This window comes from Telmatherina bonti (assembly GCF_933228915.1).
Source record: "Telmatherina bonti genome assembly, chromosome: 12".
Lineage (NCBI taxonomy): Eukaryota > Metazoa > Chordata > Actinopteri > Atheriniformes > Telmatherinidae > Telmatherina > Telmatherina bonti.
The window spans coordinates 28,985,283-29,042,480 of record NC_136610.1 but is presented as its reverse complement, the minus strand read 5'-3'; the positions used below and the strand labels follow the sequence as shown (position 1 = coordinate 29,042,480).

Genomic DNA, 57,198 nt, shown 5'->3' with positions numbered 1-57,198 from the left:
TGAAGGTCCATTCACCCTGTGATGATAAACATTTTATTTCTTTATTTCTCTGAGTTTAGATGCAGATTTGGTTAAAGAATATCAACAGAATGATAAACAATAATTTCATACAAGCAGTTTGAAAAGTGTTGCAAAGATTGTTTATTATTCACCAGATTTACAGATCAAGTGTTAATAAATGCCTTGTTGAGCTTCAGGTTTTCTTACTTTTAAGGAGAAGCAGCAGTGATTTCCATCTTGATAAGACAACACTTTAGGAGGGATTGACAAAAATGTCTTTTTTGTTTTCTTCATGTCTTACATTTTTGCCTTTTTCCCTCCTTGTTTTGCAACTTTCCATTGTCAATTATTTTTTTGTTTTGTTTTGTTTTAACCAGTCAGACTGGGAAGAAATGAAAAGCATTAACTAAAACCATTTGTTACTTCACGTGTGGATAAACAGATGAAACACAACGACTGCTCAGTTGAGGTGATATATGGACACGTAGTTGCTGTATGAGAAACAGAGACTGATATTCTTTATGTTAAACCTGCTTTTCCATATAAAATATGAAAAATATTGGTTTATAAACTTCTGTAATTTTTCAGCTCATTGTTTGTCTTGACGTTTGTCTCCTTTGTTATTATTAACACCATTCCAAGACTACAAAAATAACATACAAGCAGTTCACAGTTTTTCATTGGTTTCATTTTTATATTCATGATACATATTATTAACTGAATTATTAACGAATGTAAGTTACAGAGTTTCCAGACAGATGAAGAGTTTAAATTCCAGTAGTGTCCACATTTAGTTTTGATATAAATATCAATCACATAAGACATTCACATAGACTCAGGAGGAGCTTCTTCCCCCAGGCTGTCAGAACTGTTAAATCTGCCCTGTTTTGACACTGTGTCCGACCTTCTGTCGAAAAAACATTGTCATTTAATCATCTCACTTTAAATAAAAAAAAGCTTATTCATACAAGCTGCTATTACAGAGATAACACTGCAAAGTTAAAGACAAGGTACATGGAGAAAATATTTACAATGTCACCGATCAGGAGAGCATGTTTTTATGGATCACGGTTGTTTCGATGGTTATAAACTTCCAAAAAATGACTTGATAATTTTCTTTAAAGTTTTTTCTTTCTTTCTTTCTTTCTTTCTTTCTTTCTTTCTTTCTTTCTTTCTTTCTTTCTTTCTTTCTTTATGTGCCTCTCTGTGAAGGGCTGCAAGGCGTTGTGCTGGTTATAGCATCACTTCTTTCTGGGGCCTTTCTGTGTGGAGTCTGCACGTTGTCTTTATGCATGTGCGAGTTCTTCCAGTCCAGTCCTCAAAAACATGCATGTTTGCTTCAGGAAGAAACAAAAGACGAGGAAGAGTATATTTAAATCACAATGACTTAGCGAAAAGGAGATCTACACACATGCTACACTGGGTCTGAACCGGTTCACATGAAAACTATACAAACAGATTACATTTTTCATGTGGCCATTTCTCCATGCAAGATCTTCACGTACGCAGAAACTGAGGCAAACATTCATCATGTGTCATCTTGTCAAAGCTCTGTTTCCCCGAAACATTCAGAACAATGGTGATTATCAGAGAGTGCATCTTCCCTGGTGATTAACCTTTGCCTGTCCTTCTTTTCCGAGACGCTGAGATGCTTTTGTTTCCAGAAATTCCTTCAACATGAAATGTTTTCTCTTTTTTTTCATAAAATTTAAACAAGACTTATTTATTTGATTATTTTTCATGAACTCTGTTTCTGTTTTAACATGGCTTTTATTTTTCTTTTATCTGCACATTAATAGTTTATATAAATAGTTATATATTAGTCCCAAAATGTTTTCAGTCGAGAAAGTTTTTTTTTTTTTTTCTTTAGTAAAGTTCAGTTTCATTCAGTTCAGCTCAATTTGGAGCATCACTTTCAACAAGGTCATCTCAAGGCGCCTTTACAAATATAATCCAATTCAGTCCAGTAGAAACATCCATTACATCAAAAATGACTCTGTTCATATCAGATTAAACTTTTCCTCTGCAAAATAAAGTGAGACAGGAAATGGAAAAAACACATACATACTATTGGAAAAAAATCTTAAAGGGAAGATTTCCTGCTCATCATCAATGGAGAAATGGAGACAAACATACAAGAAGTGCGCATGTTACACAGGCGTCATGTTACACCTGTTAATACACCAGTCCATTGTTACAGCCTGGCTCATCATCAAATGTCATAATCAGAAACGTATGCTGTGAGGAGATGAATGAGAGTGCATGTAGTGCACAAGACATTCTGAGCCTGCCAATACAGCGGTGATGTCCCAGCGCAGCACAGGAGACACAATGAAGACCGGTGGAGGTCTTAAGTAGGAGCACACTGGACCCAGGTTTAGCTCGTGCCCCCGATTAGCTCTTAGCACCAGCAGAACTGTCACATCATCATCAATGATACGTCATTATAGAGCAGGAATCCTCAGTCCTGGTCCTCAAGAGCCGGTGTCCTGCAGGTTTTCCTAGTGGCCTAACTGGAACACAGGTGTCTCAGACTCAGACAAGCTTTGCACTTGTCTGTTAAATAAACATTGATTTGAATCAGGTGTGTTGCAGCGGGGACACATGGAAAGCCTGAAGGACCAGGACCAGGATTGGTGCAGATTATTCTTCCTGCTCATGTTCTGAAGTACAGCAACTCACACATGACCACTGTGTTTGGTTTCTTTGTTGTTTTTGTTGTTGTTGTTTTGAATTAAGTATGTAAACATAAAAGTAAGTAACATCAGGATGAATGATTTGATGACTAAAGATTAAAACCCCCATCATGCTTAAAAGAGTGCAGGTAAATGTTCATGGGAGACTCGTATGTTGACTAAAGCTCTTCCCTTATTATTGTATTACTGACAACTGTGGGGTAAAGTTTATATTCAATCATCCATTTTCTATACACATTAATCCAGTTCAGAGTGGAGGGGCTGTAGCTTATCCCAGGAATTAGCAGGCGAGGGGCAGGGTATCCCCTGGACAGGTTGCCAGTTCATTGCAGCTTTGCAGATTACTGAATCATTCTGCAATCACAAGGTAACATTTTCTTTTTGTTTTTACAGAATATATTTTTATTATAAGTTACTACAGTGTACTCCTTCTACCTTATTAGTCATGCAAATGTGAAATCTGTAAAACTTGCATGTATGTACAGTATTAATAACAATGCTCAGTTCAAGGCCAATAAGATTAGTTTTTCTTTCATTTTACAATATTGGACTTTTTCTCTTCCAACATTTTCTGCATTTTATTGCTGACATTTGTCTCCTATTAAATAAAAACACAGATTATAGCGTGGGCAATGTATAGCTTGTTTGTTTTACTATTTTTCTATACTGTTATTACTTATTATTTCACATATATGATGAGTTTCTCAAATAATCCATTCTTCTAGGAAGCCCAGTTCTGCAGAGTTTACAGCTTTGAATCTTCCTTTTGGCAGTGATTGCAATCTAATGTGGAGCTCTGCAGCTTCTCACATTTATCCTCAATGCGGTCACTCTCATCATTATCATCATCTGACCAGGCATTTTGGGGTGTCATATCCATTCTATTTTGAATAAATATAGTGAATTCATAATGTAACTAAGATTTATGTATTTATTTCAATTCAACCGTAACTGTTTTTTCATTAGAATAACATTTCTGCAGCTTGAAAGTTTCTTGCTTTTCATATAATTGCTTTCTTTCTTCAGTGGGCCCTCAAAAACGTTTTCACTAAACTGTCAAGTATCTTTTAACATTATGCTAAAGCATTTAAAAAATCATCAGTGACATGAATAATCCATTATTATGTAAAAAGCCGTTGTTGAAAAGCTTATCTGAAACTTTACAGCAGTATTTTGTGAATATATTACATATGTATTATGTGATTTACATGAGGCCATATCAATGCTTCATGTACTTAAATTAAAAACTTGAATGTAGATTTTTCTTTAAGAGAAACTGTAGCAGGAAAAAACTGTCTGTACTGTCATGTTGATTGATTTTTTTATTTAATATTTTTATAAGCATCTCGTGATATATTGAATTATCAGTAAAATGAATTGAAAATAAAACGAGTTTATGTTGCATTTCATTTCAGTTTTATTTTTATTTATGTAGCTAGTAACAGTGGAAGATTAGATTTTACAACAATACATTTCAGTACATGAAAAGAAACCCAGGAAGTGACTAAATATAGTCAAAAGAGTTGATGAGGAGGCTTGGAGAAAAATCATCACAGCATGTTGCTTTTCACTCTGTCAAAGATCTGTTGAACCTTTACTGCCGGAACACAGCCTTCCCTTACAATGGTGATGGTTCCTGAGAAAAGAAAAAAAAAAAGGAATAAGTGACTGTTTTCCTTTGAAAAGACAGATTGAATAAAGAAACATGAAGAAATATGGTTTATTTTATTTTGAACCAGACCTTCATCAATCCTCAGGCAGTTGACAACAGTTGAAGCAACAGATTCATTTGAATCCCCATCACAGAGAACTCCTTGGATCTTGTGTCCCAATCGACTGTGGCAAAGCAAATGGTTATGAGTAACATTTAAACCACACTGCAGTTACATATTTGATGCAAAATAGTGATGTTTTCACTGGTGTAAAGCAAAAAGGAAGAACAAATGAGAAACAATAGTTAAGCCAAAGACTAAAGAGAAAACAAGTTCATCTGACTGCAGAAACAGCAGAGTCTTACTTGATGACCATGCTGTGGTGGGTGCTGTCTGGCTCTCCACTGGGATTGGCTGATGTAATGGCAAGAGGTCCAGTCATGTCACAAAGATGACAGGTCACTGTGTGGTCAGGAACACGGATCATGATGCTGTCTCTGGTGCCAACACGGTCATAAGCTGGTCCCACTCCTGTTCAAAACAAATTAAATGTTAAAAAAAAAAAACTAAAAAAAAAAACCAGATGTTCACAATTGCTGAATAAATAATAAGAAAGCTTTTCAGAAGTTGATTTCATTTACTTTTTTTCCACTTTTCTTTTTTCATTATAAAAGAAAAGTTTATAACAAGTGTCCATCATCTCTCATTTCTTCATCTGTACATAGCAATAAGCTCATAATGATGCCATATGTATGCGGGTCTTGTCCTTTTATGGTTCATTATGAAAAATCTTCTTTTAGATGTTTAAATGTAGCCTCCATTTACAACTTACCGAGTCTTAACAGCCAGTCTCCTTTGCTGACGATGCAGCTGATGCCTCCAGGATACACATTGCTCATGAACTCCCACAGCAGAGGACTAAAAGGAGGCTTGGCTGCCACCAGCTGCTTGACACTGGAAATACAAATGCATATAGGCTTCTCTGCAGGTCTGTCCTGAAGTAGTAGAAACAATGAAGAAATAAGATTACATGATGTGTATCAGGCTTTGCATAACAGACACCCAATATTCCTTTCTTACTTTAATGTTGTAGATTTTCTCGATTGCTTCAGGATTTTTGCAGGATGCAGCCAAAGCATACACAGTGTCTGTGGGAATACCACATACTCCTCCCTCCTCCAGGAGGCCAGCTATCTTCAAGAGACCACTGGTGAGACGAGAGTTAGGTACTGGACAGGGCGGCTCTGAAGACGTTTCTTGCTTCACTTTTGCCTATAAACAGAACAAAGAAAAAGAAATATGTTTGTTAAAACTGTGGGATATACTGCAGAAGATTTCACAATAAAGAAAATAGGATTTTTATGGATGTCTACCTTGATGAGAAAAGGACCCATCGGTACAATTTTCTGTGAGAAGATGCCGTTTACTAGTGAAGCAAAGACTCCGTATACACAAATGATGGAAACCAGTGCAAGCATTGCAACTGTGAAAGAAAAAAAAGTTGTTTTTCCTAAATGTAATCAATTCTATTAACATGTTGTTAACATGTATTAACATGTACAATATTATATCAACTCTATAGATTTTTTTTTTATTAAAAGCTTGTTATAGATTTAAGAATGAAGATATTCTTTTCTTACTTTCAAGTTCGTATGGCAGCCGCTGAAGGGTGGAGAGCAGCAAGCAGACCAGAACAACCTCCATGACTGTTGTTAGAAACAGCAGAACCAGGTTCCTGTAGGCAGCTGATATGAGTAACAAGAGAAAACATTCAAAATCAAGCTGAAATGTTTTTTTCTTTTGTTTTTTATTTATTTTTATTTTTTTTTGTTGTTGTTAAATACTGAATTTACTCTACCCATCAGCATAATGAAGGCATTAATGACCAGGAAGGCAATGCTTCCTGCTGTGAAACCATAAGCTGCCTCTGTAGAGAGCTCCAGCAGGTGACCTAGAAAACAATAACCAAGATTGAGAATCTTGTGTAAATCTGAGATGCAAATGTCCGACTGTCATCACACACTGACATACCTGCAAATCTAAACCAGGTCCAAGTTGCCCATACAACCACATAGATGGATGAGATGACGGATCCAAAGCGGCCACCTCCTGTGACTTGCAGCCTACTGACATAAGCCTGGATGATTGCTCCAGAGATGAGGACCCAGGGGACAGTCATGTGAAGGAGGGTTGAATTCATACTGGAGACACGTGAATGAAGAGCTGAAAGAGATGCAACCCCGTTTGAAAGGTAGAACAGAGCGTCTGTGGTCTGGTCAGTTTGGGGCAGCATCTGTTGGTCTTCCTGTCCAGACTTTCTGCATTTCAGAGCACTCTTGAGCTGTTCAGTGCTGATAGGCTGGGGTCCGACAGGGATCAGAGACTTTTCTGCAATGGTGTTAATAAGGCGCGAGAAGGTGCCATAGATGGAGGCAGCAGTGAACAGGGAGCAGGCTACACCAAAGAAGATGTAGTAACCCTCCAGGGGGATCTGGGGGATTGTTGCAACTGTCAGCAGGACGAAGAGCAAGTTGTGGATCAGCTCTAAGACGTCCATGTTCAGACTTCCCACACAGAGCACCAAGCCTGCCACCACAAAGAACCAGTTTCCCACCATTGCTTCCCTTCCGGAGGTAAGTTGACTGTCCTTCACTATCAGAGCAGATATCACAAACTCATCCCATGCCTTGATCAGCCAGTATGTGGCATGAAATCCAAACTTGGTTGTGTGGTAGCAATCTTGACGCAGATGAGCATAGTAGCTGGAGAACAGCTGGGCAACTGCAACAATGGAAACCCAAGCAACTCCTAAACCAAATGATTTCATGTACCCAAAACTGTAGAAAGCAAATATAAAAGGAGCAACAGAGTCACAGAAGAAGCCCAAGGCCATAGGCTCTGCATATTTTGTGTTCTTCTTCTTTTCTTGGCCAATACTCTGAGCACTTGCTGAGTTGGCGGTTCCCAGCAGCAGAACATTAAAGAGGGGGGTCCCGAAGCCTTTAAGGACTAGACGCTGAGTTAGACCTTTGATTAGCAGAGCAGCTGAACCGTAGATGGCAAAGATCAGGATAAGTAACTCCAGAACTCCAGAGACAATGAGAGCCCAGGAACCTGCCACTAAGACGACTGCTTCAAAGATTAAAGTGGCTGTGATGGCCCCGAACACAAAAGGCATGATGTAGTTGACTGTGGCGGAGCAAAATGCCAAGAGGAAGGACAGGAGGATGTAAGGGACAAGACCGGCAATTGCAGACTCTTCTATGGTCAGGCATAAACGGCACTCCGTGGAGTTGTTCAGAAACTTGTTGCTTATTGTGTTGTTGGAGGAAATGTTCATCAGCATTGATGTTTGATTCTGAAATAAGGCACCGTAGTAGATTCGAGTCGCTCCATAACTACCCCAAAGAGCAGCATAGCCAATGAATGCAGTACCGCTCAGGTGATCATACTTTCGAAAGGAAAGCAGTCCAGCCACCAGCTGGCAGATACCACCAATCAGGATGAGATGAACACCTGTAAAAAGTGTTGCAGATTGGTGTAAACCATCTAGATGTAACTCTTACATATAACATTTTGCTTTTATTTAGAGTTTTACTACAGGTTTTACCTGCAAGTATGTTCTCCACTCCAGCTGGTGAATTGCCAGAGTGAGCTGTATTGAAGTTCTGGAGAAGTACAAGGAACGCACTGATCCCATTTGACAACATGCCCAACACTCCTGGTTCCCCATAGAAACTAGCAGGAAACCCGTCTGACGATGCCATGATGTGTTGTCAAACTATATTTGAGATGAAACACCTCACAGAGAAAGTACAAACAGCATCTATCTATTAGACGGGGTGATATGATGCAGTTTCGGTAACATTTTACATGATGCATCCCTGCAAATTGCTTTTTAAGCAAGATTTTTATAACCTGACTCCCAGACTATTTATTCAGCTTATTTTTGAGAATACCCCAGCCTTGTCCTCTAAAGACATTTCCAAAAAAAATACTGTAAACTGTAAAAACGAAAACACTAACTCACAAAGGAAACTTTATCTGTCAACTTTACAGAGCAATGAGATCGATCACGGTTCAGGTTTCAGGTTTCATACTTAAACCATGCTCGAGGTGAATACAAAGACTTAGGTATAAATCTCACCTATTTATACATATCTACATATGTATGTATGTATTTATCACTCTTTTCAGTTTTTTTTAGTGAGTTAAAATGTGAAAATATTGCCTGTATTGGATGTGATTTTTTAAAAGCCTTTGTCCAAAGTTCAAAATTTACTTAAACTTATTTTTCTCATCATCAGTATCTTTAGACATCTCATTTATACAAGATGTTACACAGATGTGATCGCACAATCATGAAAGACTAATTTATTTAGGTTATTTTATAATGACTTTGAACCAGTCCGCAGATAGTTAATGTAGGTTTAAAGTATTTTCTTTATAGAAAACTAAAATACTTCAGATTATGAGAGCCAGTATCTACCCCAGATAATCTTTTTAAGAACGATTGCTTTACAGAACCTTTAACACTATTTATGAGAATAATTCCTCAATCGTTAGTACATATAAAACAATAAACCTGTTAATAAATAATGTTACATATTTTGCAAATTTCAAAAATGAACATTCAATTGTGCTGGAGTTATGTAAGAAGCAACAAGTGGAGCCTTACTTGATAAAGATGCTTAGAAGACGAAGCCCGGTGAGATTCTGAGGTAGGGATGCAGGTGTGTCATGAATAAAACTCAGGTGTTTGTAGGAGGAGTCTGGAAGAAATTCTTTGACTTACATCACGAAGTAAAGTTACCTGAAGATGGAAATTCCTGCCTTGATTTACACAACTCTCCTTCCTCCTTTTGTTTGTAGCAGGCTCTTACGGAGGTTACCAGGGGTATATAAGGTAGGCACCCTCCCAGTCTCAGAACAGCATCTTCCAGACGTCTTGACTGCTCAGCCAAAAGCAAAACGCCGAAGAGAAAATCCATTTTCAGACAGAAGCAAAGAGGCAACAAGAACATACAGTGAAGCCAAGATGCTGAAGCTACAGGTAAAGATTTATTATGCTTTTTCAGAGTACTTTAATTAGACAAAGAGAAGTTGACGTGCTGTTTTTTTGTTTGTTTTTTTTTAAATTTAGTTTTCAATTTTAGTCAGATAAATGGTAACTTTATATAACTTTTATATAACTTTTCATTTTATTTAAATAATTTTTATTATACTATTTCTCATCAGTAAATATATTTAAAATATTTTAAGTAGCTTCTTGTGAGAACTGGATGTGTCCAGCAAAGGACACCGTATTAACACAAAACTTTACCTGCAAGCAGCCTCGTAAAGGCGTCTTTTTACAGAGATGCTATCGTGCTCCAAGACAATGGTTTAACTTTTTCTTGCTCTTACAAAGTGAAACATAAATTCTCTGCATGTCTCATTCAGCTGCTCACCAGAAAACATTGTGTTGATGTTTTTCTTTTTCATCCTCCCTGCTTGCTCTCCACAGAAAACACTAAAAGCTGTCCGTGCAGTCAGGACAATGCATAATTCTGCAGCAGAAGGTAGGTTTTTCTACAACTAGAGGTTAGCACCACATATTGATGGTAAAATAAAGATTAAAAGTAGATATTTAGCTATTTGTTTGCATTCTTGGATTAACTTCAGTGGCTTAGTTAATTCAGTTTACTGAAGAATTATAAGTACTTCTAAAGGTTCTCTGAAAATTTTGTTTTTTTTGTATAAATTAAAGTGTTTCAGCTCCTGATCAAATCAAGACAAGCATCAAGTTAATATGATGGAGATTCACTTTTTTTTAATTCAGTATCAAAGTTTTTTGTTTTTTTAAAAAATTTATATTAACTTCATAAACTTTGCTACAAAGAATGTAATGGTTATATATAAGAACACTAGTCTTTTTGCGCCTACATTATAACAAATATCTGGTTCTATTACATATTCTCTTCTACTTTCATTTAGCAGTTCAAAGGTTCACGGCCCCAGAGGACACAGTCACCGCAAGTTTTGGGAAGTTCATCAGTGAAATAAAGCCACAGCATTTGTCCTCTGTGGTTCTCAACCGCAGCAAAAGAATGGTGCTGGACAGCATTGGAGTGGGTCTGATTGGCAGCACGACTGAAGTGTTTGAACTGGCCCTGAAGCACTGCCAGGTGAGGTTTCAGGCATACTTAAGTTTACACAGTCATATTGTAGATTTCTCTTTTTGGGAAAAGCTAAAATTCACATTTCTTTTCTTGTTTGTGACATGCATGTATTAAAAAAAAAACTATTAACAGATTAAAACAGAATTGTAGATAAGAAAGCAAAGCTTTTTTTTTTCTTACTTTTGACCACAACCACAAATGCATGTGTCTGTCTTTTTAGTACATGTATGGCCCTGATTTCATCAGCTCTGTGTATGGACGCAGGGGCATCAAACTCTCCCCAACACTTGCTGCTTTTGTCAATGGAGTAGCGGTAAGCAAGAAAATATTAACCCACTGCCACAACCACACTACAGATATATAATATGCAATAATAGTAAAAGCCCAACAAGAGAACTGAATTGTCAAATAAATGAAAAAAAAAGTCATCATAGTTTCTTTTCACGCCAGACTCATTCCATGGACTTTGATGACACATGGCACCCTGCCACACATCCCTCAGGAGCCGTCCTTCCTGCTGTGTTGGCTCTCAGTGACATGCTGCCAGCAAACAGCAAGCCTGGTGGTCTGGACTTCTTGCTGGCCTTCAATGTTGGCATTGAAATCCAAGGCAGACTAATGAGGTTCTCTAATGAGGCTCAGAATATCCCCAAGAGGTGAGCGCATTAGTCACTTTACTTGGTTTAAGCATTTTCAGCTGTGGCTCATGTTTTGTTTTCCACCGGGCAGTCTCAGAGTTTTCTAACTGACCCTACAGAGATCAACACTGTGGTTGATAAAGAGAGAAATTCAGTATAACGTGAGGTGTTTTCACCAGTTTTTCATGAGTGGGCAAAGACGTTTTGTGGTCCTGGTATTAAAAGTCCACAACTAAAGAACATCATTTGAGCTGGTTTTATATAAACAAATATTTCCAAAGCTGCTTCCCCTCAGTGATGTTTTGGAGGTGTCCTTGCTCCTGTAGTGTGCTGCATGCAGCCTTCTCCATCTTACTGTGGTCATTTCCTTATTGCACTATTCATTCCAGTATATGAAGGATGATGTCCAGCATTAATAACATGTAACAGCTTTGGCATTTATCAGCCATGTCTCCTGCACTCTATGGAAGACATTTACATACTCATAATGCTGTTAATGTAATGTGCACTTATGATACACATTAAGGGAAAAGTAACATTCCAGAAACAAGTAACTAGTGTGTTTGTCTGTCTCAACAGGTTTCACCCTCCCAGTGTTGTAGGTACGATGGGGAGTGCAGCAGCCTGTGCTCGTCTCTTGTCTCTGCATCCCTCCCAGTGCAGTCATGCCTTGGCTATAGCTGCTTCTCTAGCTGGAGCCCCAATGGCTAATGCTGCCACCCAGTCTAAACCCCTTCATATTGGTAATGCCTCTCGTTTGGGGCTTGAAGCTGCCCTGCTGGCTTCCAGAGGTCTGGAGGCCAGTCCTCTGATCCTGGATGCTGTTGCAGGGGTGGCAGGGTTTAATGCTTTTTATGAAGATTACTTGCCACAGCCTTTAGGATCACCTAGTGAAGACGGCCATGTGTTCCTACTTGAGGAGCAGGACATGGGCTTCAAGCGCTTCCCTGCACATCTGGGGATGCACTGGGTGGCGGACGCTGCAACCTCAGTCCATGAGCTTCTTGTGGGAGACGGTCCTGGTAAAGTCTCTTCTGCTCAAGTCCAGGACATCCTGCTCAGAGTCCCCCAGTCTAAATACATCAACAGACCCTTCCCTGAGTCTGAGCATGAGGCACGCCACTCCTTCCAATTCAATGCCTGCAGCGCTCTCCTGGACGGTGAGGTGACCGTGCAGTCCTTCACCCCAGCTGCCATCAGCCGCCCTGAGCTGCTCGCCCTGCTGAGTCGTGTCCGTGTGGAGCACCCACACGACAATCCTGCTAATTTCAACCGCATGTATGGCGAAGTCCAGGTGACACTTGTTGGTGGAGACATCCTAAAGGGGCGCTGTGACACGTTCTACGGGCACTGGCGCAACCCGCTGACCAATGAGAGCCTGAGGAAGAAGTTCAGAAGTAATGCAGAGGTGGTGCTTCCTTCAGAGAGGGTCGAGCAGCTGATTGAGGTGGTGGAGGAGCTGGACCAGCTTGGAGACTGCAGGTCTCTGCTCTCACACCTGCAGTGATGGTTTAAACAGACACAGACACACCATTAGACAGAAAATATTTTACAACATATGCCACTTCCAAAGATGCATTTTCTATGTTCAAAGCCTTCCTTTTGTAGGGATTTATTTATGTTGAGGGTTATTTATTTCAGTATTTGGGTGATGAAGCAGGACTGTGTTTTTACTGCATCGCTGCATTAAAGATTAAAAGAAGATGACATGATAGATTTAGAGATGGGAAACATCTATCTGCAAGTTTGCTACAGAAAAACTGGTCTTCTGTTGTATTTAGCTGAGAATTACTTGTAAAACTGAAAATTTTGAATGTGTGAAAAAGCAACTTGTCTTAATGTTCTTGTTTTGCATCCACTTTGTTCAAACTAGCAGTAAATGTGATTGTAAAGAAACCGGATCTAATATGTTCTCAAAACAGTCAATAAACGTCTGACTTGTACACTTTACATTGTTTTTGTGTGTCATTAGGGTTCTGTTATCTTTCAAACTTATAAAATGGGGGCCTTAAAAAATGGTACCATCTTCTGAAAATACTTTCACCCTCTAAAAGCATAAAACTTAATTTGTCTGGAGAATTATTTTATACAAGCACTTGTATTGCACCGAGCTTCAAAGAGGAACAATGATCACCTCTGAAAGGGTCAAATGTTGCATGCGTGCTCTTAAAGGGAGGATGTAAAATTGGCACAAAGTTGACTATGCAATTCCACTGACCAGCTTATCCAGAGAAGCACTGGAGCCACTTTGGGCTTTCTTAAGGAACTCCACTTGGATATCATTATGTATTCACTGGATTTTCTACGAAATACTTCATCAGGCAAAAACAGCAACCAATTACAAAACATTTTTCCTGTTTTTTTTTTCTTTCTGTTTTCTTTGTGCCTTCACATCATACAACACAACACAAATCATACTATATTATTTATTCATTCATTTTCTGAACCGCTTCGTCTGATAAAAGGTTAGGGAGCTGGGAGCCTATCAGCAGTCTTCGGGTGAGAGGCAGGGTACACCCTGGACAGGTCATACTATACTATATTAGGTATTAATATTATCATCATCTTTCACATTTTCATTGTATTTGTTGTATTATTGTTTTATTATTGTATTATTTTATTTTATTTTATTTCTTAGTTCATGTAATTTGATGCTTTTAAACCATATCTCCAGTGTTTCCTCAGTGGGGGCCGCCTGCACTGGGGGTTTAATGGGCGGTGGTTGGGGCAGTGCTTCGCTTCTTGCTGACTTGTAGCAAGCTGGCAACCCTAATGGAGGCGTTCTGGCCTTGGATTGTGGGCACCACCCAGTGGGACGGTGTTTTGCAAGGTGGGGATGTAGTAGAAGTTGGGTTGGGTTGTTTCTAACTGTGTAGAGCATTATGTGCTTTGTTTTTAATATATGGAAAGTGCTTTATTAATACAGTTTGCATTTGAATTAATTTTTCTTTTAAACAGAATTTTTTATTTTTTCTCTTTCGTTTCTCTGTCATGAATCATTCCACAAACTGACACCCGAAAGAGACTTTTAAAAGCAGCAAACTGCACCACCAAAAGGCCCGTCTGTGCTCTTTAAAAAGCCACAATGAGAAAAAGACAAAACCATTGCTGAAGGTTGCTGCTGCGTTGACCTCTTGGGTCAGCAAAGTGAAGTAAGTAAGTAAGTAAGTAAATTTTATTTATATAGCACCTTTCACAGACAGAAGTCACAAAGTGCTTCACAAAAAAGCAAAATACAAAAATAAAATACATATAAAAAGATAGACCAAAACACTGTATATAAAAATAGACACAGAAACTGCTGGTCATAACACCCCTAATCTACACAGCTGGGTATGCCTGCCGAAACAAAAAGGTTTTAAGATTGCACTTAAACACATCAACAGACTCAAGCGAACGTAGGGAGGGTGGAAGATCATTCCAGAGCCTCGGCACAACAACCTGAAAAGATCGGTCTCCTCGGGTCCTAAAACGAGAACGAGGGACCATGAGTAAGTTTTGATCCAACGATCTCAACCTCCGCATGGGGGTATATGGACACAACAAGTCTCTTAAGTAGGAAGGGGCCTGGCCATGCAAGGCTCTAAAAGTGAGAGTCATGACGCAGGATATCAACCAGAGCACACGCAGAAGGACAAGGAAGGAGATTCAGCAAACAAGTCACAGTCACACCCATGCGAGAACAGAGCTTTACATGTTTCGACTCATGTGCCCTCATGTAGGAAGGACGTGCGCTTGCTTTCATGACTAAAACAATAAAAGGAAAGAAGTGCACATAAAATCTTTCAGAATTTCTTCTATTGTCTAATGTTTAAGCAGATATTAGAAGAAATTTGTGCAGCTCAAGTGATGTTTTTCTGAAATTGTAGATGTGATCTCATCCACGCACATAACCATTTGATAATAAACTGTGCTTGCGATGAAATACAGCCAGATAAGGAAGTAAGATTAGCTGTTTCACAGGAAACATGTTAATGTTTTGCTCTGTATCTGAAAGTATTTCTGGTCACTATAGTTTCCTGGTCAGCTGTCTTCCTCTGAACCTGACCCACTGGCACGTATTCACAACAATCTGACCCCTTGGTGGTCAGGGATCTTCCTCTGTCAATTATTTACATTCTTGCTTTGTTAGCTGATGATGACAGTCATATCTAAGTTATATCTAAGTTATATCTAATCATATCTAAGTTGCACACACACATATGAATGAGTGAGTATGCACTGTACAGGTTATAAATGGCTTTTCTAAAGACTCCAGCTGATCAGTTTGAGGAACCATCTTCTAAAAACAAGTTCTGTTTCGACTCACAAATACTTCAAGGAAGAACATTTTGCTAAAGTCAATAGTGAAGAAGTATGAAATGTTATAACGGCCAGCAGCTACTGGACTTGGTCCACCATCTTGCATGTAATACTTTCAAAGATAGACTGATTTTCCGAAAAGCTGGGACCCTTACTGTATCTGAGAGGATTGCTACAACACACTTGGCCCGCAAAGCTCTGCATTGCAGGCAACTTCACACGCAGCTTGCATGGCTTCTTCAGACTCCCACCATCCAGAATGAGGAGCCTTCAGGGGAGGACTGGACCCCCCAAACCCCCCTCAACTTCCATTGTTTTTACCCTTGCCACTTTCTGCTCCTATTTAAACAATTATTGTTGCCATAAGCATTTTGTAATGTATTTATAAGACGCATACTTTAAATACTGTATATTATGTGTTGTTCTTTGTATATTATTGCACATCATTGTAAAAATTTTGTATGTTGTGTTTTACAATTTTATATTTTTATATACATTTTTTATTTTTTCATTGTTCCAATTCAGACTGTGGATAAGAGGGAATGTATACCCCGAACCGATAGTGGATTGACAATATGGCTGATTTTTTTTCCTTCTTTCACTACAGGTAGAAAAGAAAAATATCTTGCTATCTGTTAAACTGGGTACACAAATTTGACAATAGTGGTTCTGTATCCATCTATCTTCTCTTATCCTGGGCATTAAGAAACATGTCTTTCTGATCAGTCAGTCATCATTAATTTATATGTATATCCTGATAACATTTAATATAAAATTGTGATGACCGGGTAGCAGGTGCGTCACTGCAATCCGTTTATGAGAAACGTTTGGCTCCATCAACACCAATTTCAACAGAATTGCATTGCTTTAATCTTCTCTGGGGGGGGGGTTTAGCAAACTGAAGACCAAACCAACCACATAGTTCACACGAATGAGATAACTAATAATTACTAATTAGTAATATATACATAATTATTTTTCTATTTATAGTGTTGCAACTGGAAAGGTGTTTACCTCTCAGTCAGAGAACTTTTAAACTTATTGCAGCCTTGAACTACTGTTAGTTGTAAAGCAAATTTAGAACAGCAGAGAAAAGGAAAACTGTCTTTTTTCCTACAAACACTGCAGTGATACTTAACATTCATTGGCTCCATACAGAACTCACTGACAAATTCAAAACAAAATCAATGAAACTTCTCATGCTGAACAAACAGCACACCATTGCTGCGGGCTAATTTAGGTTAATGCAGTAAAATGCCATGTTTTTTTTAAACCAATGCCTTCACCCAGTCAGTGTTTGGCCCAAAGCTTGTAGGGGAAAGTGAACCTGTATTTATAATACAAAACCTCTTTTTATCTGAGTTTAGTTTTTTTCTGTGGAAGAAAAACAACATTTCCAGAGAAAATTTTATTGCAAATCTTAAAACTTTGACAGTATAGTTAAAGCACTTTCTATTTTACAATCACACAAAAACTATACTAAATATTTATGGGGGGAAAAACTTTTTTTAAAATAGAAACTACTGCAACACTCTTGTTAAGCCAGTTTCAGTGTCTCTTTCACCATGACACCAATTCCATCAAAAACTTGGTGAATGGGAGCGTTGCACATGAAGGCAGAGGTGGTGACCAGCTTATTCTTAACATCAACATGAGCTTCCTCCACGTTTTTGTTCACATGTTTGCAGCCCATCGCCTTCACAGCACCTGCTGTTTGAGCATACGGCCACCTGAGGATGAAGAGAAAGGAAACACTGACTGGAACAGTTTCATATCTTTAAAAAAAAAGAAGATAAACTTGTTATATATTAACGCACTTTTCACACTCTTTGTCTTGCCCCACGGTGACCTCACAGCCAGGCAGGATCTTAGCAGCCAGGATGGGAGAGATGCAGCACATGCCCAGAGGCTTCCCAGCTTTGTGAAAAGCCTTGATGAGCTTCTCCAGATGTGGCTGGATGGTGCAGTCCTTATTCTTCACAGCCCAGTCACTCAGGTTCTTCGCCACACCAAATCCACCTGAGTGAACACAACATGATTTGTTTAGAAAACCAAAGAAAAGGTGGAGATGGATTAAACAGATGCATCACCATGACTCAGAGAGTCTCACCTGGAATGATGGCCGCATCAAACTCTGAGACGTCTAATTTGGCCAGATCAGTGACGTCACCCCTGGCGATGCGGGCGCTTTCCTGCAGGATGTTTCTCTTCTCCTCAGTCGGTTTCCCCTCACAGTGATTTACAACATGCATCTGATCTGCATTTGGAGCAAACATCTGCACCTAAAAGCAAACATCAGCATGTTAAACGTGTCATACCACATTAAACTGTATAAAAGTACTGTGGGTTTCCATTAAATGTGTAGCAACATGTATTCAGAAATGACACTGTATCTGGAGGCTTGACACTGAGATTCTAAATATTTTTATTTATTTATTACATGTTTTATGTATGAATAATGTTGTAGGTGAGGAATTGGCTTTATCCCTATTTTTGTTCTTACTTTTGCTCCAGCACGACTCAAATGGACAAGGACAGCCGAGGCCTCGTGGACCTCAGTGCCATCATAGACTCCACATCCTGAAAGAATAACTGCAACACGCTTTGCCATGATTCCTGTAAAACACACATAAAAGCACATAAATCTAAGCTGCTATGTTTCTTTTTAACTGCTTTAATTCACATCATCTTAGAGCAAAAGGTTTAGCTTTCTGTCTGCCTGTAATGATGAAGCCAACGCAAGTTGCCAAGAAGTGCTCCTCATGCAGTCGCCTCCTGCCTGTTCCCATTAAAAATGCATGTATCCAGGTGACAAATGGACACCAGGTGACAAGCAGTCTGTGCAAGAGCTTAGTAATGAATAAGCACTTGTGTCACATATTAAAGTAAGCAGTCGCCAATTTCCTAAAACATACTATAGTTTTTGACTTCTGTTGTAAAAAAAGAAAAAAAAATAGAAAGGAAAAATTATAAACGTCAAAATTAAACGCCTCAACTATAGGCTACGTAGAAATGCATATTTAGCTGTGGATTAATACGTTAAGCAATGAACGTATTAAATATGTGTTTCAAACACAAACAACGATAAAGTGGAGAGATACTCACCTTGAACAAGTCCCGATGTAAAAAGCTTCAAAGATTACGCGCGAGCTCCGGAAGTGCGGTGGCCGCGCGCTGAAGCTGATTTTATAGCCCTCCAGTCGGCTGTCTCCTCCCCGCTCACGTCATTGCTCCAGGTATGTTTCAGTAAATATGGCCACAAAATGCTGAGTCATGCTAATCATCAACCGTTCAAGTGTCACTAATATAGTTACGGTTAGATGCTTAAACCTAAGTTCATCCTTTCTGGGTCGTTTTTTATATTTCTTATGTAAAATAGCCAATTTTGTTCCATAAAGGATTGATACATAATAATATATAATAATATATTATATAAAGTACAACTTTTGTTTCTGTGTCATGACAAGAATTATTATTATTATTATTATTATTATTATTATTATTATTATTATTATTATTATTATTATAAGGGTCCGCGAAGGCTCATAATTAAAAAGAAGGTCAGATAAATAAGAAGGCCCAAGACCATTAAGACATTTATAAACGAGTAAAAAAATCTTAAAATCAATCCTGAAGCGCACAGGAAGCCAATGCAGCGATTTTAAAACTGGCGTAAAGTGTTCCTGCCCTCTGGTCCTCGTCAGAAAATTATTATTATTATTATTATTATTATTATTATTATTATTATTATTATTATTATTAATAATAATAATAATAATAATAATAATAATAATAATAATAATAATAATAATATCTCAGTGGTGCGGGCAGACTTCCACTAAAGCATGACGTTTCCACTGTAGTTTTTCTAAAAATGACCTGTTTTTATTATCCTTGGGGAGGAAACAGCACCTCCTACACGGCTGCTATTACAGCAGGCGGAGTCAACTTGTATCACTTACAACGGAGTCTTTTCTTCTGCTGTGCCTTTTCCCGGACTGGGTTGTTTCCCTGTATCAACTTTTGTTTATCCTGCGTGATGAGATCACACACACAGCGATATAAATCCCATCTGCAACGTTAGGTAGAGGAAAGAGCGCTGCCATGGCTCAGTCACACTCATTCCACACGTCTGTCGGCATCCTGGGCATCTTTAGTGGTAAGCTGCTGTTTTTACAAAACAACATTCATATGTCAACTGAGAGCGAGCGTTTGGCTCGTGCTTACCTATTTATTACATAATTATTACTAAAGAAATATTCATTTCTGTTTGTGATTATCAACAGTTTTCGACTATGAATGTTCAATATCTATGTACGCTATTGACAACCAATTGTTAGAGTTCTGTTTTCAAAGAGGCTAAGTAAGTTCCCGAGAAAGTTTTATTGAACTAAAATCGGTTAAGACAAAGTGAAAGTTATGTACCATTCCTCAGCTAGTGGCCCGTTTACTAATTTGATTATTTCATCTGGGTAACAAGAATTCATTATACATCTATCTTATATATATACAATCATCATATATGTATATATATATATATATATATATATATATATATATATATATATATATATATATATATATACATATATATATATATATATATATACATATATATATATATATAAATAATAGGCAATATTATAATCTATATTTTAGCCTAACGATGAATATGGAGTTGATAACGTGTTGACTTTTAGGTTCGCTGCTGCTTTTGGTGAACAAATATGGCAGTGAAAAAAAGTTGGAAAAAAAAGTAAACTAAAACTTTAACATGATGTTTTTTTTAAGCATCTCGGGATAATTTCCACATGTTTGATCATCAGGTTCGCTGCTGCTTTTGGTGAACAGCTATGGCAGCTCTCCTGGGAAAGACTTCATCCCCTACACTGTTCTGGGGATTCTGCTCCTCATCATTGCTGCTATTGTTGCTTATGCAGGTTTGATTTTTTTTTTTCCCACATATGCTCACAAAGCATATATGTAATATATATGTATTGATCTACCTGTTTCCCCTGACTCTGCCTCTTTGCTCTCCCAGGTGTCCGTCACAGTCTGTCCCACGCCCAGCTGTTTTCTGCTCTGTGTCTGATCGTCTCTGCTCTGTGGTGTGGTTCAGGTCTGGTGTACATTCTGGTAGGACAGAAGGTGCTGCTGCCCACAGAGCTGAGATCCTCTCTAGTCCCTGGTCTGGCAGCATTTGCCTTGGCCTTGTTCATCATAGGAACTGTTGCTGTCTTTGTGAAGAGAGTCGTTCTCTTTCTTATAGCTGTGGGCATTTCTTTAGCCTGTGCACATCAGATCGCGGGCCTCTCAGCTGCAGGGTTTGGCCAGTCTGCCACTGCTGCTAATTACTTCCTCGTCTGTCTAGTATGTGTGTATTTTGGTTTAGGTCATCTGCTGTCCTTGGTCACTCAAGGCCAGGTGGGACTTCAAAAATCCGGACTGAAGGAAAAATCTGAGCAGAACCAGCGCTGCGGTGATGCAGTAACTGCAGGTTTGGTGATGAACTTGTTGTCAGCTTCTGTATTAGCGTGTCCCCTGTTAGGTGTAGTCCCCCAGCTTTATGTTGGTCATGTCCCTTGGCTGTGGACAGCTGGAGTCTTCCAGCTTGGCTTGTGTGTCCTCTTTTACCGAGCTATGGACACTCTAGCTGCTACTTTCTTTGGTTTCACTGCCCTGCTGAAATTTGCAGAGGGTTACAGCGCTCTGTTATCTTTTTATTCCATTCAGCCTTTCTCTCCCGTCCCTTTCCCTGTTGTCTTTTCCGTTCTTTTCTCCGTCCTGGCTGTGTTCAGCTGTCAGAAGAGCTTGTTGGAGGGACTCTACCAGTTATTCTTCGTAGCCTACTGTATTTCCATAGCAGCCCAGCCTCAAGGCTTCTTCCAAGGAGGCACTCAGGGTGTACAGGCAGCTATATTTGTAGCATCTGCTGTCATGCTTTTAGTGACTACATTCAACATGGTCTCCAGTACTACGATTCCTACGGGACAGGGACTTTTCAAAACCTTAGTATCCAAGATGCAGAGTGTTACTCTCAGAGTACATGATAAGGAGATGCATACACCTCACCTGGGCTACTCTAAGTATGCCAATGCAGAGGTGTTGGGCCATGCCTGCAGTGTGTTGGCTACGTTCGCCATCACAGCCACAGTTGATGACAGAGATCCTCTGTCTGTGCTGGTTCTGCCCTGGGTGGTAGTGGCTGGTGGGGTGCTCCTGCTGCTGTGTGGCTCCGTAGCATTTGCTCGAGGTAAAACCTTTGAGAGCACAGCCTTTATCCTCTATGGGGTGATGTGGACAGTGTGGGGGCTGACGAGATACGGTGGTCTCTACGGTGAGACCAGAGGCTTCAATGTGGCTGTTGGGATCATTAGTTTCATGCTCTTTAACTTTCTAGTGACAGTTGCAGCATTGTTTGTAAATGTGACCTGGTTTGTCTATGCCTTCCTCTTCCAGCTCATACTCATCAGCTTTCTGCTGGATGCAGTGGGGGCACTGCCGTACGGTTATGACATAGGGGTCACCATCATCTTTGGTCTAGTTAGTTTTTACTGTTTCTTTGCACACATTTTTAATAGCACCTTCAAGTCTCCCCAGATACCCTTAGGAAGACCTCTTGTCAGGCTGGGTGGGGTGGGGGGAGGTTCCAATCTTTGTCCACATGTACCAGCCCGCAAGGCCACATCAGTCCAGCAGATTGCAGGTGAGAAATAAAAGACAATGCTGCTGATTTCTGGGGGAAAAAAAATTATTTGCTGGGTTTGAGTTTATTTTTCTTTATTTTTCATGCAGAAATCATGAAAAATGGAGGCATATGTGGAATGCCAACAGACACTGTCTATGTGCTGGTAGCAGCCTGCAACAGACCAGATGCTGTTGTCAAAGCGTACAAGTAGGTTTCTGTTGTCATTAGAACCACCTGAGTTAGACTCATTTTCTGAATCTATCTCTTTGCTCTTTGCTTTTTGACCGCAGGGTGAAAAAACAAGCTCAGGACCGGCCCATGTCCATGTGGATCTCCTCCATCAAACAGCTGGAGCCTGTAAGACACCTGCTGAGCCCCCTGCTTCTGGACTTCATGGAGGCTGCGTGGCCGTCCTCCATTAGTATGGTCATACCTAGAGGTGAGCGTCCATATTTATATTGGTTGCACTATATTTGGTTGGTCTGGATTTGTGAGCATTGTATTGGTTTCTTGTCTCGTACAGGTCCCTGGATGGACACATTTGGTTTGGGAGATGCAGCCAAACACATCGGGACTCCACAAAGCATTGCAATTAGAAGTCCAGACTGTGCAGTAGCAACACACCTCATTAATCTGGTAAAGCTCATGAATATTAACACTTGCACATCTTTTTATTTGTGTTCCAATGGAAGAGTGATAAATCATGTGAAATATAACAAAAATCAGCCAGTGAAGCATTTATTAAACATCCAATATATTTTTTGTAGGTGGGGCCCATTGCTGTAACCTCAGCCAACCCCACAGGGGAGGCAGACACAACTCACCATAACCAAGTTTACGCCAAACTCGGAGACAAGGTAATAACAGAAATATCCTCCTATCAGAATAACTTTGCTCATTCCTCAAATATGTCTTTTAATAATGTTCAGTAAAATATTGGTCCAAAAACAGAAAAATGCCACTCTCTGGAGCATTTCCACATTGGAACAGACATGACTCTTAAATTGTTGTTCTAGGTGGATGGAGTGTTGTGTGATGGACCCTCCCCAGAAAACATTGCATCCACTGTGGTTGACTGCACCAAGATTGAAACTGGACACATTGGTTTCTTTAGAGTGGGTCTCATTCCTAAATCCAAGGTGATAAAAACACTTGTTTACTTCATTTTTTTGGTCTTTTTCTGTGTGCTGACTTTCATACTTCCCACTTTTTATCACTCCCCTTTCAAGGTTCTGGAGATTTTTGAGATGGTTCGACATCGACACACACAAGGTCATATCAATGCTGGTTTTGAATATGATGTCTCTCTACATGATGCACAAAGTGAGACAAGTTCAGGAAGATACGAGACAGTAGATTCAGGAAGAGAATCTGGAGACTCAACACCACTTTATGCTTCAGTTAACGAAGTCCAGTCCTCAGAAACGGGTGACGGGTCATAATGTTTCTGATGGTTCAACATATTCTGATGTGAACAAACAGCTGCTGAATCACATGGATTGTTCCACAACTATGCACATGTTCTAAAAAACTTTTATTTGTATTTTGTGATGAATGTACATTTTTAATTGTATATTTTGCTTTTTATTTGTCTGTAAAATTAAATGTATCTTAAATTATTACTAAATGCAGTCCTTTTTGGTTGCACAATGTTGTTTTGACATGTGACGGTAATTATGTGTTTTTAATGTAATTTATTATTTAATGCATTCACAAAGACAATCAAGTAACATCAAGTCTTTTATGTTACTTGATTGCATTGTACCATTGCAATATAAATAATGTTTTATAAAACCTTGACAAAACTCGAAGAAGATATATGTAATAAAATTGGTATTTAGCAATAATTCAAGTGAATATTTACCAGTTTTATAATGACTGCACATTTTGAAATTGTCAACATGTATCTTATATTTATTCTATTTGTCAGCATAGTAAAGCACAGTCATATCTCTGTGTTTATTTTTTTACATTAATGTTCATGTTATGTACAATCCTCCCAAGTAGCATGGTGAAAAGACACACAACCATACCCACATGCACCTCCACCCAACTCAGAGTGACTCTGGACCTTTTTTGCCAAAGTCAATTGAGATACCTGCATAGATGTGCAGACCAACAGCTGTGGAAATAATATTAGACCACCCTTGTCATGTTTATTTTAAATGCTTTGGACAACTGAAGGTACATCTGTTTGGGAAAAAAAAGTGGTTTAATAATTTTTTTCCACAACTGCATGTTTCGTTAAATAAAATTCTTAAATGACCTCCAATAAATGATTTATTACAGCAATTTTTATGCCATTTTTATATCCTATGTAAGAATTAATATACTTGTTGTGGCAAGGCTGGCACTTGGTTTTCACCTTACAATTGACAATATTAAGAGTACCAAATGAAACAACAACATTTATCAGTTTAGTACTTGGTGGTTTTGAGATATTATTAAGTAAACAAAGAATTATGAAGTATGTCATGATATTTTGCACATAAACCTTAAAGTAAAGGGCAGTCAAGTCATTCAGCCTTCATCATATCAATGCAGTTATATTTTAGATGGTGACAGTATGAAGATGTTTATTTGATATTCAGTAGATTATTTTACAACAAACTGGCCTGCTGTCATTGACTTCCTTTCCATGTATGAAATCTTTAGAAAAAGGGCATTTTTTTATTTTTTTACATACAAATACTTCTACATACATATACAGTGATGCCTTTTTATTTGTTAAACAGGTTTTACTTTTTGGGTTTTGTTTGTTTTTATATATTCTTTAAAAAAAAAAATCAAAGATATTATGTTGTCATATTTCTACAATATGAGTATTCTGTGAAAGTATTGCTTGAAAGGGTACTTATACTGTATGTACCTTATGTAGATATGTTTCTTTATTCTACAGTGAGGGGCATTGTGCTGGGTGACTCACAGATGTCCACTGAAGTGGCAAATCTACAAATATGTCATCCCCAACCATGGATATGCTGGGAAACTGTTTTAAATAGGTGTCCATGGCAATGGGCACCACGCATGAAAGGGGTTAAACGTGTGTTAGCAGACAAACAAGTACCAGCTCTATGGGACATTTTTGTGAGGCACAATAGGCATACAATCCCACAGCTTTTATAATCTTTAATAAACTCATAATAATAAAATATATGGAACCCACTTACAATACAATACAATACAACAGTATTTATAACGCACTTTAAAAACAACAATGTTGACAAAAGTGCCAACATTTGGTTGGTACATTGGACAGAAAAAATAAAGAAAAACTGGGAGAGCAGATATGAAACGATTCAAATGTAATAAAGATGTAGAGACGCATAGTAACAAAAGCAAAACTGTCAAGAATAAATAAAGTACATTTCAGGGTAAATAAACTGTCTTTATGCCAGAATAATCAGGAGAAGCCACTAAGACCACATAGATCACTTAATACATGTTTATGTTGTTATAGAGTTTATAATTTCTTATTCAGACTTCTATTAATGCAAAAATACATTAAGAATTGCTTTGATTTGTCATTTTCAGCCCGACTGAAAATGAAAGGTTTCAGCCTGGAAACCATGACAGCAGAGTTCGTGGAAAGTTTTAATGTATGAAGAAAAAATGTAATTGTGTTTAGTTTAGTTTAGTTTAGTTTAGTTTAGTTTAGTTTAGTTTAGTTTAGTTTAGTCATTATGGATATAATCCTAAAGAAAGAAACAAATAAAAGATCATCCAAATCTTAGCCTCTTTTTCATCTCTGCTACGTTAATTCTACCGACATTTTACAGAGATATAATACGTTGTTCGATCAACTGTGATCTTCATGTGGGCGTTAAGACCTCTTTTTCTTATAAATTACATATTAGTTACAGTAAAAAAATTGTTCATAATATTAATGATGATCAGTTATGTTGTGAGGATACAAAGTAAGTTTATTTGTATCACAGATTTAAAGTACCTAACAAAGTGCCTTAGATAAAACATTTAAAGCAAGATGCTTTTAAAAGTATATTAAAAACAAATTTTTAAAATAAATTAAATAAACTGTATAAAAACAGAAAAAGCTCAAAAATAAAGTACAGTAAATGGAATGCAGGAAATAAAAAATTTACAGTCTGAAGAATAATGGGATGTTTATACTAGAGCCCTCATTCAGGAAGTGCCTGAGAAAAATTCCCTTCAGCTCGGAAAGGTTCTGCTCTTTCATGGTCAATAAATTGTTTGCAGCATAAGTAAACTTAAAGTGCAGCTATGTCATGACTTAAACTCTTTTCTGGTAATTATTTACTCAGGTAGAAAAGCTGTTTTTTCCCTGTGACCATAAATTTATTACTCAAACAAGGAAACTGCCAAAACACGTTATAAAGTGCCATTTTAAATGTGATGTATGAGGAAATTTAAGAGTTTGTTGTAACAAGGAGAAGAAAACTGGGACATTTCCTTGTTGCTGATGTTCGCTCCACTCTTATATTGACATTCTTTCAAAGCAGAACGATAAAGCTGCTGTTTAAATGAAAGAAAGTCTTCCCTTTAAGAGCCAGCTTAGTTTTAGCCCCGTTTGTCAGTCAGTCCACTTCTGCTAAAATGTAAAAGCTCTGTTGTATCTTCAGACTTCCTGGTGTCATCCCAGCAGAGTCCTCAGAGAGTATTGTTTCTCACATGGAGGTTCATGTACCCCTCAAGGTATTGGGAAACACTCCAGGGGGGTATTTGAGGACATAAAGACAGATAACTTGTTCTGTTTTTTCTATCTTTCTGAATTAATAGTTCTGACTTTAATGTGTATTATGAGGTGTCTGATCTTAATGTGAAATACTTGATTTTTCACTTCCAGCCACCTGGGATTAAATGTTTGGTAAATTTAGATCCATTTTGATCTGGAGGTGACTTTTTCAATTTGGTTCAGATTATGCTGCTATAGGCTCAAGCTACTGAGGAACCTTATTAAAGGCTAAGTCCTTTGTTAGGAACCTTGGCATAACCTTTGGTTCTGGTTTTACTTTGGATGCACGTGTCAAGTCTCCAGTTCCATCTTGTTTTTATTATCCATCTTGCCCGGCTAAGTTCCATTACATCTCATCCTGAATTAGAAATCATTATTCCTGCTTTCATTTCTTCACGATTGGATTACTGCAGTGGACTATACATTACTGCAATGGACTGTGTTCGCGAAACCTCTTTAGAATGGTTCAAAGTTGTTCAAAATGCTGCTGCCAGGTTTCTGACAAAGTCATCAAAGTTGTCTCATGTGATCCCAGTCTTGATGCAACTGCACCGGCTTTAGATCTGATTTCGAGTGCAGTACAAGGTTCTGTCTCTGACCTGGATCTCTCCACAGATGCCCATCACACCAAAACGTGTTGTGAAAGTCTACTGGGAACGTCTGTCAGAGTCCCCCGTCAAAGCGAGCTTCAACTCCCACCTTCAGAAGAGCTTCAACCATGTCCCAAGTGAGGCGGGGGACATTGAGTCTGAGTGGGCTGTGTTCCATGCCTCTGTTGTTGAGGCAGCCAGCCAGAGCTGTGGCCATGAGGGTGTGTTCCAATTACAGGGAAATCACACTCCTCAGCCTCCCTGGTAAGGTCTATTTGGGGGTCGGGGGTCCTGGAGAGGAGGGTTCGTCAGATTTTCGAATTTCAGATTGAGGAAGAGCAGTGTGGCCAAAGAGGACCAGGACCCCAAAGAGGACCAGCTCTATACCCTCTTTGGGGTCCTGGAGGGGACATGGGAGTTTGCCCAACCAGTCTACATGTGCTTTGTGGACCTGGAGAAGGCATTCGACCATGTCCCCTGGGGTCTCCTGTGGGGGGTACTCCGGGAGTATGGGCTACCAGACCACCTTGTACAAGCTGTCCAGTCCCTGTACAACAGGTGTCAGAGCTTGGTTCGCATTGCTGGTAGTGAGTCGGATTCGTTTCCAGTGAGGGTTTGACTCCGCCAAGGCTCCCCTTTATCACCAATTCTGTTCATAACGTATATGGACAGAATTTCTAGGCTTGGTGGCCTCAGGATTGGGTCTCTGCTTTTTGCAGATGACGTGGTCCTGTTGGCTTCAGCTGTGATCTCCAGCTCTCGCTTGAGTGATTCGCCACCGAGTGTGAAGCAGCTGGGATAAGAATCAGCACCTCCAAATCTGAGACCATGGTCCAGCCAGAATAGGGTGGTTTGCCCTCTCCGGGTCGGGAGTCAGGTCCTGCGTCAAGTGGAGGAGTTTAAATATTTCGGGGTCTTGTTCACGAGTGAGGGAAGAATGGAGCGTGAGATCGACAGACGGATTGGTGTGGCGTCTGCAGTAATGCGGACTCTGCGTCGGACTCTGCGTCGGACTCTGCGTCGGTGTGTCATAATGAAGAAGGAGCTGAGCCAGAAGACAAAGCTCTTGATTTACCAGTCGATCTATGTTCCTACTCTCACCTATGGTCATGAGCTGTGGGTCATGACCGATAGAACGAGATCTTGTATACAGAAAGATTAAATGAGTTTCCTCCGCAGGGTGGCCAGGTTCTCTCTTAGAGATAGAGTGAGAAGCTTGGTCATCCAGGAGGAGCTCAGAGTAGAGCCGCTGCTCCTCCGCATCTAGAAGAGCCAGTTGAGGTGGCTCAGACATCTGGTCCGGATGTCTCCTGGACGCCTCCCTGGTGAGGTGTTCCAGGCATGTCCCTCTGGGAGGAGACCCCTGGGAACACCCAGGACACACTGGAGGGATTATATCTCTTGGCTGGCCTGGGAACGCCTTGAGAAAGTTTGGCTTTCCTTGGCCGAGATGTCTTTGGTTATGAATTGCCATTGTTTTAAATTGACAGTATATCAACTAAATGTATTGTATTAAATGCAATTCAGCTCAAAGTACAGACCCACAGAATTGCAGGCCTGACTGTCAATTAAAACAATTCATTATATTTATTATTAAATCATCATTTTAACCTCTGATGCATCAGTTAAAACATTTCCAAACAGTTGCATTTACTTCTTGTTTCTAGCACAGTCCATTGTCAAATACTGAATTGTAGTTAAAAAGTCTGAAAATATCCTCTTGACACATCTATTATATTCTTCTCAAGGTCTTTTTTGTTTTCAAAAATTAGTTTTACACAACATACTTTGGAAAAACTGGCTTTATTTTCATTGAATTCTTTAATACAAAGAATGTACATGTATCATAAAGTAACATTACTGTCTGAAACTAAATACTAAATCTGTAATGTGTGAACTTCAATACAACATAAAACATAATTTAAATGCATAAATACATATTTACAGACTCATAAACCAAACCAGAGCATTTTATAAACATGTTATGCAGGTTTTGAATGACATCAGTGATAAACATTATCTACATTATATACTTTGGAAACTCAGCCAAAATTATTCATGTGGAAAAACAATTCCCAGCTTCACATCCCAATTGGTATTACCAATATTCATGCTTTTGATGTAAAACATCCAGAATTATAAAAATAAAAAAAAAACAAAACTGAAAAGAAAAGAAGAGCTTGACTTGAAGGTATCCTGCCAGAAAGCTCTCTGAAAACAGCCTCTCACACCATGGTACTTTTAACTCTGTCAAAGATCTTTTGGACTTTAATGGCCGGGACGCAGCCTTCTCTCACAATGGTGATGGTACCTGATAAAAGAGATTAGCTTCAATTAAAAGGTACTCAATGAAACACAACGATGTAAAGGCTGAGATGTCAGCAGCACTTGCCTTCATCAATCTTCAGGCAGTTGACAACAGTGGATGCAACAACTTCATTTGAGTTGCCATCACAGAGAACTCCTTGGATCTTGTGGCCCAGTCGACTGTAGTAAAACAAATGGTAGAAAAGGAAGAGTCATTGTGCACCATATTTCCTTTATGATGCAATTTTCTGTGCAAACACTTAAAAATTTGTAACATTGCTAAGGAGAATCTTACTTGATGACCATGCTGTGGTGGGTGCTGTCTGGCTCTGCACTGGGATTGGCTGATGTAATGGCAAGCGGTCCAGTCATGTCACATAGGTGGCCGGTCACTGTGTGGTCAGGAACACGGATCATGATGCTGTCTCTGGTACCAACACGGTCATAAGCTGGTCCCACTCCTGCAAAAAGTTAAGATTGAGATTAATGCTGATTGTTTATTCAGATTTTTTTTTATTATTATTTATTGATTCAAAAGAGAAACTGTGATTGTTTTGTTAAATGCTTTACAGGATTTACCCAGTCTTAACAGCCAGTCTCCTTTGCTGACGATGCAGCTGATGCCTCCAGGATAAACGTTCCTCATGAATTCCCACAGTAGAGGACTAAAAGGAGGCTTAGCTGCGACCAGTTGCTCTACACTGGAAATGCAAATGCATATAGGCTTCTCTGCTGGTCTGTCCTGGAATAGAAAACACAGTAGAGGAAACAGAATTACACAACTGATCTGGTGTTGCACGTTAAAAAACATCTTGTCTTTCTTACTTTAATGTTGTAGATTTTCTCGATCGCTTGGGGATTTTTGCAGGATGCAGCCAAAGCATACACAGTGTCTGTGGGAATACCACATACTCCTCCCTCCTCCAGAAGTCCAGCTATCTTCAAGAGACCACTGGTGAGACTAGAGTTTGCTACAGGACAGGGCGGCTCTGCGGATGTTTCTTCCTTCGCTTTTTCCTATAAAAAGATCCCATGGAGACAGAGTAGTATGAAAAAAATTCAAGCTATATTACACAAGATTTCAGATGCAATATTAATCTTGTCAGTATTTACCTTGATGAGGGGAGGGCCCATCGGCAGCATTTTCTGTGAGAAGATGCCGTTTACTAGTGAAGCAGGGACTCCGTATACACAAATGATGGAAACCAGTGCAAGCATTGCAACTGTGAAAGAAAAAAAAGTTGTTTTTCCTAAATGTAATCAATTCTATTAACATGTTGTTAACATGTATTAACATGTACAATATTATATCAACTCTATAGATTTTTTTTTTTAATTAAAAGCTTGTTATAGATTTAAGAATGAAGATATTCTTTTCTTACTTTCAAGTTCGTATGGCAGCCGCTGAAGGGTGGAGAGCAGCAAGCAGACCAGAACAACCTCCATGACTGTTGTTAGAAACAGCAGAACCAGGTTCCTGTAGGCAGCTGATATGAGTAACAAGAGAAAACATTCAAAATCAAGCTGAAATGTTTTTTTCTTTTGTTTTTTATTTTATTTTTTTTTTTTTTGTTGTTGTTAAATACTGAATTTACTCTACCCATCAGCATAATGAAGGCATTAATGACCAGGAAGGCAATGCTTCCTGCTGTGAAACCATAAGCTGCCTCTGTAGAGAGCTCCAGCAGGTGACCTAGAAAACAATAACCAAGATTGAGAATCTTGTGTAAATCTGAGATGCAAATGTCCGACTGTCATCACACACTGACATACCTGCAAATCTAAACCAGGTCCAAGTTGCCCATACAACCACATAGATGGATGAGATGACGGATCCAAAGCGGCCACCTCCTGTGACTTGCAGCCTACTGACATAAGCCTGGATGATTGCTCCAGAGATGAGGACCCAGGGGACAGTCATGTGAAGGAGGGTTGAATTCATACTGGAGACACGTGAATGAAGAGCTGAAAGAGATGCAACCCCGTTTGAAAGGTAGAACAGAGCGTCTGTGGTCTGGTCAGTTTGGGGCAGCATCTGTTGGTCTTCCTGTCCAGACTTTCTGCATTTCAGAGCACTCTTGAGCTGTTCAGTGCTGATAGGCTGGGGTCCGACAGGGATCAGAGACTTTTCTGCAATGGTGTTAATAAGGCGCGAGAAGGTGCCATAGATGGAGGCAGCAGTGAACAGGGAGCAGGCTACACCAAAGAAGATGTAGTAACCCTCCAGGGGGATCTGGGGGATTGTTGCAACTGTCAGCAGGACGAAGAGCAAGTTGTGGATCAGCTCTAAGACGTCCATGTTCAGACTTCCCACACAGAGCACCAAGCCTGCCACCACAAAGAACCAGTTTCCCACCATTGCTTCCCTTCCGGAGGTAAGTTGACTGTCCTTCACTATCAGAGCAGATATCACAAACTCATCCCATGCCTTGATCAGCCAGTATGTGGCATGAAATCCAAACTTGGTTGTGTGGTAGCAATCTTGACGCAGATGAGCATAGTAGCTGGAGAACAGCTGGGCAACTGCAACAATGGAAACCCAAGCAACTCCTAAACCAAATGATTTCATGTACCCAAAACTGTAGAAAGCAAATATAAAAGGAGCAACAGAGTCACAGAAGAAGCCCAAGGCCATAGGCTCTGCATATTTTGTGTTCTTCTTCTTTTCTTGGCCAATACTCTGAGCACTTGCTGAGTTGGCGGTTCCCAGCAGCAGAACATTAAAGAGGGGGGTCCCGAAGCCTTTAAGGACTAGACGCTGAGTTAGACCTTTGATTAGCAGAGCAGCTGAACCGTAGATGGCAAAGATCAGGATAAGTAACTCCAGAACTCCAGAGACAATGAGAGCCCAGGAACCTGCCACTAAGACGACTGCTTCAAAGATTAAAGTGGCTGTGATGGCCCCGAACACAAAAGGCATGATGTAGTTGACTGTGGCGGAGCAAAATGCCAAGAGGAAGGACAGGAGGATGTAAGGGACAAGACCGGCAATTGCAGACTCTTCTATGGTCAGGCATAAACGGCACTCCGTGGAGTTGTTCAGAAACTTGTTGCTCATCAACGTGTTATTGGAATAAATGTACATCAGCTCATTTGATGTCTCACTCTGACATAAGGCACCGTAGTAGATTCGAGTCGCTCCATAACTACCCCAAAGAGCAGCATAGCCAATGAATGCAGTACCGCTCAGGTGATCATACTTTCGAAAGGAAAGCAGTCCAGCCACCAGCTGGCAGATACCACCAATCAGGATGAGATGAACACCTGTAAAAAAAAAAAATTAAAAAAAAAGAAACATTATTTTAAATTTTACATTACTTATTCTATATTACCATTTGTTTTACGTCTCAGTATATTTCCTAAAAGTTTTACCTGCAAGTATGTTCTCCACTCCAGCTGGTGACTTGCCAGAGTGAGCTGTATTGAAGTTCTGGAGAAGTACAAGGAACGCACTGATTCCATTTGACAACATGCCCAACACTCCTGGTTCCCCATAGAAACTAGCAGGAAACCCGTCTGACGATGCCATGATAGTTTAGTAGCTCCTCTGTAGTTACACAAAAAGACAAGAAACAAACATTTGTCACAGACAACACAACATTTACATCAGAATAAATTCAGACTATTTTATAATGTAGATATTTTGTAAGTGGTCTTATTCTTAGATCAAGATCAAGAAAGTCAAATCTTTTAATGCCTTAATTGCGAACATTTACACAAAGATAAAATAAATATACTAGAAAGGTAACAAATAATACAAAAACAACTGGAATATAATGCAGTACATTCAACATTAAGTACATTAATGACAGTAAAAGAATAAACATCATCAATACAGTCCTTGCAACCGTCACTGTAATTGTGGTATAGAACATAAATTAATGAAAGAACTACAAATATCTAAATGCTACTACATTAGATTAAAAAAAATTACATCCAAAGTAATAAAAAAATGAAAATGCAGTGATTTATTTATAACACAGATGTACTAAACTGAATGGATGAAAGGTTTTCTGGTCCTATGCATTCAGTGATGTGTTTTTAGACACATATGCATCATAAGAGGCTAAAACAAAAAGGTCTTTCGGCGTCTTTGCAGTCTTATCTGTATAAAAAGTGATACCTGAGCCTTTCTGGCCCTGCCCCTCTGTGAGTGGGCTGGGCTATTGTTGTTGAAAGCTGTTTCAGCTTTTCTACTCTCATCAAAATGCCACCAGCCTCCCAGAGGAAAGCATTTTTTGCTTTAATCCTAAAAGCACAGACACTGCTACTGTTTAACTCAGTTATATACTATCAGGGTTTGTAACTTACATAGTTTTTTTTACTGTAATATCTTTGCATTTCCATGCAGAATCTCTCAATAAAGAAAAGAAATGTATTCCCAAAACACAGTATGCCATCTGTTATCATTAAGTGTGGTGAGTTTCAGGATGAGTCTATGTTACAAATGGTGCCAGAGTTCTTGTAAAAGAAAAGAGACAAAGGTCTTACCTGGTGAAGTTGCTCAAACAACTGAGTTATGCTTAAGCAGGAATGAAAGTTTATTATAAGGCTTCCCTCTATGTAGGAGGAGTTGATGAAAATCCCTTACCTCTCCCACATAATCAGCAAGGTGCAGTGACATCACTGCACTTTGAGAAAACCTTAAACTCCTTCCTTGTCTTCCTCCTGGATGGTGATGAATGATAGTTTGTCACAAAGGTGGTGATGACTCTTGTGGAAATTCCTGTTACGATAGGAGATTGTCATGGATATGCTTGCCCTTCCCTTTTCCTCAAAGCCGAGTATGGGTTATCATTGTGTGTTGTGGACTATAAAAGGCAGGTGGCTTCTCAACCTGAAAAGCATCAGCATCCTTCACAGCACGGCTGCTGCATCGAAGAGAAACGAGAAAGTCAAAGTGACAGAAAAACAAGACTGAAGCTATGTTTTCCATGCTACAGGTAAATATCTTATTATGATTTTTCTATTTATTCACTTATAAATATATACAAATATATATATACAAATATATATATATATATATATATATATATATATATATATATATATATATATATATATATATATATATATATATATACATATATATATATATATATATATATATATATATATATATACATATATATATATATATATATATATATATATATATATATATATATATATATATATACATATATATATACATACATATATCTTGATTATAGTGGTTGCAGTCCACTCTGGTGCCAAAACAGAAAAGTAATTGTCATGTTTTATAAAAGCCTGTCACGTTTGTGTTTTGTTCTATTTGATCCATTAGAAACAAATTAGACCAGTGCAAGCTGTCAGAGGATTGCACAAGTCTGCAGTCAAAGGTAAGTCTAAATATTCACTCTGGCATGTTGTCAAACACCAGGAAACCTTTTTCCCCTCTACAATTCATTTCTCTGCTTTTAGAATGGATTTTATGGATGATAAACATTAACATATTTTACCTGTTTGAATATCTCTTCTTCATTTCATTCCTACAGTCTGGAAGAGGCCAGCTCCAGAGGACACAGTAACAGCCAGTTTTGGGAAGTTCATCAGTGAAATGAAGCCCCAGCATTTATCTCCTGTTGTGCTGCACCGCAGTAAGAGGATGGTGCTGGACAGCATTGGAGTGGGCCTCATTGGAAGCACAACAGAGGTGTTTGAACTGGCCCTGCAGCACTGCCAGGTGAGAATAAAAAAAAGGAAAAGTAATAAGATCATCTTTCTTTATTAACATCTTGTCTCACATAGCGCTGTGAAACAGATGAAAGCAAATGCCTGACCTTATATGCAGAGAGGGCTGAGTCACACAGTGTGTGGACAGATGAAAGGGCAAAACCTCTGGTTATTTTAATACATTTTCTCTGGAACATTTTTTTTATTATTTCTGTCTCTGATGACCTTTAAATGTGGCTGCTTGTTTCAGGACTTACAAAGAAACTTATTCAGTCCCCATAATCTGTGGAGTACTGTAGTGTGTCAGACCTAAAATTCACTTTAATGTGTGTGTGCTTGTCTGGGTAACCATACACACTGGGAGCGTAAGTGTTGATTACATGTCTGTGCCTTTCTCTTTCGCAGCACATGTATGCCCCTGATAACATTAGCAGTGTGTATGGACGCTGGGACACCAGGCTCTCTCCAACACTGGCAGCTTTTGTCAATGGCGTTGCAGTAAGTATAAAGGAGTGGGAAAATATTTGCCTAATTTTTCTGCAGTAGAGGAACTGCTTCTAATCTGCTGTACTGACAAGTTTCTGTGTGTAAACATTACTTTACACATTTCCAAAGAAGCCAAACCAATTATAAGCTAGTCACAGTCTCATTAGGGTGTACCAGTATTTGATTACTAAAATCTGTTTGCCTCTAGACTCATTCCATGGACTTTGATGACACATGGCACCCAGCTACTCATCCCTCAGGAGCCGTCCTTCCCGCTGTGCTCGCTCTCAGTGACATGATGCCAGCTAACAGTAAACCTAGTGGCCTGGACTTCTTGCTCGCATTTAACATCGGCATCGAGATCCAGGGCCGTCTAATGAGATTCTCTAATGAGGCCCACAACATCCCCAAAAGGTTAGCACTTCAGGGTTAAACAGGACAGAAATTTATAACCTGAGAACAATATTACACTTTGTTTTTTTTTTTATGCACTACGTTTGGTTAAGTTATATGAATGTCTTTATTTAGGCATAATCTGCATGCACCCTCTCTGGTTTGTAGACATCAACTTTTCCCTCTGCTGATCTCTGCACTGTGCTTCACAAGGAGGCTGCTGAGGTGCAATGAGCAGGGACAGCGAATGCTGTGTTGGCAGCACAAATATAAATGTTTGGGTGTGTTTTGACAACTCAGCAGCAGCGACGATGAGGCATTTTACCGGCTTGTTTGTCTTCTCCTGAAATTAGTAAAAATATCGTTCCTTAAAATTTGACAAACAAAGTTGTCACCGCTTGTAGAGTCACGTAACAGGAAGTTTTTGACAAAAGTCTTTTCACTCAGAAGTTCTGCTTTGACCGCAGTGACGTTCAGGACCAATTTGAACAGCTTCATTAGTCACAGAAAATGGTTCCAGGAAACCTGAGTAAAATTCCTCTCTCTTTTTTTTTTAACAGGTTTCACCCTCCCAGTGTTGTAGGTACGATGGGGAGTGCAGCAGCCTGTGCTCGTCTCTTGTCTCTGCATCCCTCCCAGTGCAGTCATGCCTTGGCTATAGCTGCTTCTCTAGCTGGAGCCCCAATGGCTAATGCTGCCACCCAGTCTAAACCCCTTCATATTGGTAATGCCTCTCGTTTGGGGCTTGAAGCTGCCCTGCTGGCTTCCAGAGGTCTGGAGGCCAGTCCTCTGGTCCTGGATGCTGTTGCAGGGGTGGCAGGGTTTAATGCTTTTTATGAAGATTACTTGCCACAGCCTTTAGGATCACCCAGTGAAGACGGCCATGTGTTCCTACTTGAGGAGCAGGACATGGGCTTCAAGCGCTTCCCTGCACATCTGGGGATGCACTGGGTGGCGGACGCTGCAGCCTCAGTCCATGAGCTTCTTGTGGGAGACGGTCCTGGTAAAGTCTCTTCTGCTCAAGTCCAGGACATCCTGCTCAGAGTCCCCCAGTCTAAATACATCAACAGACCCTTCCCTGAGTCTGAGCATGAGGCACGCCACTCCTTCCAATTCAATGCCTGCAGCGCTCTCCTGGACGGTGAGGTGACCGTGCAGTCCTTCACCCCAGCTGCCATCAGCCGCCCTGAGCTGCTCGCCCTGCTGAGTCGTGTCCGTGTGGAGCACCCACACGACAATCCTGCTAATTTCAACCGCATGTATGGCGAAGTCCAGGTGACACTTGTTGGTGGAGACATCCTAAAGGGGCGCTGTGACACGTTCTACGGGCACTGGCGCAACCCGCTGACCAATGAGAGCCTGAGGAAGAAGTTCAGAAGCAATGCAGAGGTGGTGCTTCCTTCAGAGAGGGTCGAGCAGCTGATTGAGGTGGTGGAGGAGCTGGACCAGCTTGGAGACTGCAGGTCTCTGCTCTCACACCTGCAGTGATGGTTATTTGTGCATAATTGCAATTTCAGTTAAACAAATATTATTGTGTATAAGCCTAAAAGAAGTTGCTTTATGCAAATCTTTCTAGAAATATGTTTAAATATGTGTTTGTACAGCTACAAATTAAATCCCAATTAAATACCAGACTTACAGGTTAGAGGGAAAGCATTTTGAACTTTTTACGTATATTTTAAAAATATTTTTATGAAAATCTTTTTTTTACCAGAACAAAGACTGACATGATGGGCCATGTTAGGATATGTTTGACTAATGTACACTGAGGGGAAAAGAGACATTTTACTGTTTTGCTGTAGATATTTTGAAATGTATATTGTGACTAAGAAAGTAGGACTGAACATTTTAAAGTTGGGAAAAGAAAGGTTTATATAGTCACTGCTTTCATGTATAAACATTGTATAGTTACTGTTGCTAGATGTTTGAATTTCCTTTTACTAAAACTTTTGTTCTTTACTACAATGTTTTAAAACGATACATTGTCCAAATGCAGCATTCTTGTTTGTAGGTGTTCATTTTAATAAAATTATTTTAATACATAAATTCTGAGATCCTTTTGTTCTTTGTTCAGATTATATACATATTCCCAGTTTTTTATCTCAGTACAGCTTGATTAGTATTTTTTTTTAAATTTATATATATGTGTATATATATATATATATGTGTGTGTGTGTGTGTGTGTGTGTGTGTGTGTGTGTGTACATATGTATGTATTATATAAACTTCTTGATCTAAGTCAAAACCAGTGACTTCCAAAATGGTACAAACTTTATTTGGATTCTAGATCCAATGTTTTTTCTGCCACGACTGCTGAACAGTGGCTACATTTTTACTTTAGCTATTCAATTGTTGTGAAGTAATGCATTATTACGGGCAGGAAAGTCTGAGTCTGGATGTGTACAGTGTCCAGGGGTTTCTCTGTTACCTCTGGCTGAAAAAATCAGCCAAATGCTAAACTAAGGGCTTCAAAACAAACAATCAAAAAGGTACTGCAGCAGCCACGATTTCCAACCATTTCATGCAACCTAGGAAAGAAAATGTGATAAAGGCAATGCACAAATGAACATAAAGTGTCCCTGGACAGCCACATCCAGTCAAAACCACTATGATGATGATGATGGTGAAAGCTGTCTTCGAGCTGGGTAAAAATTCTCCAGTAAGTATGAAGTCAGGTTAATACTTGATGATAATAAAGACCTTGGCATTTGTCTTTTTTAGAAAAAATTATTCAGTGAACCTTCTGGGGGACTTGTCATCCTTGCAAGAACGACTCATTAGGAAGGAGGTCTTTCATCAGATGATAAAGACCATCATGTGTCTGAATAGCCGTGCGTTGATTTACAGGGAGCCGTCAAACAGGGATAAGTGGGCTCAAACAAAACCTGGTAAATGTTCACCAACAGCCATACTGACCTATCAGTTCCTTGTTCCTGTGTGGACAAAAAATTCAGGCATTTCCTATAATTCGCGCATCTGCAGTCTTTCAAAGACTATTATATTCACATTTTTTCTCAAAACTTTATGGGTAATAAGATCATAAAGTACATCTTGTTTATTGTCAGAGCCAATAAATCAATTACAACCAGTTTCAGGAAACTCCTGGTTTCATGCCAAAAAGACAAAATAGACTTAATTGCCTTGTAAATGTTTGAAATGCATCTGTTTAACTGTAGTGCTGGGAAATACAGCACCTTCCTCATACCAAGTCTGCTGGGTCTAGGAGAAACACAGGAACTGTTTGATACACATGACCCCCTGCACGAACACGAAGGCACCTGTAGGCAAAGATTAATGAAAAACTAAGCAGAGAAGCACAATTTGGTTTGCTATGAAAGAGTAACATACTGCCTAAAAACAATGCTTGTAAGTTTGGGTAACATAATAGCAACAGGTGAAGCAACCAACCTAGTGGACTGTATCAGTTGTGTATCTGTAATTCATTACACTTATAAATAATCAAACAGTCATGACTCATTTCAGTTCAGTATAATCTTATTTTAAATCTCTTTTTGGCCATTCTTATCACAGTTACCGAAGCTGTGCTCACAAAGCAAATTCAACAGCTTAAAAGTGGTAGAGAATTCAGAAAGTTTTGTTGCCGAGGCAGGAGACGTTACACCAGTAAACATCTGGTGACAGCTGGGGAAAGACCTCCATTTAAAAACAAAAGAAACTCCCATCCGAGCAAAACTCAGGGAAAGCCTCGGTCAAATGCTGCATCAGAGGAAATGGCTTCAACCGAAAGTAGGGCAACACCTTTACATTATCCTTCTCAAATGGATAACAACTGCAAGATAAAGCTGTAGATAAAGGAAAAAGATGCAAGGCAAGGAAGCTGAGTCATCCAAACATTACAGGAAAAAGCCTGCTTATTTAGGGATGAGTTTATGGACCGTTATCATGAGTTGTGTACATTCCATTTCAGGGGACAATACTCAGATGATACTTTGTCTATCTTGAGTTTCATAGCAAACAAATATGATCTCTTCAGATGAAATGATGTGAGGCAGGTAGAAATTTCTTCATGGGTTGTAAATGGTTGTAAATGTAACTGGAGCTGGAGCTGGGAAGTTAGTGCAACATCGAAGACACCCAAAACACAAAAGGGAGGGATTGCACGTGCACAGTTTTCGTTTTCTCTCTCAACCCACACCAAATGAGACAATATGATAGCACTGCACTGGTATCTTAAGATCAGCGCTCCCTTACACCTACAGTGTAGGTGTAAGAGGGATGGAGTTTCCAGACAGCAGTGGCTGATCAGGTTGCTTTTGTTGGGTGCCGGTAAGCTCCACTCTTAACATTTCCACTCAGAAAACTGAGAAATCATAGTCTGTCGACCCCCTGAAAGATAAGACACCTTGTGGATGAATCATTAGAAATTATTCACGTGTTGTATTAAATCACATTTCAAATCAATTCTCAAACTGTTCTCTTCATGATTGTGACAAATCACACTGGAAATAAAGATGCTCTGAAATATCAAATATGACTTGGTGTAAAGCAAATATATTGTTTAATGAGACCAGAATAGTTTGAAACACGTGAGCGGAAACCAGCGGAGGGGATGGCGAGCAGATCCAGGAAAAGCCATGAAAGTTATGTCTGTTGTGCATCTTATCGCAGCATTTTTACAATAAAGCCTGGTATTTTTAGCACTGGGGGAAACCCAGTTCAGATTTTAGCTGTGTCGCACAAGAAAACGCGTAATAGACATTTGAATATGGTAATAAGTCATTTTGGACTTGTAGATAAATTATACACAAAATCACAACATATCACATAAAGTTATATTATTTTCATTCATTCATTATCCTAATCGCTTAGTCCGATTAAGGGTCGCGGGGAAGCTGGAGCCTATCCCAGCAGTCTTTGGGCGAAAGGCAGGGTACACACTGGACAGCTTGCCAGTCCATCGCAGGGCCACACAGAGACAAACAACACACGGTCACACTCACTCCTATGGGCAATTTAGAGTACCCAATCAACCTAACATGCATGTCTTTGGACGGTGGGAGGAAGCTGGAGTACCCGGAGAGAACCGACACATACACAGAAAGAACATGCAAACTCCTCACAAAAAGGCCACTGTCCAAGCCTATATTATATTATATTATATTATATTATATTATATTATATTATATTTATACTTTAAGTTATATGTTTTCGGGCTGCACGGTGGCGCAGTGGTTAGCACTGTGGCCTCACAGCAAGAAGGTCGCTGGTTTGGTCAGTGGCCTTTCTGTGTGGAGTTTGCATGTTCTCCCCATGTATGCGTGGGTTCTCTCCGGGTACTCCGGCTTCCTCCCACCATCCAAAGACATGCATGTTAGGTTGATTGGTCACTCTAAATTGCCCCTAGGAGTGAGTGTGAGCCTGAGTGTGGTTGTTCGTCTCTCTGTGTGTGGCCCTGCAATGGACTGGCAAGCTGTCCAGGGTGTACCCTGCCTGTTGCCCAAAGCCAGCTGGGATAGGCTCCAGCTTCCCCGCGACCCTGAATTGGAATAAGCGGTTCGGAAAATGAATGAGTTATATGTTTTCTTGTGAGAGGCAGCAGATATCTAAACATTGACAACAGTGTCAAAGAAAAAAAAAAAAGTTCTCCAACAATTTTTTGGGGAAGCAACTAAGGCAAAGTTGACACATTCAAAGGAAAAAACATATGTCACTGGGTAAATTACTCATAAGGAAAAAGATGGGGATATTATTGAGTTCTGATATTCAGTCACCTACATGAGACACCAATAAGGAAATGCTGGGATGGTGAAACACTGTATGAACAAAACACACCCTTTTAGAAACCAGGATGGATGGATGGATGGATTGTAAACAGCAAGTATACAAGACAGTCATATGCTATGGCCTTAACAGTCGGCTCACTCTCAATAACCACCATTATGACAAACGAGTAAAATCCTTTGGAAGAACGGTGCTTTCCTCTTGTAGGGTTTCAGAAACTTCAAAATCAATGAATATAGAAGTTCTTGGTGGATGTGAAGGTCCAGTATCTTGTATAGACTTTTTATACTGGATTTTCCTCTCATTTGTCTTCAACTGGTTATTTAAAGAAAAGGAAAATAAAATCAAACAACTTTGCAATAATTCCTACGAAAGCAAATAACTCTTGAGCCACATTTAGCCATGAAAACATGAACAAATACAAACGCACCAATTCAGAGGGTTAAAACATCAACAGGTGACAAAGAGCTTGAGGTGTAGCTTTAACCCAGACGCACTGGCACGGAAGCAGTGAACAGGTCGGAGCATTCACGCACAACGGAAATTAAATACACGTTTAAAGTTTCTATATTTAACGCTGCATCACCACCTTTCCCCATCCACCCACAGCAAGAGGGACAAACAATGCAGAGATGTCGCAACATCATACTTTTAAAGACTTGAGCCTCTACATATCTATATCTATATATATCTATATATAGATATATATATACTGTGTTGTAGTTGGAGTTTCCATGTGATAATACCAGGGCAAGGTTCTTTTGTTACTTTGCAGTAAGTACCAGTGTTACCAGTGGAATAATGGACTCATTCTCCTGAGTGGAAACAATACCTTTGTCTCTGTATGGTTGTCATTTCATATCATTGATGGGAAAGGAAAACAAAAACAAGGGTATACGCTCTATATGGGAGAAAAGTCCTGGACCATACATGATCTTTTTCACATGAAACTGTGGAATGTATATCTTGTTTCAACCTTCATGAACAAAGAAATTAAACACAATTAATAATGGTTAAATAGTTAAAGGTATAATTTGAAAATAAGCGTATTAAATAAACAGAAATAAGTCATTTTATGCACATTTATTCTTTGAGCCTTTAAGATAAATAAACATTTTAGATTGGGGACCAGAATTTTCCAGCTCATCACATTTCTGGAAACAATTTTGATTTCTATTCTGTGATAATCCAAGTGTTTACTGAAGATCTAAAATTGAAGCTTTAAAACATGTTTCACAAAGACTGAACCCACAGTTTTCCCAATTAAAATGTCTTTTTTCCTAAAAGATATCAGCTCAGTGGAAATCAGACTTTACATATCTCACTGTCAACAGTAAAAACTCCATGTTGCTTTTCCACCCGCAGCAAATTTAAAGAAACGGTTGATAACGTTTATATGAAACACAAGGGTGAGATCATGAGTCTGAAAGGGATTGCTTACCTTTTAACCTTATAAGTTCTAGAAAGTGTTTTGTATATTTTTTCATTTGTCCATTTAAACAAACATGTGATATAAATACACTCAGTATAGTTTACATGGCATGATGCTGAGACAATCTGGAGCCAAAAGATTTGACCTTTCCAACAAGACATTCATTTTCTGCAAAATGCATTTAGGATGAGACCAATGCCTCCTTAAAGTTACAGATATTAATATATAAAAATCTATATTGTGTAAAATATAAACACAGCAAAGTGATTTAGATATGTGAATATCTAATTGCTTGCAAATATCTTGTAGGATACTTTTGATCTCTGCAGTGCAAACAAGCACAGCCCAGCAAGTGTGTTGATACCACCATTACAGGTTTCCATTTTTCACAGTTCACCTAAAGGCACAAAAACAGGGTGAATAAAACTCCAGAGTCACTGTTATGTATTAAAACATTTTATTTTACCCCAGCCAGCTGATGTTATCCACTCTGCCTTCCTCAGAAAGAAGGGATGTTTTAATTAAAGTCATTTTGGGGCATTTTTTTTTTCCTAAAAGCACTTGTTGTGCAGTGAGAAGCAGACAGACTGCTTATTTTCACAAACACAAAAACAAGTTTCAAGAAGAACTTTCAGCTTTTGAATGATTGTAGTTTGATACTTCAATGAGATTGTGGTCAGGATCTCTGAAGTAAAGGGAAGTAATCAGCCCCACAGCCCCTGTCCTCTCCACTGGACCCTCTTCAATCTCAACCCCACAAACCTGCAGAGAGGAAGACATGACATGAAGTCACGCTGAGTATTTCATTGACATATGGTGATTCATTGGACACACAAGATGCAATATTACTTATTCAATTTGGTCTGTAGCTGTGTGAGAAGTACCTTCAGATGCTTGGCTACAGCAGCCAGAGGGGTTTTGGTTATAAGGCAGAGGTCGGCTGAGCCTGCTGTTGGATGCTTGGCTTTTGGTTCAAACTCCTGACCCAGCTGGTGAAGATTAATTTTCTGCTCCCCAAACCCGAGCGCCTGACGATTTCCCTGGAAAAGGAAGGAAGGTATGTGTGCATGGTCAAGCATCTCATAAAAAAAAAAAAAAACACAAAGAAAGACATCAGCTGACTTCCAATGAAAGCCTGCCATCTAGTGGATGTTTTTCTCAAACCAGAAGCACAAGAATAATTCTGTTTTTCTCTTTCACAAGTCTATAATCCACCTAAATTACTACCAATTTTAGAAGCAAGTAATTTATAATCGCCATATTTATTTATATTAAATATACAAAATTTTAATTAATTTTGAATAACATATACCTTGAAAGTGATCACCTCCATTCCTAGAACTGATGTGTAAAAGTTGACTGTGTTTGGCACACTTTTCACCGTCAACACCAAATGATCGAGATGGCTCACTTCAACAGGACAGGTGCTTTTACACCGGACAAGTCCCAGTGCTTGAAGTGAAACAGTCTACAAGAAACAAGATTAGTTATTTCTTTTAAAGGACTGACTAAATGACAAGATAAATAGGACATTAAATGTACTGGTGGATTTTAGAGCAAATAGCGCCACACAGAATGTGAATGTGTGCTGCACGAGAGCACCATGGCTGTCTATTAATTAGCAAATGTGTTGATAAAGGTTGTATATAGTAACATACTACAACATTTCCACAGTAATAATAAATTATTCATTTTTAATAATCAAACTGTCACTTCTTTGCGGTATATGTGTCAGTTTTATAAACCCGAGTAGCAGCGAAGTCTACACGGAAGTCCACACACAAATGTTGCTTTCAGGCCATTACGGACTTTAGAAACTCGGCTGGCAAAACAGTCATGAGGCCTTAATTAAAGTTAACGATACTTACGCCATTTACCATGAAATGTGTCCTGTGGAAATGCAACAAACGAATCCCTGTTGTTCGCAGCGCCATCCTTGCTGGAGTGTCACCATCCGGAACTTCCTTGTTCTGGGTTCACCGAAACAACCACCTTTGCGCCGGACGTTAGTCGTCACCAAGTAGTTATTTCTTTCCCAGTAAGGTTATTAAAGTGACCTATTCTAGCAAGGGTATTACCCTAAGCTATGCTACATATAAGTTTAACATTATTACAACCTGTGAGACATTTAATGAAAACTCTAATTTGTACTGAATGACGGCAGCGAGCCTTAAAAAAGCCTGACAGATGGCAAAGTTTACAACCAGGAATCCTCTGATCAGGCCTGGAAACATCTGGGTGTGACAACTGGACCTATTCCCATGATATTCAAAAACAGAAAATACTTTTAATCAAATAAAATGTTTTTGTATTACTGATGTTTTCCGTTGTACATATATTCATTTAAAAGATTAGCAAATTACTTTATCACAGCATTTGAAGGTGAATTTATGCTTGTTGATATAAACAAAAGGTCCCATTTGGAGAACAAAAACTATCACTTCAACAGGACAGGTGACAACCAATGGAATTGGCCAAATCTGGCCTTTTTTGTTAAAAAGAAAAACATATATTCAAGGACAAAACACACAGAGACACACACACACACAGACAAGACCAAAACAGGAAAGTTATCCAAAAAAAAAAAAAAAAAAAAAAAAAAAGGGCACAACAACATAATAGCTGTTGATCCAAGCACCTGCATGCACCGTTCGATCATTTCACCGCATGGAGACGTACAGAATGCATACCTGTGATCAGTTTTTTCATGGCATAACAACTTGTTTAATTCAGCGGTTAGTTTCATTTAACACCCAGTTAACATACTGCACTGGGTGGGTCACAGAACAAAGCCAAACATCAGCTTGACCTCATAGGGAAGGAACATTTCATTAACGTGTATGGTAAACAACAACAACTTGCATTCAAACTTTTTTCCCCATAAAGGGAGATAATAATTGTGGCTAAGAGATCAAACAGTGAAACAAGAAACATGACAGGATGGCACTATAAGTGATGCCCTTTTCTTCTGTTAGTCAGTGTTCCTGTTCATCAACAATGCTATTAAAACCTACATAACTTCTAAATAAAATGAATTTCAACACATACTGTAAAGGGTAATAACTCGTCATTCAAGATTTTAGCCATAAACAACCATTTTTAACAATAGTATACATTAATATCTTGGTTTGCATTTTCCTACTTTTAACCTTTGCACATATTGCACACTAGTTGGGAGCATTTGCTCATGTCATAGGGCACATTGGGCAAATCTCATGACTTTCAACTAACACTTGGACTGAAAGACAAAGTTTTCGACGTAAATGAAACCTTTGGATAAATAAGCAGCAACTTGCACAGTTGGATGTATTTTTGCTTGTGATGTCAGTAAGTTGTCTCCATTTCAGTTCCTTTAACTCTGCTGATGAAGAAACCTCATGTTGGCAGGGAAAAATATTTGATTCCTGTCCAAGAAAAGTAAATGTCCATTCATGAGTAGGTGAGTAAAAGCAACTATATTTCAATCTCTTACACGATGCCTTTTTATTCAATATCTTTAGGGGAGAAAATTTCAAACAGCAACCCAACATCAATTACAAAACTGAGACGTCCTCATTTCTATTTCTTTCTGAATCCTTAATACAATTAAGAAATGCCAAATTTGCATACAGGTTTCCAAAAGTTAAAAAGATAACTTTGTTTTTATTGTGCCAGTAAAATACTGTGTTTTTCCCCCCCTCAAGAATCTGGAGCACACTGAGAATTTTAATGGTAAATGCCACTGCAGAATAGTGGCCCGTTTCCATCAGGTTAAAGAAAAAGGAAAAAAAAGAAAAATACGGAGTACAAGTTAGAGCGGAAACTGCAAACCAATTAATGCACTCCATCCTTTGGACATCATAATTTCTATGTAACCCTGCGAAGCAAGCAGGTACCAGCATTTAGAAATTTATGGATGCTTTAAGTCACTGCAGCTAACATGAACCAGATCTTCAAGAGAAATGACCCCAAATCCATTCACTGATACAAAGTATGAATCAAATTATCATGTTTACAAGCTTATTTACAGCTAATACTTTGAATTGGTCAAACTAAAAGTTGTGCCTCTACCTAACTTATGGTATGCAAGATACTTGGGATTTGATACAAAAGATTAGATTTCAAGTGCCTGAACTACCTGCCGGTGTGCAGCATTTGTAATCACTGGGTTCATTATGATGTAGAGGTCAGCATGTGTGCATGGCTTGATGCAACGCAACAGCGCACGGTTGCAACAGGTTGATCAACAGCATGCATTGCCTGTGCCCAATCCTGGACAGCGACAGTAAATGTCTAACTAGAAACAGAATAAATCTTGATGTCACAGGATAGAGCATCCCAAATCAAACCTGCAAATTTATGATCAAACTCACCAACAATATGAAGGAAATACATTTCAACAGTGGAGACACATGTTCAGAGTATCGTATATTTTACTTAATTTGAGAGAAAAAAAAGGCTTGCTGTCTATTATGAGTTACACCACACTCTCTCGGTTTGCAGAGACCAGAACAGCCCTGCGGCAGATGGGGCAAGTGGAGTTTTCGGAGAGCCAGCGGTCTATGCAGTGCACGTGGTACTCATGAGAGCAGGGAAGCTTACGTAGCTTGTTCCCCTCTGCATACTCTGTTATGCACACGCTACAGGTCTTCAAGGCGTCACTCTCGCCAAAGTTGCGCATGGAGAGGTTGTCAATCTGTTCTTTGGTCAGTCCCTGAGGCTGGTCGTCATCGTCGTCATTTAGGAGGAAGAAGTGAGCAAGTCGCAGGAAGGGCAGAGAGCTGGGCTCCTCAAGGTTGATAGGTGGTCTAGGTCGAGCTCTGCCACCAGACGCTGGTGGACTATTGGCAAGGCTCTCATCCATATCTGTTTCAACTGTTCTTCCTCTGACTCCAGCAGCAATTGGTTGTTCATCAACATCAGCAGCAGAAGTTTCAGCATTATTTGCATCTGGATTGTTAAGGGTTTCCAAGTCTGCAGGTGTGCTGGTTCCACGGTTTGAATCTGAAGAATCCGAGTCCGAGTCCATGAGGTAGCCGAGCTCACCAAATCCCGTCATGATCTGCCTTATCATTGACTGAAGAGCCATTGAGGTCGCCTCTCCCAAACCTGCGTCAGAGATTCTTCGGATAGGAATCCGAATAGTGCTGACGTAGGTCCTTACGCCAGCACGCTCCGAGCGAGAGAAAGTCCTACGAAATCCACCGCGCTCACTCTCATAAAGAAATGTGTTGTTTGAGTTCTGGGAACGTGAACGGGTACGATTGGCAATGCTGTCTCTTTGCCGATATTCACCTGGACGCACACGGCGCACCTGAAGGTCAAGCATTATTGTCGGTGGACGGCGTCCTGCTCCACTCCCTTCTGCCCCTGGAGTCTCTCCTTCTTGAGATCCAGTGCTTTGGGTCTCTGGGGCTGATTCCGCACCAACCCTTGGTGGCTGAACATCGCTGTCAGCTGTGTTTTGCCTGGAAAGAACATGTTGTCGAGTCCGAGAACTGCCCTCCACTTGAGGTACAGGGGGGCTGTTGGTGGAGGAACTAGGACTTTGAGAGCTGTATGGATATCGAGGATTTGGAAGACCATCAAGTTGATCCAAGTTGAGAGGGGAGCGGCTCCTAGCTAGACGGGCCCTAGTCCTCCGTGGTTCTGGACTACGGCTGCGAGCTCTCCTTTGTCCTCTACGTGGAGAAGGACAAGGCGGGGCTTGTACTGGGAGGGCTGCGGGTGGACTGGGAGGTTCCTCCACAGCCTCTGGTGAAACAACCTCTTCAAGTTCTGGCTCTGGCTCCACAATGACAGCCAGTTCTTCTACAACTGGTTCTTCCATAACATCCGTCTCCATAGGAACCTGTGGTTCAGGATTTGCCACCACCTCGGGACTCTCGGAAGGCTGTTCAGAAGGCTGCTCTGGAGGTTGTTCTGGAGGCTGATCAGAAGGCTGATCAGAAGGCTGATCAGAAGACTGATCAGAAGACTGTTCAGGAGGTTCCTGTTCCCCTTCAGCTGCTGCCTGCTGTTCAGCCAGATTACGGTTCACACTAATTTCCAGGCTGAAGCGAAAATCACCACTGTTTGGGTTGGTCTGGCTTACGGCCCTCCACGACTGGTTGCCACGATGACCTGTTCTGGTTGTATTGCCTGTGCGTCGGACCGTGTTGAGCCAGTCTAAAAGGCTATCCCCACCAGCAGGATCCTCAGAACTCTCTGGTTGTTCTGGAAAAAAAAGACGTAATAAAAAATGGACACACATTGACTTTAACAAGACACGCAGGTTAAAAGTTAAGAGAAAAACAAACAAATAATAAACTTACCAACTGGATCTTCACTACTCTCAGCAGTAGGGTTGTTATTCTGTTGATCTAGACCATCTTTGATTTGTTGAAGTCTGTTAAAGAGTTCATCTTCTGTCACCTCCCCTGGAAGACATATGACGAAACTTTTTTAAGACAAGGCAGATAAACTTTTGTCAATAAACTAAACTTTCCTGTGTTTAGTTCACTCGTTTTTCTCTAAGCTACCTGGAAGAGAGACATTGCCGGTGGCTGGGAAAAAATAACTTTACTCCATAAAAACTTAATTCACATTGATAAACAAAAAAATAAGTTGACTGCAAGACAAATGACATACACCCAAATATGTTGCTGTAATGGAGTTATTGTCAAAATGAAAGAATACACACACACACACACACACACACACACAAAAAAGCCATTGTGTTGCATTTTGATGTGAACCATTTTCTTTGGACACAGCAACAGGACAACACCAATAAACTGTCAACTTACCAGGGCATGCCACTGTCTATTAAATGCCCTCTCATCTGAAGATGCTCCAACTTTAAATTCTCTTCTAGCTGCCCAGGGAAAGAGTTTAGTTATCCTTGACTGATGTTCCCTTTTGAGTATATCCAGGAATGCAAGATGGGCGAGAACTACCCATAGTTCAGTAACAAAAAGAAATAAAACATAATATAAAAATTTGACTAAGGTTTGGGTCAATATATTTAGCTCAATGATATGATACATGTCAAAACCTTGTCTCTAAATGTGCCATGACTATTTTGTAGACTATTCCTTGACTATTAAAGCTGGGGTAAGATCCAAAGCTTTTTTCTTACCTCCGCCAAGGAGGTGACGTTTTTACCGGCGTTTTTCTGTTGGTTTTCAAGATAACGCAAAAAGTTATGGATGGATTTTAATTCAATTTTTGTGAGTTGTTGGAAATGTGAAAAGGAAGAACAGGTTTACAGGTGGTGAGTCGGATCACCGTTTGAATCCAGGAACTTTTTAAATGCTGTGACGGAGGAAACATAAATAACATAAGAAATTAACAACTTCAATTCGGCCCGAACGTTTTGATTGGTCAGAGTTTTTTCAGATTTACAGTAAACTGAGGGGGTCTCACTATGTTTCTTATTGTTCACAATTTAATAATGTACAGACCACTATCAGGATGAGGAACAATTTCACCCAGAGTAAAGATATAAAATTCTCTGAGCAAGATAACTACCCCAGCTTTAAAAACAACATTAAATCATAAAACTTTGCACAACCAGTTGAAACATGTCAACATAACCACAATTCTTAAGGCCAATGTCAGCTAGAAGTACTCAACCAGCGAGTCAGATCACACCGAACAACTTTTCTCAACAGATGGCCAACCACTAGTTCAGCATTGAGAACAAGAATGTAAGCAAATAGATGGAGCATACCTAACCTATAGAGCAAGACACATGGTGTGCTACCCCTGGTGGCTTCACTTAAAAAAAGAAAGAAATTATTCACCCTAAAGTTAGCAGCTGCTTCCAATAATGTGCAAAAATGTCATTTAAATGAGACACATGTACGGAGAAAAAGTAGGAATACTACTAATACACTACTAGATGGTGATTTCACCTTTAAAAAAAATGCTTCAAAAAGCTCTATAGATAAATATAAACACATATTTTAAGTTTAGTGAAAACTTATACCAATAGTGAATGTTAACCTACATTTCAAATTACTCGATTAAAATGTCACAAGATAAATTTTGTATGTATTATTATTTTTATCTGTCTCCAGCCAAGCTCTTTTTGGAAGAAAAGCTTAGAATTTGGCATGAAGAGGGATAGAAGATTAAGGATATTGAGAATTTTCACAGTATAAAATATTTTTAATAAGGCTATGATAAAGTATTGAATTACCTGGATTGCCCAACAGATTGTTGTCTCTCATAAGGCGATAGTCCTCATCACTGAGGTTGTTGACAAACTGGTAGAAGGCCTCCTCTCTGTCCAGGCGATCAAGCTGCCTTCTGCGCTGTGACTCTGGCTGGTCACTGCCGCCCTGTTCAACACTGTCAGACCCTTCCATTGACTCTGAAGGGATGGAGGAGGTCAACGGGATATCTTCCAACTTTCAACAAGATCCAGTTGCTGCAGATTAGGATTATTGAAGAATGTTTTTAGAATCAAGGCAATACAGTCTCTCATATGACACCTTTAAATACACTTAGATACAGATTGCAGGAAGGTATGTTAGTAGACAGCTAGTGAACAGAAAAATATCAAAGAAACATCAAAACACCAAATCAAATAAACATTTTCAATGTGGGAAGTTAGCATAGACATAGCTAAAGTTAGCTCTGCACACGTCAAATGGTTACAAAGCAAACTAGCACGTTAGCATTGCCACAAACGCAACACTAGCAAGCAAAGGGCTCTGCTTTGTAATAAGCACAGCGTGTAGTTTTATCAAGATAAATAGACAATAAACGTCGGATTAATAGCTGTAAATTAAGTAATTACTCTAATAATTAGTGTGTTTTTAAGTCCGATTGCGAGCCTGTATGTTGGTCAAAGTCGAGATAAAAACAAAATGGCATCGTTTAGCTTAGCTTACGTTACCTAGCTACATATTAGCATTGTGAAACGTCGCTAACGCTGACAATTACAATAGCTGTATGGGTAAATAATGTTATACCCGGGCACATAGGAAATATTTGAGTGGTTAATAAAATAGTTATTTTGATATATGTTGGTTATTTCATTTTCCACCTAACAGACGTACATAAGATGTAAAAACCATTAACTTATGACACGCTAAGCTGGTTAGCCAGTGAGCTACTTAACTTGGATGCAAACGGGATATCTAATCTCAGCTAACTGTAGCTTCCCCAGTGTTTCCTTACTTACATCAACGTGATATTTTTATTTTTATCATTTAGTGACATTATGAAGCACAACATTACTTGAATAATATTGATTGTTTGATGTTTCCAGGCATCTTAGCAATGCTACTTATACCATTACATGAACATTAAGCTACTATTAGCATTATTGCAAGCCAACGACGTCAACCAGTGACGTTCACAGACAGTACCAAACTGGAGTGAACAAGCTAAAATTGGCTAGGTAGTTAGAATAAAGATAATCAAAAGGAATGTGTTAACTGTCATTGAATTTCTAATACATTACCTTCTCGACGATGTTATTAACAGTATAAGGGAGGACACAGTTGTCTGTTTGGGTTGTTTTCAGAGAAGGATTGACGGTTTGGCTGAGTGCGATCTTAGGATTCCATTTTCTTTCTTGTAGGAAGCCTGTAATGATCTTCCGGAAACGGAGTTCATGACCGATTTTCCCTGACGCTATTCTTCCAGGTGTGCATGGACGTTGTGTTTTCCGTTTGAGTTTACGTCTGTCACTTGCAGCAACTGAGACAAATTTGTTTAAATACACAAAATGTATAAAACACACATATATATATATATTCACTTTTACTCATACAGTGTATGCATTAACGTGGTATGACACAAGAGTCTGCCTGAAAGACTGAGCGTAGGGAAAATATTTAATGATATAAGCGGCAGAGAAAGGATGTTTGTTTTGAACGTGGGTGCTGTTCGGCAGTTGTAGCGGCGCGGTGTGGTTGCAAATGCAAATATTCACAGTTTCTGTGTGATTCAGTGAGGGGACAAAACAGCTGCAGTTTGACTTTAAAAGCCATGCGGGGTACGTGGCTGCCATTATTAAGAAGACAAGTGTTTTTCTCGTTATCCTCTACTTTAATGCGCAACACAGTAACATTTACAAATTTACCCTTGTTCTTAAACCTTTGCAATAAAATCTGAATATAAATTAATAAGCAAGTTTATTTTGTACTGAATCCACATTTCCTTTTTTAATGTTACCAACTACCAATACTCAACAGAAATAAATTTTAAAAAATTTAAGGTTTTATGTATTTTTATAGGATAAATTAAAATTACGAGAAGAATTAATATATTTATTTTTAATGAACAATGACAAAAAGCTGCCCACAAATTTACTCTGCTGTGTAGGTTACAATGTGGAAGGAATGACTAAGAAGCAAAACTTGACTTACAGACCAAAAATACCATCTTCTTGTATGTTTTCTTGAGTCTTTCAAAGATGAAATTACAATTACAATTTGTAAAAGCATGACCCATCATTGTGAATTGTATTCTAGAGTAGGATGGCCTTCGTTGTCCATCAGGAGAATGGGGCATTGGTATATTTTTATTTATTAAGGCCATGCTTGGGCTGCTGCCATCCTAAATCTGTGAATTAATCACACAGATGTGTTGATTCTTATTTTTTGTGATCGAGCGATCATTTGATGCTTTCTGTTCCATTTGCACGCACAGAACTGGGAAAAGGGGCCTTTGTGTACTCCGCTCCATCTATGTGGAACTTTTTGCAAAGAGACTGGAAATTGTCCCAACTTATTTCTTTGAACGGTTTTAAGTCCAGAGTGAGAGATTTTGAGATGTCCTGCTTTAGTTGTAATTGCTTTTAATTATTTGTTCTGTTTAAGTGGTAACATGTAAATAGCCTGTAACTCTTGCTGCCTCTTGGCCAGGACTCCCTTGAGAAAGAGGTTCTTAACCTCAATGGGACTTTCCTGGTGAAATAAAGGTTAAATTTAAAAAAAAAAAAAAAAGATAAATAAAAAGATGAAGACCAGACCAAACCAATACCAGTCACTTCTCCATCAAGGGCTCATATATAGGTTCCATTTCCCTTTTTTATCCATTTCAGGGTTTTGGGGCTGTTGAAGCCAATCCCATTAGACTAATTTCAAATAATAATTTATCTGACATGCATATTTTAAACTGTGAAACAAGTCAGAGAGCAGAAAAAGGGTTAAAGACTAGATGTGAACTGGCAACCACCTTGCTGTGAGAGACTGTTCAAACCACCATGTCATCATGCTGCCTGATTAAGGGCTCATCTTTGGGAAATATCCCTCTTCCATCAGTTAATGCTACAGTAGAGTATTGAACAGCTCCTGCAACCTTTTGAAATGGCTTAAGCTGTTGTTCTAAAGCACAAACAGGATTACCTTTGAGGTTGTACAAAATCATTTCAGTGGATTGAACACATCAGATTAGTCTGCAAAGCCATGTATCAGAAAAAAAAAATCTGTTTTAATTGAACAAATCTGCCACCATCTTTAGGATATGTCAAATAATTATGTTGTTTTTAAGTTCTTGATTTTAAACCATTTTTTAAACTTGCAAACATTTCAAATTAGACGTAATAAATCTGTCAAACTGTCACTCTACCGTCCTCTTAGTAATAATAAAAATAAATAAGTAAAATACAAACAGTTCTTAGTGAGAGAGCTGCCTATATAGATCGCTGCAATGGTAGCACATGCTGACAAACAGGCAGGATCTCATTTAATAACCACAGGTGTATCCCCTGTATTGCATTACACATTCCATCTTATAATTTGACTGCTCCCTTATCTGCTACGGGTGACTAAAGAAGAAAAACAATGCTAATACCAGCTGACAAATTTGGAGGCACACATCACTGGATCTGTTTATGGTGCAAGACTGTATCCCCAGCTCCAATTAAGCATGCCAGGATGAGTTGCAGTGTGGACCACAGCAGCCCAGGCTCAGAGTTATGGATGAGCAGTCACTCTTGCAATGCCTGACCCTGAGTGCTAATTAGATATGACATTAAAATAACATGAGCTAAAGCCAGACTTGTAAAGAAATTAAAATGACTTTCATCCAAGATTTTTCCAATATATCAAACACGGAGAGACTAATTGGAAATATTAAGGTTGTTCTTAGGCTTACATGTTTCATGGCACAAACAGATTTGACTCTTCCATCTTACTATTATTATGATTGCAACACAAAGACGGAGAAATTTCCATCCGATATGCTTTGATAAACAGATGCGCTACTTAACTTTCCCTCCTCACATCTTAAAACAACTGCAATAATAAGATTTTATAACCTTTTCGCCTAACCTTTTCTTATTGCTAGTTTGTGTTGGCTGTATTTGTTTGCAGAGATCTTTACAATATGGAGGTTTTGTCTTTAGTACAATGAAATGTGATGTAGGTCCTGGGAATAGCATGAGGTGGGCGGTAAAAAACACAACCCAACGCTCTTCAGAAAGCAGCATTCAAAATCTTATTTTAATTTGTATATTTACTCCATAAACATTATTACAAAACTCAGCAAGTTACCAATATTACATTATCACCATACAGGCTTGATCACAAATATTTAAAACCTTTGCAACAGTTACAACAAAACAAAAAACAAAATAATACTCAAATAATTTACATGAAAATCTATAAAACAGCAAATTGTTCACAAATTATATTTTTTTCCAAGTTTTCTTTTTTTTTTTTTCTTTGCTTATTTGTGTTTTGCACAGTAACACAACACTCTCACAACAAGATCATGGTCTTATTACAAAACTCCCAACAAAATGTAAATAGTTCTAGTTTTCTGTTGATACTTTCATATTTTGGTTTTTAAAACCAGAAACTTGTCACTGTATAGCCTTTCCACTGCCCACAGAGGCGCATAAAAGGTTACTCACACACACAAATACTTCACAGCACTTTCTAAGAAAAATATACACTTACAAAATATGTTACAAATTGGCACACAAAAAATATACAAGATTTTGTAGTGTCAAGAGTTCATTAAGATTCCTTCTGGTAACAACTCTAGACAGTATATATAAAGCTCGGTAATCTTTTAATGAAAAGAGCTAAAGTAATTCCAATCAGTGTCAAAGAATCATGAAGTGAATACATCAAACATAACATTTTAATATACATTCATAAAGAGGGTTAGGTACCTAATCTATTTTGCATTTCTTCTTTTGTTAACTCTGGGAAAATAAAATAAAATGAAATAAAAATAAAGTAAAATAAAATAAAGAATTTTAAAAAATTAAATCAAATTCAAATGGGACAAAAATAAACAATTTTCAGCTTTCTTAGCACCATTAACATGAGGCAGCTCAACAGTGGCACGTTTTTGAAATAGAAAGAAAAAGAAATGAAGAAAAAAAAGATTATGAACTCAGAGAAGTACATTCAATTTGACAATAGGCAGAAATGAGAGAAGGCAGACTAAATGGGCCTGCAGCCCATGTGAAGCTTCCCATCAGCAGCTTGTCTTGGTCCTAACCCTGATACACTATAGAAAAGAAACAAAGGATCATGGCAGAGAAGAGAGGAAAAAAAATAGACTCAGAAAGATTGATTATGATCCTTGCCTTATGCAAGCAATCAATTACTATAACCTGTGTGCCAGAATTGCCATATCCAGTGTGACAAGGCCTGTTTTGAAATCAATCAATCAATTTGTCAGCACATCTCCAAGCAGTCTCATATAATTACTGCTATGTTCAAAAATTATATTACTGTTCAAAAGACAGAGAAAGTATAAGC

At 39.0% G+C, this 57,198-nt stretch overlaps 6 protein-coding genes across 7 annotated transcripts; 3 read left to right on the top strand and 3 right to left on the bottom strand.

The window, feature by feature from the left end:
• Positions 1-10,347: 10,347 nt before the first annotated feature.
• On the top strand, positions 10,348-12,654 carry LOC306763579 (cis-aconitate decarboxylase-like; the record flags this gene model as incomplete). The annotated part of the gene is made up of 4 exons (XM_079250423.1): positions 10,348-10,515; positions 10,730-10,822; positions 10,960-11,165; positions 11,727-12,654. Exons 1-4 carry the CDS (start codon positions 10,438-10,440, stop codon positions 12,652-12,654), a joined length of 1,305 nt encoding a protein of 434 aa, XP_079106549.1. The 5' UTR covers positions 10,348-10,437.
• Positions 12,655-16,986: 4,332 nt separating this feature from the next.
• On the bottom strand, positions 16,987-18,060 carry LOC306763157 (glutamine amidotransferase-like class 1 domain-containing protein 3, mitochondrial; the record flags this gene model as incomplete). Its single annotated transcript, XM_079249875.1, has 4 exons — positions 16,987-17,179; positions 17,267-17,468; positions 17,560-17,731; positions 17,953-18,060. 4 exons carry the CDS (start codon positions 18,058-18,060, stop codon positions 16,987-16,989), a joined length of 675 nt encoding a protein of 224 aa, XP_079106001.1.
• Positions 18,061-19,553: 1,493 nt separating this feature from the next.
• LOC306763381 (uncharacterized protein) lies at positions 19,554-27,353 on the top strand (the record flags this gene model as incomplete). The annotated part of the gene is made up of 9 exons (XM_079250167.1): positions 19,554-19,608; positions 20,276-20,389; positions 20,491-22,155; positions 22,245-22,344; positions 22,428-22,576; positions 22,661-22,773; positions 22,905-22,994; positions 23,154-23,276; positions 27,312-27,353. The coding sequence occupies 9 exons, from the start codon at positions 19,554-19,556 to the stop codon at positions 27,351-27,353; spliced, it is 2,451 nt and encodes an 816-aa protein (XP_079106293.1).
• A 7,733-nt stretch (positions 27,354-35,086) lies between these two features.
• Positions 35,087-37,812, top strand: irg1l (immunoresponsive gene 1, like; the record flags this gene model as incomplete). Its single annotated transcript, XM_079250003.1, has 5 exons — positions 35,087-35,111; positions 35,268-35,455; positions 35,851-35,943; positions 36,140-36,345; positions 36,885-37,812. Exons 2-5 carry the CDS (start codon positions 35,330-35,332, stop codon positions 37,810-37,812), a joined length of 1,353 nt encoding a protein of 450 aa, XP_079106129.1. The 5' UTR covers positions 35,087-35,111; positions 35,268-35,329.
• A 6,304-nt stretch (positions 37,813-44,116) lies between these two features.
• glod5 (glyoxalase domain containing 5) lies at positions 44,117-45,449 on the bottom strand (the record flags this gene model as incomplete). 2 transcript variants are annotated; one of them, XM_079250329.1, is made up of 4 exons in its annotated part: positions 45,367-45,449; positions 44,811-44,966; positions 44,383-44,538; positions 44,117-44,260 (listed from the first exon to the last, which is right to left on the bottom strand). In XM_079250329.1, exons 1-4 carry the CDS (start codon positions 45,430-45,432, stop codon positions 44,117-44,119), a joined length of 522 nt encoding a protein of 173 aa, XP_079106455.1. In that variant the 5' UTR covers positions 45,433-45,449. The 2 variants fall into 2 exon arrangements, with proteins under 2 accessions (XP_079106455.1, XP_079106456.1); XM_079250330.1 differs by having other exon boundaries at positions 45,376-45,437.
• Positions 45,450-46,211: 762 nt separating this feature from the next.
• Positions 46,212-53,065, bottom strand: rlim (ring finger protein, LIM domain interacting). The gene is made up of 4 exons (XM_079249523.1): positions 52,935-53,065; positions 51,663-51,893; positions 49,792-49,896; positions 46,212-49,693 (listed from the first exon to the last, which is right to left on the bottom strand). Exons 2-4 carry the CDS (start codon positions 51,829-51,831, stop codon positions 47,955-47,957), a joined length of 2,013 nt encoding a protein of 670 aa, XP_079105649.1. The 5' UTR covers positions 51,832-51,893; positions 52,935-53,065; the 3' UTR covers positions 46,212-47,954.
• Positions 53,066-57,198: the final 4,133 nt, after the last annotated feature.

Coding starts and splice junctions, on each gene's coding strand:
- rlim (XM_079249523.1), bottom strand. CDS start 51,831: ATGGAAGGGTCTGACAGTGTTGAACAGGGCGGCAGTGACCAGCCAGAG. Junction 49,897..51,662: donor CAATCTGTTGGGCAATCCAG/GTAATTCAATAC, acceptor TATGTCTTCCAG/GGGAGGTGACAGAAGATGAA. Junction 49,694..49,791: donor GAGTAGTGAAGATCCAGTTG/GTAAGTTTATTA, acceptor TTTTTTTTCCAG/AACAACCAGAGAGTTCTGAG.